Source organism: Varanus komodoensis, unplaced genomic scaffold, assembly GCF_004798865.1.
Source record: "Varanus komodoensis strain SLA01 unplaced genomic scaffold, ASM479886v1 scaffold1, whole genome shotgun sequence".
NCBI lineage: Eukaryota > Metazoa > Chordata > Lepidosauria > Squamata > Varanidae > Varanus > Varanus komodoensis.
Window position 1 is genome coordinate 27,580,881 of NW_025335268.1, and position 71,581 is coordinate 27,652,461.

The 71,581-nt window shown below is 43.3% G+C and overlaps 3 protein-coding genes across 5 annotated transcripts in view; 1 reads left to right on the top strand and 2 right to left on the bottom strand.

Annotated features, from left to right (window-relative positions):
* Nucleotides 1-17,453: 17,453 nt before the first annotated feature.
* On the top strand, nt 17,454-36,607 carry RAB4A (RAB4A, member RAS oncogene family). 3 transcript variants are annotated; one of them, XM_044420536.1, is made up of 8 exons: nt 17,454-17,669; nt 23,915-23,995; nt 25,009-25,123; nt 25,879-25,941; nt 26,869-27,023; nt 28,223-28,318; nt 29,154-29,309; nt 36,380-36,607. In XM_044420536.1, exons 1-7 carry the CDS (start codon nt 17,639-17,641, stop codon nt 29,267-29,269), a joined length of 657 nt encoding a protein of 218 aa, XP_044276471.1. In that variant the 5' UTR covers nt 17,454-17,638; the 3' UTR covers nt 29,270-29,309; nt 36,380-36,607. The 3 variants fall into 3 exon arrangements, with proteins under 3 accessions (XP_044276471.1, XP_044276453.1, XP_044276462.1); XM_044420518.1 differs by lacking the exon at nt 36,380-36,607 and adding an exon at nt 31,506-32,342; XM_044420527.1 differs by lacking the exon at nt 36,380-36,607 and adding an exon at nt 31,623-32,342.
* Nucleotides 36,608-38,001: 1,394 nt separating this feature from the next.
* On the bottom strand, nt 38,002-52,580 carry LOC123034291 (centriole, cilia and spindle associated protein). The gene is made up of 3 exons (XM_044451540.1): nt 52,166-52,580; nt 46,636-46,922; nt 38,002-42,362 (listed from the first exon to the last, which is right to left on the bottom strand). The coding sequence occupies exons 1-3, from the start codon at nt 52,578-52,580 to the stop codon at nt 42,189-42,191; spliced, it is 876 nt and encodes a 291-aa protein (XP_044307475.1). The 3' UTR covers nt 38,002-42,188.
* A 17,410-nt stretch (nt 52,581-69,990) lies between these two features.
* Nucleotides 69,991-71,581, bottom strand: part of ACTA1 (actin alpha 1, skeletal muscle) — a 6,339-nt gene continuing 4,748 nt past the window's right edge. The window contains exons 5-7 of the mRNA XM_044420548.1: nt 71,486-71,581; nt 71,178-71,359; nt 69,991-70,426 (exon numbers count right to left, since the gene is read on the bottom strand). The exon at nt 71,486-71,581 is cut by the window's right edge and continues 96 nt beyond it. Coding sequence (XP_044276483.1) covers nt 70,283-70,426; nt 71,178-71,359; nt 71,486-71,581 — 422 coding nt within the window. The 3' untranslated portion in view covers nt 69,991-70,282. The remainder of the gene's footprint in view (nt 70,427-71,177; nt 71,360-71,485) is intronic.

The following is a 71,581-nucleotide window of genomic DNA, read 5'->3' on the forward strand; positions in this document are numbered from 1 at the left end:
AATTAAACATCTATAAAAACAATTAAAAAGGGCCACAGCATACAGGCTAAACGCTTAAAAAAATCCTAAAAAGATATGTCTTTGCCTGGCACTGAGAGGAAAATAAAGATGGCACCAGGCGAATTTCCCTAGGGAGGGAGTTCCAGAGATGGGGAGCAGCGGCAGCAAAGGCCCTTCGCCTAGTTGCTCCCCCTCTCATGTCCCTAGGGGTGGTTCTCGTAGAAGAGCCTCCTGAGCTGATCTGAGGGGGCAGGTAGGAATATAAGGTGCAGACGGCCCATTAGACAGCTGGGCCCCAAGCCGGGGCCTAATTGCATCTTTTCCAGCTCAGTTTGCTGAATGAGTACATCATATCTTGGTTGTAATTCTACTGCATAGGTGCGCATCCTATTGCACATGGGCCACATTATGACTGCTGAGATCTACAAAACCTGCCCCCCTTTCCCCACCAACCAGCTGGGCAGTGGAGAAACCATGCTGTTCCGGCCTTGCCACGCTGTGATCTGACACAGCGGGGGGTTGTGAGTTGGCCGGGCCGATTGCAGACTTTTTCTGCATGTAACCGGTGCTCCCCTGCAAGTGCCAATTGTGTAAAATAGAACCAAACTCTTGGTCCCATCCTCATGTTTATCATTGCTCACTGCCATATTTGATTCCCCAGTGGAGAATGGCATGTGGCTTCCATATGGCTCCAGCTTCACTGTAATGAATAATTTCACTGTATTCTGTGGCACTTTCTCCCCTAGTTAGGACTGCTGGTACCCTCATATCTAATTCAAATCCCATTGATTTCAGTTATACAGAGCTAGAGCTGACTTTTGCTGAATTGTGTCCATTGTTTTCGATACCATTTGCACACCTATCCAACCATTCAACAGATTTCGTTCTAGTCATTCTTTCAGTTTTGCAGAATTGCCTGGCAGAAATGTAAGAGTGTTCGTTAAATCCTAGAATGTTTGCATAAGAGACAGCAACAATTTAAAACTGCAGATAAATCAGAGAATGAAAGTGCGAGGGATAAAGAAGTGACATGACTTTGGAATTCAAAGTTCTTCTGATAATCACCATCAAAAATGACTAGAATAGTCTCTCTGCAAGGGATTTCTTCACTGCACACTTTACCATGCCTTGTGTCATGGCTCAAATAAGCCTCTCCTTATCATCCCTTCCTCCATTCATTCTAAACAGACCAGTTCCCTTTCAAAGTACCTGGAAAGTTGAAAGCCAGTTCCTATAAAGAGGTCTGGCTGGTTAGCAATCCATCCAGGCAGTTAAGAATTATGTGCTTGACTTAACATGCCTTTACTTGAAGAAGGGTACTTACAAAACAGCTTTTGGAAACCTTTGCACTGTATCTCTCAAGTCCCAGAAGTTTTGCCTCCCTCTCCCTCTCCCCTTTAGCATCAAGACATTTAAACCCCTGCCCTATACACACACTACTGATTTCTCAGATTAATTTCTGAAGCACTGATCTAATGAAAATGTGAAGAAATTTCATCCTCTGCATCACCACTGAAACAAATGCCACAATTGCGTTTTAGTTGTTCTTCAATATCCTTGCAAAAAAAGGATTCTGCACCAATAGCACTGTAATTTGTTTGCATGTTGTGGAGCATGGGTCCTCAGCTACGGCCTGCAGGCCACATCTGGCCCGCCATGCCCATTTATCCAGCCCGCCATAGAGGTTTTGGACTCGCCGTGCGCGCATGCGCATGGCAAGGCAGCAGTTTGCTCATGCGGAGATGGGTTTGGACCCACTTGGAGAAAGGATCTCCTTGTGAGCAAGCGTCCACCTCGCAGTGTGCGCGCCCAGCGGCAGCTTGCTCGCAAGGAGATTGTATTGGATTTGCTCAGAGAAAATTATCTCTGTGCACGTGCCCCTGCCTCGCCGCACACGTGTGCGCCCCCTGGCCCACCCTGGCCCACGCTCCCCGCCTGCACCACCTTGGTTGCCCGAGCGCATCACTGGCACCTTTCAACTGGCCCCCTGTTGAAAAAGTTTGAGGACCCCTGTTGTAGAGGTAGCAGAGAAACTGGTGCATTGTACCTTAACACTGCTATGCATTCCTCTCACTTGGACTCGCTCACTCACCTTGGTGTTGAGAATGTTCTAAAAAGCCTTTCATGTGCAAGTCCAGAGGCATAAGTAGTTGTGGTAGTTATTGTCACTGTTTCTAATGGTGCTTTTAATATGGAATTGAAGAGAAGCCATTAAGCCAGGAAATGCCAACTGGGGTTTATGCTTATATTAACAGCTATCCTGTTCTGTGACCAGAAGCCAAAAGTATGGCATTGTCATCAGAGACAAAGAAATCTGCAAAGTAGTCACTAGGATATTTGACTAATTCCTTGGTTACACATCCATACCAAATCATCTTATTCCATGCCTTATGTTCCTTTCTCTTCCAAAGAAAAAGAAGAGTGTAGAACTGAAACTAAAACACGTGGATTTTTTTTCAGACCACTCTTCATAATTTAGCTTCTGTGCACTAGAAATCTAAAGCCTTACTCAGTACTGGAATCTGTAACAAAAGTAAAAAGATGTCTCAGATCAAATAAGGACTCCCATTAATATTTGGAAGTTGCTTTCAGGACATGCATCTTAAATAAAATAAATGAGTTCCAAATTGGTTCTGGACCAACTCTGTCTAGCAACAGCCTCAGTAGGCAGACAAGCATTGTCAAAACACCTGTGGCATTCATTCAGCAAAGGAGGCTGAATAAGGCCATAACACCGAACATGTGTGCTTGCTGGAAAATCTACCATAAGAGATTCATAATAAAAGCACCAAAAGAATGCAATAGATACAGAAAAGGGAAGAAGAGAAGAGACTTAAGAATACAGCAAAGCAGATCAAATGTTTCCACATCATGTGAATTTGTTCTATTTTTTACTGCCATCTCGCACTGTGCTTCACACTGTTTGGTGCTGCTTGTTAGTGAAGGATAGTTTATCGTGCTTTATTTCAGCTCTATCCTTTATCTCCAAGAAGCTCAGGACAGCATAGATCCTCCCATTCTTCTTTTTATGCTCATAACAACCTTGTAGGGCTCGTCAGGCTAACAGATCATTTACCTCTCACATATAGTCAGGGCTGGCCCAAGACATGCTGCCCACAAGTGGAGGACAAGATGACGTCTGTCTCCACACTCCACCTGGAGAAGGCAGTAAGCCTGGCAATTGAATCTTCTGTCAACCTTTTCCAAGGGGTGGCACCTCCAGAGCAGCAGGGGACAGCAGCCTAACTTCACACATAATCCTGCCTTCCAGCAACTGTTCATTTCTCCTCTCAAATCAATGCTGCAACGCATCATGGGAGCATGCCTGGGTGATGCCTGCTGGAACTTGTGGCCCAGGCTCTGCCTGCTGGCTCAGGTTGGGATGCTTCCCATTGATGCTGTCTGTGGTACACTGAACGTGACAAGGTGTGAGATGATCAGCCAGCCTGGACCAGCAACATGCAAGCTCTCCTGCTGCTGGGATGCTGAATGAGGAGGCCGAGAACAGCCGGGAAAGGAAAATCAGGGGTCTGTAAGCCCCACAATGTCTGCCACTTATAATGCCTTATAATGTCCAGTGGAAGAAGCATAGAAGAGTACAACAGGAAGGGGCCAAGTAGGCCATTGGGTCTAGCCCCTGACTGTTGCAGGACACCAAGTTACACCATCCCACTCAGGTGACTGTCAACTTCTTTTTGACTGTCTCTAGTGTGGGAGAGCTAACAACTGGTTCCACTGTGAGGAAGCTTTTCCTGATATCTAGCCTGAACCTGGGTTGTTGCAACTTGACTTGATTATTCCATGTCCTGCACTCTGGTATCAGTGAGAAGAGATCTTGACCTTCTTTGTGACAGCCTTTAAGGTACTTATAGAGGGATACCATGTCCTCCCTCAGTCTTCTCTTCTCAAGGCTGAACATGCCCAGTTCTCTCAGTCGCTCCTCACAGGGCAGTGTTTCCAAACCATGGATCATTTTTGTTGCCCTCCTCTGGACCCTTTCTATTTCTCTAGTCAGAATGCAACCCCTTGTCTACTTAAACCCTTCCTACTGCCTAACATTCTTTACATTGGGTGCCAAGTCTCAGGCCACAGAACAAATCCAGCCTATCTGGTGACCCAGGTCAGTCCTCTGCAATCCCCAAATGAACCCTCCCCCTCATCAGTCATTTGGTGGTTAGCAAGCTTTTGTGCAGCCCCCCATCACATTTTAAAAGGTTGAAATGCCTCTCCTAATACTTTGACAGTAAGTTGCTTTAAACTAAGAGATGCTAGTATGTATGGCTCTGTTCCTCTTGCTCCCGACCATTACAATGCGGCCCAAGAACTCTGACATGGAATTTGGCTCTCAGCAGAAAGAAGTTCCACACCTCTGCCTTATCAGTGCAATAACTGTAGTACAGAAGAGAAAAGTAAAGAGAGCACCAAGCACTTTTGGACCAACTTAGATAAGCTGCTCAGGAACAGCTGAATTACAAGGCTTATTTTAACTGAGTCTCCTGGTGTTCATTTATCACCAAAAGTATCTGTCAACACATCATCCTGCCAGTTACCATAGAAAATGCCATCTCCCCACCCCTAATGCGAAGAAAGTGTAATCATTCCGTTTGCAGTTCTAGATAGCATTCTCAGAAGCTCCGGAGTACAAGCATAAAGCCCAGGGGTCTGTTCAAAATTGCATTTGATATCTCAAGGGGCACAATAATTATGAAGCTGAGTGGGAAGATCGAATCATGCAGACCAGTGCACTATTGAAAATCTACAAGCCATCTGTTCTGGCCACTGTGGGCCAAGACAAAATATTCCATGAAACTCACTAATTTGCAATTCTGCACACCTTCGATTTCACCAAACAGATGCACAGTAACAAAGTGATGGTAACAGCACAGCTGCGGCACGGTGCTAGAAAAGGCATGGGCACTTCCAGATGAGATCAAGACTTGGTGCTGACATTACTGTGCCCAGGGGAAGGCTCCCCTACTCCCCTCCCCCATGTGTCCTTTTAAAACATTAATTTCATTTGGGTCTCATTCCCAGAAGTGATCAGCCAGTTTCCTTTTTCAGTTTGTTCATCAGCCTATTGAAATGATACGACTTGCATTTGTCATCATTAATTTGTTTAGTCATCGTGGTTTGTCTCTCAATGCCAAACTAAACATGACACAAGAGATGTGCAAGACCTAAGAAGAAGAAAAGGCAGTGTTATGAACCAGTCTATTTACTCAACAAATTAAGTAATTACATTTAAATGGCATACATCTTACGAAATGTCAAAAAGATACCCTGTTCTTTAGGATAGATATCCTGTTCTCTATTGAAGGAGATATGCAAAAATTAACAATTTAACAAACAAGAGCCACTACAGGAACATCTTTGATATGTTTTTCATTCCATCATACAGTGACTCACCAACATTTAATTAATCTTGAAAATTTAAATTTGTTCCAATTGAAATTTAAATCCTTTCTGCCCTGTTTATGAAAATGTTTGCCCAGTTCTTATGAAAAATTGACATGAATGAAGTTCTCACCCATCACCAATGTGAGTTAAGCTGCATCTAAGCTGGTCATTGCAAGTTTATTCTGCCTCTCAAGAATGTGGAAGAAGCTTCTAAGTGTCTGCTTCATGAGAAGAGCCCTAGAGATCTTTCTGGTATTTTCCTTGTGACATATTACATTTGAAATAATTCTTCAAACCTGCTTATGAAAAAGAGGATACATGACCCTCCACTTATCTTCTTAACTGAAATTTAGGGAGGGAAAGCAACTAATTTGCAGTAAAATCTGCATAGCTCAGTTTTGTTAACATGACTGGCAGCAACTCTCTATGGTTTCCAGGAAGAATATGTATGGGAAAGAGAAAATAAGAGAAAATAGACCTTCCAACAGGGCAACCCCAAAACAACTATTAGTAGGAAAAAAATCTCCCTTCCTTCCCATAAAATAAAACAGCAGTTGACATTTATGGTGCTGAAAGCAGCTTGCTTTTTATCAAGGTGGGAATTTAGCCAACAACTTCCACTCTGTTTCCCTGATGTGAATAAATAAGCCGATGGTGGCATAAAGGTCAATGCAATATTTTCCCTATCCCTGTGTTACACCATATCGTGTCATGGTGCAGACATTACTTCATAATAACCATCTCCATTAGGGTGTCATGAGTTCTCCTTACAGCCAACAGTCCTTTATTTAAAAGGCTGTCAGAGAAGAGTCCTCTATTTGAAGGCATCCTCTAAAACGGGTTGCCCAGTCCAGATAACGCCTAGCACTACTAATCAAAAGGTGTTATTGTTTTTCCCCCTTTAAAGCAACTTCTTCTTGTAGGGAAAAAAGATGGAAGAAGTGATGTGGAAAAACAGCAGGTATACAAGTGGCAGATGACAACACCTGCATTTCCGGTCAAATTCCATGACTGAGGGACGGCAGTTGCACACAAATGTCCTTTCTGGAAGACCCAAGTCTGGTTTAAGATTAAGAACCATAAGAAAGGAGAGCAGGGCTCTGAGTCACCCATCAAGAGTTAGCAGGAGACTGGAGAGCAGACCAAGCAGCACCCAGGTCCCCTTCCCTACTCAGATGAGCTCTATTGTATTTTATTTAAATTATAGCCACTATTTCCAAATTCGCATCACTCTCATTCACAAACATATAAATAAGTTATGTGCAAATCTGTATCCTCTTTTGTACTCTTTTTTTTTGGAGGGGGGGGCGGGAGGGTTGTAATGCAGTTCCTCCTTTTTGCTGATGTGCAATTGGGCCATCTTACTTACAGTTTTGTGTTGGGGAAGTGCAGTCCTATCTGCATAATTATTTGCTTTATAAAAGGACAAAGGACATGTTAGTCAGCTTCACGGGGGGAAAGTTTCCATAAATATTCCACGTAGACCATGGCTGGCAGCCAAAAGCATGTCAGACATTAGGTCTAACATGCTGGGTATCTGCATGACTAGGTGAAAATAATGTCAAAAAATGACAAGTGTGTACTATAAAATTGGATAGTTTCACTTTGCAAGGGGGCTCTTTTGGGGGGGGGGAGACAGAAATACAAGCTGAAATAACTATATCTCTGACAAAGATTAATTCTGCATTTATTCTGAGTGTTTGCTTAACAACATTTGAATGTTCCACTCCTTGAAGCACAGTACAGTATTCTCAGCAGAAGTGCTGAAAATCCAGTTTGCAAGATTTCACTGCCATATGTGAGGCTTTTGGGAAAAGACTTTGCAGGCTTCTAACACAGTTTATGGTAGAGCCCCTGCTTTATGTACAGATTCTGGCCCTGGTGTCTCCAGATAGAAAGTTCATACTGGAGAACACCTAAGACCCTGAAGAAAGTCACTGCCTTGTTGGAAAGATACACATGCAAACTATTTTGAGATTCTAGTTCCTTCTAGGTCAGGGTGGTCCAAATCTTCAAACCAAAAAGGCTGCATGAGGACTCTGACATGGAACCCAGGGGTCACACAATGAATTATAATATAATTAATTAATTTAATATATATAATAAATATGGGGTGCAGGTGGCGCAGTGGTTTAAACTGCTGTGCTGGTTGATCAAAAGGTCGCTGGTTCGAATCTGCACAATGGGGTGAGTTCCCATTGCTCTGTAATAATAAATGCATTTAATTAACCATTAATCAGGGAGACATAATTTTAAGATAATTTTAGGACTAATTGAATGAAAAAGAATGCTTTGTGAACCTGTGCCCAAGCACAATGACCACTCCACTGGGGTGGCCCCTTCCCTTTCTTCCTTGCTTCTCCTGCCCAGAAACCCTCCCATGTGACCCCCCCCCCCATTCATTCATTCCTTCTTGGAATTGGCACACTGAGCCTCTTGTGCCTGAGCCAATGCACTTTCCCCAGCATGCTCCACTCACTCTTGCATGGGGCATGCTGGGACAAGTGCACAGGGCATGCTGGGACGAGCTCTCACATGGAAAACAGCCTGATCTGCTTTCTTCCTGAGCTTCAGGAAGGGAACAGGATGGGATGGTGGCCTCAGGAAAGCATGTGGCAATCACGTCTGTGCTGTCAGTGGGATCCAGAAGGAGAAGACAGGGGGGATCTGAATGACAAGGGAGCACAGAACAAGGCCTCGGGGGCTGCATTCAGCCTGTGGGCTGTGCGCTGGACCACATTGCTCTAGGTTAAACCGTAGGGGTGAGCAGGGATCCTGAAATCATCTAAAATGGCTCTAGAAGGCCAGTGCAGACAGTGTAATTATTCAGGATATTTTAGCTCTGCTTGGCCCAATACTGTAATGCGTATAGCATTATCTTTATCCTTTAGAACTAACCATAACTTTAGAACTAACCATAACTACAGGCTACATGTTAAGGATAAGTGTTGCTAAAATGATCAGTCATCTTGAAATTAGTTCCAAGTGTCATGACCAATGGAAAGATAAAAACTGTAGATTAATGCTTAACATTCATATAGAGTATTGAATGCTCCAGATACACTATCTAAAGGTGCGATCCTATGGTCTCCTGTCATAGTTACGGGGCCGATAGGATTACATGCAGTTCAGCCCTGACCCCCCTACCACTGTACCTTTGTAGCTGGCATGGGAGGAATTGCAGCAGCTGGCTCTTCAAGGTCGGAAATCAGTCCTAGAGAGGAGGAAAAAGGGGGTGCAGGGGGTGGGGGAGGAAGCTGGGGCTGGGGCCTATGCTATATCCCGATGGCACACCAGGGTCCTAATGTCCCCCTCTGCAGATGGCCATTGTCAGCCAATGAGATGAAATTATTATTATTATTATTATTATTATTATTATTATTATTAGAACATTTCTATGCCGCCCCTTGCCAAAGCCTCGGGGCGGCTTACAACACAATAAAATACAATACAATACAGAAATAACAATATAAAATTAAAATTAATAATATAAAATAAATAAACAATATAAACGATATAAAAGAAGTTAGAAAAGTTATAAAAGAAAAGAAAAGAAAAGGACAGAAAGCATGAAATACAGGACAGAAGGCATGCTGGTGACAAACGCTGCTGCCATCACTTCTCACTCCATGCATTGGCTGCACATAAGATTGGACCCTAAATAACCTTTAAAACAACCCTGTGGGAAGCTTGGTTGTTTGCCCCAATTGCCGGGGAATGAGACTGAGACAGTAGCAGTCCCAAACCACCCACGAAATGCACAGTTGAAGTCCGATTTGAATCAGGTATTTCCCAGCTCAATCTCTTACCTGTTATTGCTGAAACACGCATGTCCAGTGTCAAAACTTTGGTAAGGTGGTCTATGTGTATGATTAGGTGCTTTTTTGTTTGTTTGCTTTTAACAGAGATGTTTAACATCATGTGAGCCACTATCTGCAGTTCAAAACAATGCAGTCAAAAAACAGGTCTGTCATCTCATCAATTGTTTTGAGAACTTGGTCTGAATCTAATCATTTAGTTGTGTACTTAGAATACGGTAATCATCATAAACTTTACAAAGAATGAAATCTCAGGGCCAAACTAGATGCCATCTCTTAGCAGACGTGTCTTAGCCCCATATTTGCTGAGCTTGCTGAGCTTGCTGGGAAAGCACAGGCAGGGGTTCTTAGAGGGGAGGATTAGTGAACAGGGTGGAGCAAGCTCAGTTTCTCCTAAACCCACCATTGCCCCCTGCAAATGTCTCCTGTGAGGATATTTCCCCCAGCTTGGCTTACTTCTAGAAGCATTTTCAGGGAAAGATCAGCAGGTGGATCACCCCGTTTCCCAACCAACTTCTCCCCTGCAAATGAAGTCCCAGCTCCCATTAGCATGACATGGAAAAATGGGAATCCTCTATTTCTCTTATAATTTCTAGTTTAGTCTTAATTTACTTGAACGTTCCACCTGAATTCAATCAGAAAAGTGCCTTTTAGAAGCAGCCCTATGGTGCCACCCTCAGGATGGTCAGAGATATGGGAGTGTGCTTTCCGTTTGAATAGTTTTCTACTCCTGGGGAAGACTAGAAAATACTGAAAGTGCAGGAGACATGAAGACAAACAGAATTGTTGGCAAAGGCAGTAAAGTACATGCATTTTCCAGACACAACTATACCTAGTTAGCATTGTGGGTTGTAACCTCATGAGAATATGTGGATTTTGAGGGCAATCAAGAGCAGAAATTAAGTCTTAATGTGGAGCATTCGTTTGAAACTGTTTTGCATTTTGAGTGGCACAAACTCCAGGGCCTGCCTGACACTGCACAGGCATCATCATTATTAAATAAATTTAAATTAGGCAGTCATTGTTGGGATTGCCATAGAACATGCATGTTCAACTTCTAGCCAAAGGCCTACATTCTTTTGTAGAGCTTGCAAAAGCCACATTCCCATGGTGGGTGGGAGCAGCCAAAGGAGCTGGTGCCAAAACTACCGGCATATTTTAGTTTATAGCTCTTACTACCAATTTTTCAGAATTGGTGTGTGGAAAGAGGGAGCTGTACAAAAGCCAAGAAACCAGCAAATGATTGGTCGTTTAGGAAAAGAGGAAACCAGAGGGCTGGATTGAGACCCAGCAGACCAGATTTGGCCCAGAGACCTCTGGTTCTGAGCCCTGCCATAGAAGATGCCAGCTCAGCTGCTAAGAGTAGAAGGGGCAGAATTCCCTGCTGCTTTAAGGTATGTTATCATTAATTTTTGGTTCAAGTTGGTTTTTATGAATGATAGACAGGAGACTCATGTGGCACAGACTTGAACCTAGAAAGCCTCTCACCTCGGCCAGAATAACTAGACATGATTTTATGAAACCGACTAAATCACATGTTACCAACTTTTCCTGAAACCTACAGGGTGTCTGGCAGGAAAACTTTAGTCACATCTCTGCCCCTCCTCATCTTCTCAAGGTGACTCTGATGCCTGCTGCTGATGGCTTCTTTTCTTGGGCATTATGAGGTTGTCCAGCCATTGGTGGACAGCCTCTCATTTGTGACCCTCTTGACTCATGCAATATTTGCTCTTATGCTTTTGTCTCACTCTGACCATCTGAAGAGGCTCTACAGAATGCCAGCGTGACCCTGACTCTCTCAAGAGGGAGGAGGCAGCCATATAAACCCCTCTCCTTACAACACTCCCTCCTGACTTTCAGGCTGTGCACCGATGAGTAAGGGAAGATGTCATCGACGACATCTTCATATACACAGGCACATTAAAATTATAATGTATTACTGAACTTCTGTATTAGGGGAAATTAGGGCGGCTCATTTTATACTGCATTTTTGTATTTTTAATTTAATATTTATATTTTTGATTTCTATTATAATTATTTTAGCTTAGTGTTGTAAGCCGCCCCGAGGCTTCGGCGAATGGGGCGGCATAAAAATGTTTTAATAAATAAATAAATAAATAAAACAAAAGTCTATTTGCACCCATGAGAACTCCTTAGTTTGTATATCAAGGTTCAGGCGTGTTGGTTATTATGGCACTGAGAAAGATCTTTATTATAATACAGCTTTACTTGATCAGGCCAAAGGCCTTTCTGGTTCAGCATCCTGTTCCCCACAGTGGGCTACAGGAATTGCTTAAGTGGGAGATGTGGACAATAGTGCTTTCCAGCTTTTATTTCTCAGGAACAGCTAAGAATATAAGAAGAGCCATGCTGGATCAGACGAAGGGCGCATCTGCTTTAGCATTCTGTTCCTGCAATGACCAGCCAGCTGCTGCTGGAAACCCCACAAGCAGGACAGGAGTACAAGACAGGAGTACATCCTGCCCAGGTTCCCCAGCATACTGCTGCTGATGTAGGGGTGGTATCTAACTACTTGGGACCAGGATACCTGAAGGAATGTCTCCTTCCTTATATGCCCTCATGCCCTTTAAGATCTGCAAGAGAGGCCCTGCTCTGAGAACCCTCCATAAAGGAGGTAAAAAGGACATCTACTCAGAACAGGGCCTTCTCTGCGGTGGTGCCCAGGTTATGGAATTCACTCCCCAGGCTCAGTTCGCCTGGCACTGAGCCTATATTCTTTTCGGGGCCAGATTAAAACCTTTTTATTTAATCGTTATTTTAAACATTAGTATTTTATCATTCTACAATCACTTTTGTTTTGTTTTGATTGGATTTATTTGTATTGGCTTTGATAATTTAATTTTATTGTATTGTTTTACTGATTGTTCTTATGGTTTTTGTTTTTAATCTTGTACGCCGTCCTGAGACACAATAGTGAAGGACGGCATACACATGTTTTAAATAAATAAATAACTAGTCACTCTCAAGATTCTGTACCACTCTGTATTAGGGGAAGGACTGAAGCTCAGCCATAGAGCACATGTTTTTCATGTGCACTCAGGGAGCCTTATGAAAGGATAAAAATATAATAAATAAAGTTTTACATAGAAAACATCCCAGATTCAAGGCCCAGCAACTCAAGGTAGGGCAGGAAAAAAAAATTCCTGCCTGAAACTCTGGAGAGCCATGCCAGTTAGTAGCAAAAACAGTGGGCTAGGTGGACCAAGGGTCTGGGCTCAATGTAAGACAACTTCCCGTGTTCCCATGTAGTGAACTCCTTTTATTGCTGCTGCCCCACACCCCATTCCCAGTGTCCGTTGTCATGTGTCCATGAAGGTGCACTGAAATTAAGAGCAGCCCAGCAGTGTTGATGCAAGGCTGTGATAGCTCCAGCCACAGTGTTGGGGGCCATAATATTTATTTATTAGCAATACTGCTAATATTATACTGCTTCATATAATAAAATTGCTAAGCGTGCAATCCTATACATGTTTAGACAGCATAAGATCCTACAACTCCCATTATGCCCTAGCCAGGATTTATTATTTTATTATTTATTAAAACATTTTTATGCCGCCCCATTCGCCTAAGCCTCGGGGCAGCTTACAACAAAAAATTAAAATAACATTTTAAAATATATACAGTAAAATACAAATATATAATATAAAACATACAATATAAAACAAGCCACCCTGGCCAAATAAAATTCAATAATATTAACATTTAAAATACTGCTTAAATAAAAAGGTCTTCGTCTGGCGCCGAAAAACAAATAACGACGGCGCCAGGCGGACCTCTCTGGGGAGCGCATTTCATAACTTAGGCGCCACCGCTGAGAAAGCCCTCCTCCGAGTAACCACCCTCCTAACTTCTTCCACGGAGGGCTCCCGGAGAAGGGCTTCTCCCGCCGATCTCAGGGGGCGGCTGGGCATATAAGGATGTAAGCGCTCCTTCAGGTAACCAGGACCCAAGCCGTTTAGGGCTTTATAGGTCATTACCAACACCTTGAATTGGGCCCGGACTTCAATGGGAAGCCAGTGAAGCTGACGGAGAACTGGAGTCATGTGAACATAACGTCCAGTCCCCGTCAGCAGCCTGGCAGCTCTATTTTGGACCAATTGAAGTATCCGGACCGTCTTCAAGGGTAGCCCCACGTAGAGCGCGTTACAGAAGTCCAGACGGGAAGTCACCAACGCATGTGTCACTGTCGCAAGGCAGTCGTTCTCCAGATAGGGGCACAGCTGATGAATCAGCCGAAGCTGGAGGAAAGCGCTCCTCGCCACTGCTGTTACCTGAGCTTCCAGTGAAAGCTCCGGGTCGAGGAGCACTCCCAAGCTGCGGACCTTGTCCCTAAGAGGGAGTGCAACCCCGTTCAGGACAAGGTTCAATTCACCCTCTCCGAAGCCCGATCCGCCAACCAACAGGACCTCCATCTTGTCTGGATTGAGCTTCAGTTTATTGGCCCTCATCCAGCCCATTACCTCGGCCAGGCACCGGTTCAGCACAGCCACTGCCTCACCTGGATTGGTGGAAAACGAGAGGTAGAGCTGGGTATCATCAGCGTACTGATGGTTCCGCAGCCCACACCTCCTGATGACCTCTCCCAGCGGTTTCATGTATATGTTGAACAGCAAAGGGGACAAAATGGACCCCTGTGGTACTCCATGGCATAGCTGCCATGGCGCAGAGCCATAGTCCCCCAGCACCACCTTCTGGAACCAGCCATTGAGATAGGAGCGGAACCACTGCATAGCAGTGCCTCCGACCCCCAATCCCGCAAGCCTATCCAGAAGGATACCATGGTCGATGGTATCGAAAGCCGCTGAGAGGTCCAGAAGAACCAACAGGGACGCACTCCCCCTGTCCTTCTCCCTGCACAGGTCATTGTACAGGGCGACCAAGGCAGATTCAGTACCGTACCCGGGTCTGAAGCCGGACTGCAATGGGTCCAGATAATCAGTTTCATCCAAGAGTGCTTGGAGTTGTCCCGCCACCACTCGCTCTAACACCTTGCCCAGAAATGGGATGTTGGCCACTGGTCTATAATTAGTGGCCATCTCTGGATCCAGTGACGCCTTCTTCAGGACCGGTCGGACTACCACCTCCTTTAAAGGGGCAGGCACCCAACCCTCCCTCAGAGAAGCGTTAACCACTTCCAAGATCCAGGTTCCAATCCCGTGCTTGGAATCATTTATTAACTAAGACGGGCAAGGGTCCAAAAGGCAAGTGATTGGACGTACTCGCCCAAGCACCTTGTCCACGTCATCGGGCCGCAGTAACTGAAATTCATCCAATAAATCTGGACCAGACGGCAGCGTTGGTGTCTCCTTTGAAACCTCTGAATCAATAGTGGTGTCCAGCTCGTGATGAATCTGAGCGATTTTCTCCCTGAAATGCCTGGCAAAGTCGTCACAGCGGGCCTTTGAGGGTGGAATCAGGTCTTCCTTTGGACCTGGACGAACCAGGCCTTGCACCACTCGAAAGAGCTCCGCCGGACGGCATTGTGAGGAGGCAATGCAAACGGAAAAGAATCTCTTTTTTGCCGCCCTCACCGCCACAGCATAGGCCCGATAGTGGGCTCTTAAGTGTGTTCGGTCAGATTCATCTCGTGATTTCCTCCACCTACGCTCTAGTCGTCTCCCAACCTGCTTCATCGCCCTCAATTCAGGAGTATACCAAGGGAAAGAGCGGGCTCTGCCCGGTGGGAGAGGACGCTTACGAGCGATCAGGTCTACAGCCCTGGTCATCTCCCCATTCCACAGTTCAACCAGAGCCTCGACAGGAGCACCCGTCTTGTCAGCCGGAAACTCCCCCAGGGCCTTCAGGAATCCTTCTGGATCCATCCGGCTCTGGGGGCGGACCCACATAATCAGGTCCGCACCCTTACAGAGGGAGAAGTCGCTCTTGAGCACAAACCTCACCAGGAAGTGATCTCACCAGGAAGTGATTGAAATGTTGAGGCATGGTGGGAGTTGTAAGATGATGATGATGATGATGATTTCTAGGCATGTACAGAATTGCATTCTAAGCAGTTTACATACAAACATATTAAAAGTCATTGGTAAATATATACATCATAAGCCAGTGTAGCATAATGCTTAGAGCACTAGACTGGGACTCAGGAGATCTGGGATCTAGTCCCCCTGAAGCTCACTGGGGGACTTTGGGCCTATCATGGACTTTCAGTCTAACCAACCACAGAGATGGAGAGCAGGAAGATTTGTGCGAGCTGCCTTGCAGGAAGAAAGGTGGAATGTAAATGTAATAAGTTATAGTTAATACATAAATAAATTAAACTAATAAAAGGGGTAGTAAAATGGAACAATACACATCAAAACACAAAACAGTCTGTTGAATGGCTTGAAGGAGGTGCTCCAGAGGCAGACGCCACTACTGAGGAGGCCCACCTTTGAAAGGTTACGTGGCAACATTCTGCTGGTTGCAGAACCAGAATGTGGTCCTGAGGCAATGCCAAGAAACCGGGCATAGCAGTAGGAGGTAGGGATGGAGTGTGTGATTTGGAACTGGGCTTGCAGGCGAAGTCACACTTGTTTCTGCGCTGGACAGAGCTGGGTATTCCTTGTTTCCAGCAACTGGTATTCAGAAGCATGCTATCAGTGATTCTGGAGATAGTACATATTATCATAATTGCTAGCTACTGATAGCCCTTTTTTCCATAAATTCCTCTACTCCTTTTTAAAAGCACATCTCATAGCAGCAAATTCCATAGTGCAAGGTAGAATCCTATGAAAGTTTACACAGCACAAAAGGCCTGTCACTTGCAGCATGCCCTGGTCAGCTATTACTTTTGCTGATTTTTACTGTCTGGGTTGTATCCATTGATTAAATAAACAAATAAATCCATAAGAAATATAATCCAAGAGAGATCTGCAGATATAGAAAACAATTTATTGAATTAAATTTGCACACAACAGGGGAAGGTTTTCTTGAAAAGGATTTATTCTCAAGAATAACCAGCTACCAATGAATTGTTCAAGATGGCTCCCCTGAGCAGTCCTCAGCTGGCCCTTTTATACATAATTCTTTAAAGGCTTACACAGCACACAGTTAATACTTTCCAATAGCTTACAGAAGTAAAAAGTTGCAATGGAGTGATCTTTCCCACTTGTATACCAAAGATGCTCTGAAGGAGGTTCCCCAGAGAGGTTCCCCTGGTGCTGACATTATATGCTTTTCATCGCCAGGTCAAGACCTTTTTATTTATCCAATATTTTAATTTAATATTTTAATTATGTTTTTATCCTCAGTCATGTGTTATTATGATGTATTTATTAGGTTGTTTTATATTGTAAGCTGTCCAGAGATAAACTGTAATGGACAGGTTAGAAATACCCTAATAAATAAATAATAATAAAGGACGGGGGAAGATGGGTTGCTATTACATAGAAGAGGAGGAGGAGGAGGAGGTGGACTGGTGTGAACTGCCCTTTGTTTGAGCTACTGTTATCTGTCAAGTGCCAACTAGTTTTCTCTGGACTGGTGCCTGGTCAGTATCACCTTCCTTTCAAGGATGCACACATGCTGATTTCTGGAAAAGAGCATTGCTCTCAGGCCTGGTTATGTGTGGATGATTTAACCAATGAAGGTTTTACCTACTGATTTGTGCATTATTCTCCTGTTATGTATTTTGGGCATACACACACCTGAACAAGGACCTATTTTGATTAACAGCAGCAGTCCATCCAAGTAAAAAAAAGTAAAAAAAAAATCCTTAAAGTAAAATATCCTAAGAAGGGAACTCATAGTTCCCGCTGGTTTGCCCATCAGCGGTTGAGTTCTCTACAAAGAACTCAACAGGCATGAAGGTCATCTGATCAATCTGCAATGAGATATACTGTCTTTCAATGGATTATTTCTCAATGTGCACCTTTGGCGTAAAGTTACAGGTGCACGCCTTTTTGCGGTGAGGTGATCCCTCTTTTTAGGCAATGCGACCACCCGCATGCCCACAGCTGCGACCGACGCCTGCCACCCCACTTGGAAGCTCGGCCGCTGCTCCCGAGCCGGGCCGGCACCTACATTCAACGGTCACGTGCTGCCGAACCCCGCCGGCGCCGAGCTCCGCTTTCCTGGTCCCCGCGCACGTGCGCTTTGTTTTGGTGAGAGCCGTTGGCGCGGCAGCGCGCCTGCGCGCGCCGGCAGGCCTCTCCCGAAGGGCTGGGCAAGGAGGGCGGAGCTGCGTGCGCGCGCGAGTCGGCGAGCGACGCGCACTCGTGCCTCCGGTTCAGGCGCTCTCTTTCTCCCAACCACCTCTGTTTTCTTCTCGGCTGCTTGTGGAGCGGGAAGCCTCCGGAGCGTTTTCAGGTCTGCGGCCTGGCTGAGGCGCCGTCCGAGGCCCTGCTACTCCGAGCGGCGGCGGCGGCGGCCGGCACCAGAACGGCCGCCGTCGCGGCGCTCCCAAAATGTCGCAGACAGCCATGTCCGAAACCTACGGTAGGGGAGGGGCTCACCGGAGGTGGGACTCGGCTTGGACGATGAGGGGGGAATTGGGGCTGGGGTGGGCTTGCCTATTTATGTATTACATAAAAGGGATTAGTGGCCTAGAGGGGCAAGGAGCTCTTTCCCCCTTTTTCCCAGCCCTTGGCCGTGAGGGAAAATCCTTTCCCGTCATCGTTGGTGGACCTATGTTGCAGTAGAACAGCCTTCCCCCACCTGGTCCTCTCCCGAGCGGCTAGGGGGATAACTGGGAGTTGTAGTCCAACACATTAGGAAGGAACCAGGTTGGAGAAGGCTGTGGTGGATATACATCTCTGATTCGTGGCAGAGTAGATGGTGCATTTCCTCTCCATCCCTGTAATCATTTGTGCTCTCTAAATATGTGGGCCTCGCATGCCTCTTCATTTTCTCCCTATAACTTTCCTCTTTTCCTCCTGACACCCTTTGCCAATTTTTGAAGAAAGGCTGTTTTTGTGATGCATTATATCTTGTCAACAGTGAAATAACTAGACAGGAATGTTAACATATGGTTCTTTGGGTTTGTATGTATTCCCTGGCTTTTAAAGAAAAGAGTGTGGTGAGTGTGTACAAACTTGTTTTGACTTCAGGTGGTCATGATAGTTAATACTTTTTAAAGCCCTACACATATGTTATTTCAGAAACCCTTATGGTAACCCTGTGTGGTGGTGCAGTGTATAAAAATGTACATACAGCTCTAGTGGATCAGAGTAGGGCCCATCTTGTCCAGCATTCTGTCTCTCAGTGACCAAGCAGCTGTCCATGGGACATCCACAAGTAGGACCCGAATGTCATAGCACTTTCCCCACTTGTGTTCTCCCATGACTGCTGTAGTTAAGCAGTTGATAGTATATAGGTATCACTATTTTTATTGTAAAATCATCCTGAGACTACTTGGTAAGAGAACAGTATAAAAAAGTTTTGTATTAAACAAACAAACAAACAAACAAACAAACAAACTATAAATAGCATATAGCCATTATGACTAGTGACTTTTTACTACAACTCATACAGTTGCTCTCAAGCTAGCCTAGGCTGTGATCTACATTCAATCCAAGACATGAATTGTGGGGACCCCTTCCTAATTTCACACTATAGATTGATGTAGTGGGAGTGCTCCTATTATAACCTTCCTGGACTGTAAACTAGTAGTGGGTTCTGGCTTACCAATTTTACTGCAGCTGTAATATGCAGTTTTTGCTTTGGGGAAACAATGAATTTCTTTCTAGATGACAACTGCTTTGTAATTTGGGAAAGCTGGATACCTTGGGATTCATCAAAGTTATGCCAGATTAATAACATTTGGTTACCTCTTGATTTAGAAAGAGGAATCCTTGTTCCTATTCACAAATCTTGAGCCATGTGCTAAAATAACATCTCCTTTTATTATTGTTAGGATTTGTGACTTCTGAGAATGATCAGCATTTTGAGATAGTGCCTTGTCTTGCCTGTGGCTACTAGATTTTCACTTCTCAACCTTTCTTAGGGTGCAGGCCTATATAATGCCCATAACCTTCCAAACTTGGAGGATTACGGGCATCCTATGCACAGTGGGAGAAGTGTAGAGGTGCAGATTGCCTCTATGCTCCTCCTGATCTAAGGTTTGTAAACAAAGTCTTGTTATGTTCCTCTAAGTACAGCTCTTCAGAACTGGGGAAAGAAGGCTGAGATGCCACCATGATACATCATATCTTGGTGGCATCAGTTTCCTCTCTATCACTAAATGTCTTTTTCTGAGGCTATTCTTATAAACTTGGGGAAGCAGCCAGCTCATGCTCCCTGTGAGGTGGGTGGGATGACTGAGCATGAATCTTATAAAGTCAGAGTGATATTCTGACCTTGTAGTTGGGAATCTGAAAAATCCTGTGGCCATCTAGATGCTCTCTAGTAGCCATAGGATTATGCTTTTTGTGGCTAACATGATCACCTGGTGTGGCATGGTGATGACTTTCTATCTGTTATGCAGTATCCAAAAGAACTTTATGATAAATGTAAATTGACTTAACATAAGACTGAAAGAATGGAAAACCCCTAACTAGAGGAGCAAATAATTTCCATTTCTCATAAAACCCAGAGAGTGGATAAATAATGCTAATGTTGGGATTTAATGCCTTCAAGGAAAGAAACAATGCTATGTGTTATCAAGACCAAATGAAAATGAAGACTCAGCATGTAATATCATTGGAATTTATAAAAACACAAAGCCCAAATTTTTCTCAGTGAAAGCGCAGAATGATTCCACTTTTCCCTAATGAGCAGGCAAAAATGTAAGTCCTAGGTATCACCATCTCTCAATTCATTCAGCAGTAGATGTAGGTTGCTTGACATATGATCACAAACATGTTTTTATTAAGTCTGCTGCTGCAAAGCACTATGGTTAAAATTCCTTATTAATTACTTGGATTTTTTCATTAAGTGCCTCATTTTTTCCTTGAAGAGCCTTATTTTGCTTGCCTTAATATATTTGGATGAAAGCCACATTTTAAAAATAAATACTATAAGAAACCCTGTTTCTTGGAATTTCCCCATTATATATTGGTAGTTCCCCATAAACTTCATTATGTATTGAATGATGATTTGAAGATACAGGTGCTCTCATATTGTGTGAGAGAACTTCTGCTCAGGTAACAAGGGTTTCCTCCCTCCTACAGTTCCCTTCCAAATCTACTTTTGTGGGTCTCCCAATCCACTTAAGCAGTTTTTAAGTATGTTTTGTAGGTAAGAGTGAAGGATTAATTGGATTCCATCCTTAGTTTAAGGGAGGAAGGTTAGTATAGTATCACATAATACTCAGATCTTAGGACAGAAGATAGTTGAACACATATAATCCATTTCAGTCATTCATGGTTTGAAATGTATCAGCCATCTCTTGTTTTCTCTCCTCATATTTTTAGGTTTCATTATCTTCTGATCCACAGATTTTATCTTGCCTCTGCTGTCTTCAGGATTTTCATTTAGATCTTCTACCCATCCTTTTCTTTGTAATAACATTAAAATTATATCTTTCTTGCCTACTTCTTTTCTGGTGCTTATTCTGTTTTCCCCTTTCAAGCGTTTTTTGGAAAAATATGTCTGTAATTGCATGGGAATAAAAGTCGTCAATCTTTTAGGTTCGATTAAGAATTTATGTAGGGTACAGCAGGAGGTTAAGTAGTGCCTTTTCTTTTAAAATGCCATTCTTGCATTCTAATTCATGGTATGAGCATAGCTCAAAATGTGGTTTTAAAGTTTAAATTAATTGCCTAGTTTGATTATTACTTTGCTATGGCAGGAGTTAGATGACTTTCAGAGTGGTGTGGTGTGGTGTGGTGGTTTGGTTTGACATTAGTTAGGTAACTGTAAAATATCTAAGTTTCTCTATATTTCAAATGCAATGTGGAAAAGTAATTATTGTTTTTTAGCATTCCTCATTTCTTCAAAATAATAAAAAGCTACTTAGCAAATCAAGCAATTTAATTGCTACATTATTGTAGATATTGATGTTGTCTTGATAGTTGTGCATCTCACAACATTTCTGTCTGCCTTCAAAGGTTTTTGCCTTTAGACAAAGTCATTTACTGTTCACATCTATGAGTATTTAGATTGAAAAAAAGTCCTACAACTCTGCATCAGGTCAACCAGCCATGAAGGCTAGAGTATGCCTGAATTGTAGGACCTTTTTCTGTGTAAACATGTGTAGGATTGCACTGGTAGTTATGATAGTAAGTGTATGTGGGTTGTCTTTTCCTTTTTCTTCAGTCCTTCCTAGTAACAAAAAACTTCTCTAGACTGAGAGGCCAGACAGTGCAATAGAATCTTGGAGTGTATAACTTCTTTGTCAGTGGGGAAGAAAGGGCAAATAAGCCTTACAATGAAGTGCCTTTCAAACTCTGTTTTTGTTTTGTTTTTTCATCTCAGATGAAGAAGCTGAGAGCAAAGCTAAAGCATTTAAACAGTGAAAGAATTAACAAGCATATTAATTGGCTTTACTTCACTGTGCAAGTAGTAAAATATATAGTTTACTTTTCCCACAGAGATTTTGAACAAAAATAAAAAAGCTAGCTCTAGGCTAACAGAATTTATGTGAACTTATGCTTCATTATAAGACTGCAGTGTTTTTTCTTTAATTGTGTACAAAGAGCATTTTGTAAAGATTTAAAATTTGGAGGCAGATGAAGAAGTGTCTTGCTAACTGCAACAATGGAACTCAAAAGGGATATCTGCCAATAAGAAGCCACAACTTTTCTTTTAAAGCCTTTTGCTGTGTATTTTGGTTTTCCAGGGCAAACATGTACTTGTTACTTTGTTTTTATCCCTGACTCACAGATTGTGCTAAGAACTTTTAGGACTGCTGGAATGATGTCATTTGACATGTTTGCACACCACTACCTGATCAGTCAAGGAGTCAGTACCTGATTTTTATTTAATTTGTTTGGATAGTTATAAACTGTCCTGCATAAAAAAAAGATATCAGTGTGGTAAACAATAAATATAACAAAAAGATCATTGAACCACAAAATGAAGTAAAAGGCAATTAAAATGACAAGCTTAAAATGCCTCAGACAAACAACATTTTTGAATCAGTGCTGAAGTAATTGCCAGTTGCAGGTTTATATGAATTGCTTTGGGTGTTGAAAGTTGTTGATCTCACAAGTATTGGCAGCAAAAGGGAGGGTGCTTGATGCTAGTATCTCGCATAAATATGATTATAACTTCAGTTTGATATAATGACAAATAACCCAAAGTTAGCCCGACAGTTACCATGGCTTCTTGTTGGATTAATTTGGTCACTTACCCCAAAACAGAATTTCTGGATTCTCACATGATGAAACAATGTTAATTGAAAGTGGAGGTAACAGCCCCAGAAGCAGCAAACTCATCGCTTTGCTCATCTGCAGCAATTCCTGTGTTAAACAATCCAGTTGTTGAAGTGTGACATGTGAATCCCACCATATACCATAATATATTAAAAATTTTAATAAATTATTTTTTCCCAAATAACCAAGGGAATTAGATATACTTGAGAACTTTCAGCGGTTGTTGTAAGAAGAAAATATCACAGTTTAGGCTATTACATTATAATGGAGTAATAAATCTAAATTGTGTTTTGATGAAATTGGAGCGTATAGTAGTGCCTTTCAGAGGTAATGAAAGGTAAGGTAATGAAAGTCACTGTATTGAATTTAAGGCACTTCTTGAAGAACTGAACTTGCAAATATTCACAGTCTATTTTCTAGTTGCAATCATTGTGTCCATGTTGGTTTTGCAGCAGTAGGGATATGGAATCATAAACAGATGGATCTAACTCTTGTATGCCTAGTTCTTGTAGACAAAAGGATAAGTATTATTGGAGAATAAAGGTAGATTACTATGTTGTGTTACAATATGAGAATAAGTTAAGCCTAAGAAAAGCAATGCAACCTCAGCCATGGCAAACTTTTAAGTACAACCCAAGGAGAATTAGATATTGGTATTAACTTTTCAATGTCATGCAAACTTCCTGTTTTGTATCCAAAAATTGTTCATGAAGAGATAGGTGTTATAAAGGTTGCAGTCTGCTTTACTCAGACTGTTGTATGTTTGGACAGTACATGGATATTACTGGAGACTTTAAGAATACACATATCTCCCAGTGAAATCAATAGGTCCTAAAAGTATTTGGGCCTATTGTAATAAGTGTTCCTTTTCCTGCTCCCTCCCTTTTTTATATTGTCCTGACAAATTTGAAGTGAATATTTTTTCTTCAGAAGCAGAAATTTGGGGATGCAACCAAATGTTACTATAATTCCTATTAATACTACTTTTTCTGTACTGGCATGCTGAGGTATCAACCTGGTTATTCAGTTATGAAACCCTATTTCAGTCTGTTTTCTTTTATAGTTTGCTTCATGGAGAACCTGTCCTGTTCAAACATGAATGATTTCATTAAAATGGTTTGAATTAACTAAAATACTATTATAATGTGAGTAGTTAGATTAATATCTGTCTTATACCAGAGATTGCACCAAAAGTACTGGGAGAAAAATATAAAAATCAAGTTCTTCAATATATTTTATTTTGTGTGATCACTTGTGTGTAATATGAATAACCATACCCACTACTTTTCCCCATAGTGTTTTCTTCATGAGTGAGCCACTGAAAGATAACTAGTCAATTCTGGGTCCTTCTGATCTGACAATTGAAAATACAAATTAAAACACATTTCTATATTTGAAGTTGCTTATTTGAGTGTTCTTAACTTTCAGATTTTCTGTTTAAATTTTTGGTCATTGGAAACGCTGGGACTGGCAAATCTTGTTTGCTTCATCAATTTATTGAAAAGAAATGTAAGTCCAACCCAAGAAGGGCTATTTTTTTAATTCAGCAAATGTTCTGGTCTGCATTCATTTTTTTTTACCAGAAATTATGGGGGGGCGGTTTAAAATTTAAATAATGTGAGGTTACTCAAAGGTAGTACAACTAAATGTGGTTATGTTCAGTAAAATCCTTTCTGAATTTATGACCAGGTAAGTATGATCCCCCCAAAGCACTTTTTGTGTAGGCATGGGAGGTCATCTGAGATTAATTAATTTCAATTCTTATTAATTAATGTATTGGGTTTTTTAATTCAAATGCTTAAAATAATATCTACCATCTTTTCATTCTGAGTATGGCTGAAATTCATTATCACAGTGTCAGATGAATAGACAGATCAATCAGAATGGCTGTTTATAAGGGTTAAACAGGTCAGGTCACTCGCACCATTTCTAGGTGATTGTGGTAGCAAATTTTGACCCTACTTACAAAGAAAACATGGTAGCCATGCATTTAAGTATGCATGTTGATGGCATGGTCTCAGACCTTTCAGATTACAAACCTTAGTGTCAGATAAGGGTATGAAGTTATATTGTGGTCACAGGGAACTTTGAATAAGGGAATCACCAAGGCCAAATCTGCTAGTAAATTTTGGGAATTGCATTATTAGTGTGTATTAGTAGTTTTGTATATAAGCCATAGTGCAAAAATAGTTACGTAGGGTAATATATCAGCATAATATATCAATATTGACCTACTAGATAATGCATTTCATTTTGATGAATCAAGAAAGTATTCATAGAACGATCATCTTTTTACCCTGGAAAAAGGTGATTCATACAGAATTTTTTGCTGCTTTATGGAAAATACAATCTGTAAACTTACTGCCTTATTTGCTCATTTAATTGAGATAAAACTGTTAACACCTACACTATAATGAGGTTTGGATAACTATTGAAAATGTTAGTATTATTAATAATATAATAAAATATCCTTGAGTACATTAATCATGCTGGAATACTAATTATAGCTTTCTCTATTCTAGTCAAAGATGACTCAAATCATACTATAGGAGTGGAGTTTGGTTCAAAGATAATAAATGTAGGAGGCAAATATGTTAAACTACAGATATGGGATACAGCAGGACAAGAACGATTCAGGTATATCTTTGTGTAAATTAGTATAGAAGTTTGATCGAATGTTGAGGTCAGGAGTTGGCTGAAGCATCATTTAAAGCTGGAGTTAATCAGGGCCTCACTCTTACAGGCCCAAAGGAAATGAGCCAAAGAAACAGGGATCAGGTCTTGCAGGATTTGCAGCTAGATGGTCTCAAGGCACATTCAACAGGAGGAACACCCTTTATAGCTGGATATAGTGACTCAGCTTGCATGTTAACAACCAGCTGTGGGTTGATTAATTAATTGCTTGCTCCTTCTGTCTTACACACTGCTTCCACTTTGCATCTGATTGAGAAAACAGTTCAGGAACATCCCATTCCTGAATTGTTCATCCTGGCAGGTTAAAACTCGGGATTGAGTTCCCCTTCAGCAAACCAGATCCACATTTTGCACTGATGTAAAGAAGAAGTAGCTAGCAGGAAGCAGCACATTTGGTCATTTACAGCCTGGGCAACCCATTTGATGTTATCTGTGATCTGGATCAGTTCGTGCCCCACCCTAATAAGCCAGATGGAAATGATCTGGACAAACAGGAAGCAAGTCTTAAGTTTTACAGCTAGATGTTGAATGTTAAAGAGCAACAATATTTGGAGGGCCACACTTTCCCTGACCCTGCAACACATGCCATGCAGTGATGTTAAGAAAGCATAATACCTGCTCTGTTGTACAATTTTGGCCCTGTGTAAAACATAACTTACTGCCATCTTGCAATACTATGTCTTTTTCCCCCTTTGCAGGTCTGTAACACGAAGCTACTACAGAGGTGCTGCAGGTGCCTTACTTGTTTATGACATCACAAGGTAAAGGGGAAATTGCCATTGTACTCTTAAACAGATAATTCTATTTTGCTCCTCCAGAAGTTATCTTTAGGTGGATATCTACTCTTTTCACAGTTTTTAGGGGACAGATTCATCCTTAGTTGCCTCCACACAGTTCATTAAAGTGTGCTTTGAACCTCATTGCTCTAGAGAGCTAGAACTATCAGGTCCTAGCCTAGGGTTTCTAAGCTTAAGGAATTAACTACTCTTAACACACTGCTAATGATTTGGAATATATGTACCTAAGTTTAGCTATCATTTTCTGAACAAGTGGATATCATGCCACAGAATCTGATTTCCCCTTGTTGAGGGGGTAGCCTCTTTGCTAGTCCATGATCTATCCCACAATATTTACAAGCCATATTTCCTTTCACACATTTATATTCTGTGGTACCAGAAGTAGATTGCTATACATAACACACAGTTGTTTATGATCCTGAACTTGGACTCTTTTACATTATTTGAGGATTCTTGATGCATCAAAGATCTTGAGAGACCAAGACCCAAGTCCATCTCAGGAAAAAAATATTTTAATGGACCATGTTTCCTTTACACCTGAGAATTTTTTCTTGCCATCCTCCTTGAATACCAATGAATTCTGTGCAGAAATTTCATTTTATCAGATCACACTTTCAGTATACACTTCAGTTCCCACAATGCACTAGACAAGGTCCAGAGGTAGGATTAACATGCTCATGTTGCTTGCCTGCTATCTGCTGAGCTCTGCAGACTACCTCCTGCAAAGACTGTAGGTAGTTCACAGCTATGCCCTTCGCTGCTGTGCAAAATTGCAGGCTTCAACACAGACAAGAGAAAGTTCTATAGACCTAGGATACTTTAAAGTATTGTTGCAGGACAGAGGGTGAGGATGTGGTTAATTAATAACTAATATTTTATCCTTTGATTCAGTCGAGAAACCTACAATGCACTTACTAACTGGCTGACAGACGCAAGAATGCTAGCAAGTCAGAACATTGTAATAATACTATGTGGAAACAAAAAGGATCTTGATGGAGATCGAGAAGTCACTTTCTTAGAAGCATCTAGGTTTGCCCAAGAAAATGGTAAACATTTTTTCATGGCTTCTAATGTTTGCATTTGCAATGTATGACTGTGAAAGCTGGACCATAAGGAAGGCTGAGCGCCAAAGGATTGAGGCCTTTGAATTGTGGTGCTGGAGAAGACTCTTGCGAGCCCCTTGGACCGCAAGGTGATCAAACCGGTCAGTCCTAGAGGAGATCTACCCTGACTGCTCTTTAGTAGGCCAGATGCTGAAGATGAAACTCAAATACTTTGGCCACCTAATGAGAAGGAAGGAGTCCCTGGAGAAGAGTCTAATGCTGGGAACAATAGATGGCAAAAGAAGAAGGGGACAGTAGAGGATGAGGTGGCTAGATGGAGTCACTGAGGCAGTTGGTGTGAGCTTAGGTGGACTCCGGGGGATGGTGGAGGACAGGAAGGCCTGGAGGAATGTTGTCCATGGGGTCGCGATGGGTCGGACATAACTTTGTGACTAACAACAACAACGTTTGTATTCGCTAATAGTCAATGTTGAAGACTTTCTCAAGCACTCCTCTCTATTTCTTCTTCCTAACTTTACATATGGACAACAGGAGCTGTAGAGAAATGTAGGAAGTAGTACTACTTGAGCCAGGAAGAAGTCTGTCTGAACTAGATGCCAAGTGTTGGCTATGTTCATAAAATCATAGAAGAGTAGAGTTAGAAGGCCAAAAAGGCCATTTACACCATCCCACCAAGACGTATCTGTTCTGGATTGTGCTTATGAAACATTCCTTTTTCAAAATTCCTTTTAAATCAAAGAGTGGACTGAATTTTCAATCACAGATTTTCAAGGTAAAAATGAGATCTTTGGAAATGGAGCTTTGTGAACCTTGTCCTACCCAATATATCCTTACATTATATTATCTATTCTCAGGTGCTGTTCTGTACAATCTCATGCTCCAGCACCATGTTTTTTAAAATGGTCTTTTTTCTGAGCATTCACATAGGCAGCATGATGTCGTCATATGGTTCCTTATCTTCTGAATGGGTGAAAGGGTAGAGTTCTCAGTGGGCACCATGAAAGGTCTTCAGGAGTGCTATGGTCCTTGTCACCCTATTCCTCTCCATGGTAAATATTGCTGTTAGAGCTCTAACGTGTAGTTGTTAGGTGGTCTCGCATTACAAACAGATCTGGCCAAACTTGACAGGCTGTCAGTCTGAACAGTGATGAAATGTAGTTTATTTTTTCTCTCTGTTGCAGAGTTGATGTTCTTGGAAACAAGTGCACTGACAGGGGAGAATGTTGAAGAAGCCTTTGTCCAGTGTGCAAGAAAAATACTTAATAAAATTGAGTCAGGTAATCAAATATAAGCTTTAAAGACTTAAGCTACCTTCAGCTGTATAGTAGTAGACACTGGAGAGTTTCTGAAATGGTACAGTACTCTCAGGATAGATGCGTTCTTTCATTGTCATGAACTTCTGTTCCAATATTGTCAAATATGTTAATGAAAAAATTATTCAAGTATAAATGAGTCAATTAAGACACTTAAATGGCAAATGTAATAAGCTGTTCTTGTCATGCTGTTGTCTCTGTTGTACTTATTTTTCATTGCAGAAGAGACATGGAACCTCTGCACAAAAAAAGATTCTGTTGTCAGAGAAAATGAATCCTTGAATATAATTCTAGGGAATAATGTAAAAATATTTTGGCAGATTGCAAGAACTTGTCATCTTTCTACATGTGCTATTAGTACTGATCTGCCTAATAACTGAGATAATCTATAGTACTGTAACTCTGAACTGGTTTCTTGAAATTTGTCTGATCTGTAGGTGAACCAGCTTCCCTCAGCCTGTAGCTTCTGACTTCTGCCATCCCTGTGCTCCTGCCTCCTGTGCATCTTTCAGTTAGAGGGAAGAGAGATCACACCACTATGTTAGATTGGGTCATTGAAGATTGCTTAACAGTGTTTAGCAAAAATAAACCCCAAACCCCACAATATTAGAGTTGGAAAGAAAATTATTGTTTCATTAAAAGTAATTATAGTACACCTTTGTGCATTAATTTTTGTAATGTTCAGTAATCTGTAAAAGTTTGACTATAGTGGATATTATGAAAGAATTAGAACATCCTTGAAATATAGGGAAGACATGTGCAATTAATGATTTATGCAAGAATATTTTTGTTTTATCAGGTGAACTGGATCCAGAAAGGATGGGCTCAGGAATTCAATATGGAGATGCTGCATTGAGACAGCTGAGGTCTCCACGAAGAGCACAAGCTCAAAGTGTTCAAGAATGTGGCTGTTAGACACAACGAAGAAACAAAACACTCACTGTAGGAAGAAAGGGTGAGTCTTAGCAGTTTGGAATTGGTAAAGACCAGGTTACATGAAGAAATGATTTAGAAATTATTTTAAGTGAATGTATTTATTTATTACATTTATATCCCTCTTTTTCCCCCTTGCAAATGATTTCAGCACTGCAATATGCATTGGAAAGAAATATACATCAGTATATGAGCCTCAGGAGAGACTTAAAGATCAATCCTATCATTGAACCTTGGGAAGAAACAGACAATTGACTGTTTTGAAAGCCCTGTCAGGCCTTGCTCCCTTTTCAGATGCTTTTCTGTTGCTTCCATTGCCCTGGAACTGACTTAGATATGCTGACAGTTTGAGGGCATGTTTAGTCCTCTGACATAGTCAAGGAACCTTTGCAAGTATTAGAGTTCCAAAGGGAAGACCATGAAGTTTTGGAGGTCTGGTCTCATATACCAAACCTGGATCCCATTCCTTCTCTCTCTCCCTTTCTCTCTCTCTCTCCTTAGAAAAAGGAGGTCTGAATCAAGGATCGCGGTCTTAATTTTTATTGCATGTATATGCTGCCTTTCATCAAGCATGTGCCCAAGGTAGCTAACAATAAAATATTTTAAAACTAAAGATATTGTAATATAAAACCACAGATAAATACTAGTCAATAAGACTGGCTAAGTAAAACCAACACACAAAAGACACACACTTGAACATGAGTGCAGTGTGATCACAATACTCATTCTTTTCCATAAAGCAGTGCAAATGCTTCACCTCCACCACTGCAACCTTTTTATCCTCCACCACTTGGGAGTTAGGTGGGTTAGACTGAGAGATGATGAGTAGCCTGAGGTCATTCACCTTTTGAACTTCATGGCTGAGTAGACTTGAACCCAAGTTGGATCTTGCATTTTTATCTCCTCTTAATACAAGTTGTTTTTCTACTGACTGATTCTACTAGACAATCGTTATAATTCTTGGCTATTCTTTTGATTACCAGGTGAGTTGTTAATGTCAAGGCTGCCTTATCTGGAACTAGTAGCTTGAATTAGATCATTTAATGCACAGCTTTAAAATCACTGAGTCTGTTACAAAATATTTAATGTGTTTCCAAACAACAGAGCATCCATATTTCTTGTACTGCATTATGCCAACAAAATCTAGTCAAATTGTGGAAAAGTTGCTTCTGTGGCAAGAATCTGTTAGCTTTGTCAGATCTACGAGATTAACTTGGAATGCTTTAGAGGAACAATCAATGGCACCTGTGGAGGGGTCGCCCTGCTGGGACCCCAAAACATGAAAAATTATTCCATTTTAGATTTACATACATTGATTTGTATGAAATTTATCCAACTTTCTAGAGGTTATAAATAGCCTTCAACAAATAAATACCCATGTGAAGTTGCCATCAGTTCATGTATTAAAAGTGTTGTAACCTGCCTAGAGAGCTTCAGCTGTTGAGCAGAACAGAAGTTAAATAGATAAAGTATGCATATAAAAAGGGCAAGGCTAGCAATTGTGCTCAAGTTTATATATGCATTCACAAGTACATGTTTGATTTAAAGGTTTGATTAGAGCTGCTGGAATAGTATAAGGCACATGGGCTTGGTTTGCACATACCACTGGTTTCAGACTTGTGTTAATTTAAAATGGAAAAAAAATTCCAACATGTTTCCTTTGGTGTTAGTGGAACAAAGGACAAATGGGAAAAAATGGCATGTATATGATCTTGTGAACATTTGCAAACCATTTTTCCCTGCATCTTGGAAGATTAACTTAATCCTGTGTTTTTACTAAGATATACCGTATTTTTCTATGTATAAGACACCCCCATGTATAGGATGCCCCCCACTTTTCTCCAAGTGAGCAAGCTGCTGCCACGCGCACGCACCCGCGCCAGTCTCTCCCCTGCAAGTGCACCCGCCCTGCCCCTGCCTGCCGCTCCCCGAGCATGCCCTTGATTGCACCAGTCTCCTCCCCCAGCACTCCTGCACCCGCCTCCCTCGCAGCGCACCCCTGATCGTGCCCGTCCCCCCCCCCCCCCCGGCCTGCCTGTAGTCCTCCTCTTGGCCCCCCGTGTATAAGACATCCCTCCATTTTTAGGTAAATATTTTTAAGAAAAAGTATCATCTTATGCAAATATGGTAAGTATGACTGTGTTTAGTGGGACATACACAATAAGAGTGCAGAGTTTTGCAGCCAAAATTTCTCAACATCAAATGCTGTGTTTTTCAGCTGTCCTTACAAATGATGTTAAATGAATCAACTGCCATAGCTTCAAGACTCTGCATCTGTAGAACTCCTTTTTGATTGAACAAAGCAGACCATATTGGTTTTTTCTTTTTTTTAAAGTACTGTTGAGTGGCTTCCAGAAGTGTGCATTTCACACTGCAAGACTGCAAAAAGAAAATCTGGTAATTCGGTGGACATTACTAAGACTAAAATACCTGTATGTAAATGTTTTCAGTTGAGTATTCTTGTTCATTACCTCCAGTTTCAACATTACTGTATCATGTGTACATAAAATATCACCATTAAATCTCCAAAGCATGATATACTGATACAATATTGCACTAACAGCTGTTTGTTTTTTAAATGACTAAAATTTTAAGGGCAATAGGCTTTATCATGTTTTGGGTTTGTTTTTTGTACAATAGCTTCTATTTATGAGTTGACATTGAATGCTACTGGCATTGACTGTCAGTGATTTATTTGCCACATTCTACAAGGTGCTTACACAATTTATTTTTTGGAAAACAGGTCATAAGTTTAATCTGCCATGTTGAAAAAAATATTTTTTTTTACTGAAGCATAGCTGTCCTGATTCTTGACAGTTGTTAAATGTATTTCAGTCACTTTGTTAAACATGGGCTAAAAATGCAGGTATAAACTCTGAGAGCTTACTGCTGTCTAATCTTGCCTTGAGGAAGTCCTATTTTCTACATCCTAGATTGTAACCAAGATTGTATGTTTTGGGTAAAAATAATGCCTACTTGTTTGCCATTCTAGAGCAGTGTTTGAAGTGATCCACAATTATCTGATTTTTTTAATTAAAGTAATTTCTATATGTAAGACTCTGTTCAGGTTATGCTCCTCTATAAAGAAGCACTCTGTTCTAAAAAGAATTGAAACTAGAAGAAAACTGCCTCAAAATCTACAATATTTACACAGTGCAGTCAGCTTCAATAACTCTGTAATCTAGAAATGCAACACAGTAAATGGCAGCAATTAGTCAAACTTTAAAATGTTATATATGGACTTGGTAAAACTGTACAAAGATCCATTTTCATACAGATCTTCCCACATTACTAAAACAGAAACTCTTCTGTTTTCATAGTATCTTTTTAAGATATTGAGAACTACATAGGGTCACTGAAAATACAAAACTTCATCTTTGCTGGAATAGTTGTATTTATAGAATGACCTTGGCTTTTTACAAACTTTCCTGATACCTTAAAGAAATTTAGGGAGTATTATGGCTCTGAATGAACAGTTCTGGAACATGGAAACACAAAGGATGCATATAGGATTTCTTAGTGAACTGAGATGTCAGCATGGCTGTTTGAGCGAGGAAAAGGTCCTTGTATTTTATTCTATTTTATTGCTAAAGATAATCATCACTGAATGTATTTGGTTGGATCCAAACAAAAGGATTGTTTTATGATCCAATATGAATTCCATTGGCTTAAGGCCAAAGTAGAAAACATTGACCGCTTACTTGCTTGAAATGCAACTGCAGTAAGCCTATGAATTTGATTAGAGCTGTAAACAATATTTCCAATTAAAATGCTGCTGCATCCCAAGCCGGGGTGGTTTCACACCCTTGAAGGAGAATAATGTAATTAGAGGGCAGGCAGGATGGCCTGAAAGGAAACAGTTAATTACCTTTTATTTAACACAGCTGCCCTGAATTACAGGTATTAAATAAATGTATGCTGCTTTTCTGCAGCATACAGTGATCATGCAGTCCCTAAGAGCTATAGAATATGGCAGATCTTGCCGTTCTGAGCTCAAAGACAATGCTATGCTATTGGCAGAGAAATCTCAGATCAAACTGTTTCCACCACCCTCTTGCAGTCACTGTGGAAAATGAGAGAGTTGTCTCATTAAAACTGTAACGAGGAACAGGAGGTGTTTTCAACTCTCTCCTCCTCTGGCCTTGCTTGGGTCTTGCTGGTAAGCACAGCATAGACGGGGTGCTCTGACTGAGGAGCTCTTTGTCGGTTAAACAGTCAGTTTCTCAGGATTACACTCGGACAGTTTTAGATAATATAAGAGCATTTAGGGCACAATCCTCTCATTTCCACCCTTGATATATGTAAGCTTTCAGACACAGAGGCTTATGTGCATCCTGTGCTTGAATGAGATTCAATGACAGTGGCAATGCCTGCTACGCCTATCTAGACAAAGTGCCACCAAGGGAATGAGACTGGGATGCTGTCAGGAATTGGCATAAATCCTTCCCTTCCCCTGGAACATCCCCTTTTCTCCCCTCCAACATGTAACCACAAGGAGGTAACCACAAGGAGGTAGCTGTCTGGCATGTTGCTTTTCATGCTGGCAGTGAGGGGGTGGGCCAGGGGCTGAGCCTTTGGACCTGAACTCTGCAAAATCCTATGACCTCCCACACAATGTTGAGAAGCCATAGGATTACATTTTTCATAAGCCATTAAAACAATATCAAGCCCTTGAACAGCAGACTCACATAATAAAGTCCATTATGTTGCATTTAAAACATTTTAGATTCTGCAAAATCACACTGATTTTAAAATCAACTAGCACAACTAAATTAAACTGAATGCCAAACTGACTTTGCCTGGCACCTGCAAGAAAATAATGGATGCACCAGACAGGTCTCTCTTGGGAAGGTGTTCAAAGTCAAGGTGCAACCACAGATAAGGCCCTCTGGTACCAAGCTGCCCAACTTCCATTGGCAGGGGAATCCAGAGGAGGGGCTTAATTGCTGGACAGTTTCATACAGGAGCGAGCAGTCCTTCAAATTTACAGCCTCTCTGGTTGCTTTTCAGGAAATACCTCATGATTTTTTGGAGAGTTAGTGAATTTGGATCCTTCATAGTATTCAATCTTTAATCTTGACATTTTTGTAGGTTTTGCCATCTTTTTATCTTGTCAGGGTGAGTAAATTATGGAGGTTGCAGACAAGTTACTCATTAGAGCACAAAATAAATACTGGAGTACATTTGTGGTAAAAACCTTCACTTGAAGGGGATGATTCATTTGAAAGTCAATATCCAGTAATAAAGTAATACTGACACAATACAGTTAGCTGTACTTGGAAAAAAGTACATTTTCTGATAGACATCAGTCTAAAGTATAGCAATGAAAAGTGTCTGGCATGCAGTGTCTGTGTTGTATATTTGGTTTATAGCATGGATATACAAGGTACTCCGCATGGATGTCTTATGGTTCAGAAGTGCTTTCAATAAGGAATATTCTTGTGTGTGTGGTGTTTTCTTATTGTGTACTTTCTAATGCTACTAATGTCATAAAAAATTCCAAAGAAGTTTGGTAGGTAAGTATCCACCTAGAGACTGACTTCAAGCTAGTTTACTACATATCACTTGAAACTCTTTCCCTCCCTCTACAGCTTCACAATTATTGTATTGCCATATTTTCTTCAAAAAAGTGAAGGGAATAATGGAAAAAGGAGGTGTTAGTAATAAAAATAGGAACTTACTCTGTAGTCTTCCTACACTCTGCTGGGGCAATTGGTTTTGTTTTGAAATACCCATTCCTTTTCATCATCTATACATGGGATGGACAATTTGTGATCCATTGGATTTTAGGATCTGCAGCTGCCATCATTCCTTGCCATTGGCTGTGCTGTTTAGGGCTGATGGGAGTGCCACAAGTTGTATGTCCCGTGCAAAGTTGTTAAACACCATAGAGCTCTCAGTCTTAAACGGTGTGTTCATTAGGAAATGGAACTGCCATACAGTTCTGATAAATGCGAGAGGCTTAGTTAAAACAGGACTGATACAGTACTGCACAGAAACTGGTGGTCTTCCCTGTTGCTAGCACTCTTCCACAGGGTTGGGAGTTAGGGCATCTTGCCTTATGGCTTGTACAGGTGTGTTTTCATTGTGCACATGTTCTTTTTGAGGAAGTCCTCCTTCCTTTAGCTCACCCATTTTTTTCCAATTTGTCAAAATAAACAAGGCACAAGAACTTGTCTTACTACTTGTTTTCCCCAAATTAATGCACAAAATGTTTTTTCACAAACTCTACACCTTTGACATGGGGGGGGGGGAGGACCTAAGCAGGATGTTACATTTCTCTCCATCTGCTAGTACACTAATCATTTGATGGGTTTGCACAATCATTTGCAGCCATGCTGACTTAAATAAGTCACTGAGATTTTTGGGCACCTATTCTGTGACCTATCCCCAGTTTATAACCTGCCATGTTGTCTGAGTTTCTGGAGAGAGTGTTGATGAAATTATGAATCAACCACCCAGATCCCAAGGACTGTTTTAGGTTTCTGGGTGGTCTGTTAACCATGCCAATAAGCCTTACCATGTTCAAACCACATAAAGGAGGGTTGTGTTATGGAATGGGCACTTGGCACGTCCCACAAGCCACAGTGGCTGAAAACAGTTGTGCAAATTGCATCATTTCCTCTATGTCAATGTGTGAAAAAGCAGGCAGATCTGTTCATTTTTATATGCAGGCAATACTTGTCCATTAATCACCTTAAGTGCAGGGGTGGGGGTCATCTCCATGGAAAGACTGGGTATGAGTGTTATCTCTTCTCATGCCCTTTGATTTCCCCTACTGCTCCCTCTCACTTTTCCCCATAACTGGACTTCTCTGAAGCTTGGTTCAGCTCCAGGTGGGGATCACAGAAAGGAGAAAATTAACTGGGGAAAGAATTTCTTCTGCATATGCATTCCTCCCCTGCATTAGTGTTTGAAGAAAACACAGGGTTAGGAACCCTATGTTTCCCATGCAGTATATTGTTCTCCCATCAGAGCTCTAAAAATTGCAGCTGCAGTCCAGTACAGCATTGTTACATGCACTGGAGTACTGTAATTTTTAGTATGATTCAAGTATGTGAGATTGCTGTCTATATTGGCTTGGTTCCACAGGAACTCCAGGAGCTTAAGGAGCATTATTCCAGATGAGACTCAAGACAGTATGTACTTGCTCTTGGCATTTAACTGTTCTAAAAATAAAAGTGCATTTACATAGTATTAGTATACATTAACAAACTTAAAAGTGCATGATTTCTATATTGTAAAGATTCTACTATGCTGCTTAATGTCATCAGAGAAATGTTACTCAAAGAACTGAAATAAAAGGTTTATTTAAATGTATTAAATGCAGGTTTCTTAAAAACCACTCAGCAAGCTTGGGAAAGGTGTGGGTGAAGGGGATAAGGAGTTAACACTCTCTGGCAGAGCAGCCTTTTCACACAGCTACTCTAAGTTAGCACATCCAATGTGCAACATTAAACTGTAGCTTTACCAAACCACAATTCTTAATTTAATGACATGCGCTGAACAGCCATATAGAGGAAGTATGCACACACATTCATGGTTTGATAGCCCAAAGTAGCATGGCAAAACTTGAGTGTCTTCAAGACACGCACATGAAATCTTTATGTGTGTATAATTGGATTTAGTTTTTGAGGGACTTTAAGTGAATTTGTTATGGCAAATGTCTGTTTTATAAATGCTTTGGTTCTACCCAAGTTATTTCTAGATGGTAATAATTGGATTTCTTTCTCACACTGAATAATCTGGAGTCCAGCTGTACAATATTTAGAAAGCATGTCCTCTTAATGGGGTGAGGAAGACGACCCAGCTATAAGCTATAGGGAACTGGAGAAGTATATCTGTTCTCCAGGGAAATGCAAGCAAAAGTTACCATAAAGTGTCCATTGGCATGGTAGCATGTGCTTGCAAACAACAGTGACAAACACTTATTTGCCTGGGCTGCTGCCAGTGACCGTTGCCCAGTGATATCCAAGTAACACAGCAAAGTGGTCATTACTGGCTTGATGACGGAGCCTTTTTACGCTCACTGTGACATTTCCACCTTTTTTCCTCCGCAAGATTGCTCTTAGCAATTTCCAAGTGACAAGCCCTCCAAACTGTCCAAGCAGCACATTTGAGAGTCGTTACCTGGCCCTTCCTTCTGGACATGTGTGCAATCCAAATACACACAAACATTTTTTTGCTGATCAGATTTGCAGACAATACTAAAATGGGGGCAGTGGCCACAACTGAGGAGCAGGTACTCCAGATCCAAAAGGATCTGGGTACACTATGGAAGTGAGTGGGGGACAACAGGATGGCGTTCAATGTGGACAAGTGCAAGGTCTTGCACTTGGTGTCATAAGTACAGGTTAGGTGACAATTGGCTGGAGAGCAGCACTTGTGAAAGGGACGTCGGGGTGCTGGTTGACTGCAGGCTAAACATGAGTCAGCAATGTGACGCGGTGGTCAAGAGGGCAAATGCCACCCTTGGTTGCATAGTCAGAAGCATGGCTTCTAGATCGAGAGAGGTATTACTGCCACTCTATACCACTCTGGTGTGCCTGCAACCCATGAAACTTATTTCAAGAGAACTTCAGTTAAATATATTATTATTATTATTATTATTATTATTATTATTATTATTATTATTATTATAGCATTTCTATGCCGCCCCTTGCCGAAACCTCGGGGCCATATATCCATCACGGCCGATCAAGAAATTGTCAAGCTGTTTTTTTAATCAGTTTTATTCACATATACAAATTGAGGGCAAGTACAATTAAATAGAAATAACACAAAAAATAGAAAAAACAAATACTAGTCAAAAAACATTCTAAGTCACATATTGCTTCAAGCTTAATTTTGTCCAAGCTTTGCTCTAAAGTGATTTCAGTGCTCAGCTGCTGAGTGAGGCAGCTTCCCTGTTCCTCTGATTTCAACCCCTTTTCCTTACAGGGCAATATGTTGGTGCAGAGATTGACCAAGTTCATGGCTTTGCTGGCAGTTGTCTCTTGGTCACAAGTACCTAGGCCTAAACAGCCCGGTTCAAAGAAGTCAGTCTAGCTTGGTACAGTCACTACCCTATTACAAATATATATTTCAAGGTAGCACACCAACATCTTGGTTCAGCTAACCCCAACTCTTAACCTAGCATGTAGGGAGGAATGTAAACATGTGTCCTACTAACACAAGCTAGTAGATATTTGTATGCTCTGCCTTAACCATGGTGTAACCCGCATAGTACTTTGTGTGTACAGATGGAAGCACCTGGAAGCCATCTTATAGTGCCAGTTTGGTATGGATATAATTCTCAGTAGATTAAAGTGAATTGTATCTATTGCTTAAAATTAGTGGTTCTTAACAAGTGGGGCAAATACCCCAACAAGTGCATGGCAGCTGATGGGAAAAGAGGGAGCATGCAGGTTGGAAAATCCTGCAGCAGTTTGAACCACAGCCATTATTCCACAAAGGAGCAGAGGTTCAGCAGAACAAGCACCAGGACTGCTGTACCTGCCACAAAGGTGCAGAGGACAGGGACCAGGAGAGAACACCTGGTCACATTATCTCTTCTTCATAATTGCCCATTTCAGAGCAGAGCTAAGTTACTTGAGTTTGATCCCCTCAGTGCCTGTGTTGGAGTAGTGCCCTGGGCCATACATCCTTACCTATATATCAGCAAGGTGTTGACTGGCAATAGGTAAGGGGGCTCAAACAGTTTTAAAAGCTTCCCCTCCCCAACCAAGGGGTTTCAAGAAAAATGGGGGGGGGGTGACAGATCCCAATATAACAATCAGCCAGGGAAATTAAGAAATCAGTGCCTTCACTACTAACAGTTGCTACTAAAGTTACTTGATTGTGGCATGAGGAACACATGTCAAGCACACCTACAAAAGCATAGTTCTGTATTGCACAATGTTGCCCTACAATGCTTGAACATCAGTACATGAATTTGATAAACTATATGCCAAATTTGAATCGCAGGATACATTCTTTGACTACTGGAACTGTCATTTGCATTTCAGTGTTTCATGCATTGTACACTAAGCTATTTGTCAGATTTAGCAAAGAGAGAGGAATGACAAATGTATAATACAACTCTCCTGAAGTGTAGACAAGGAGAGAGAGACCATTAAAAAGTATTGTTATTCATGACAGTATCCTTATTTTAAGTTTGATTTAAACAAAAATATTCCCATAATTGGAAAGTTGAAACAATTCAAAATGTAAGATTTTTGCTACTCTTTTAGCAACCACCTCTCTAGATGGGGCAAACACCCATCTAGAGATGGCTGTTAGGATGGTTCTTCCCATTGCCTGCTAATTTTGTCATTAATTAGGATGCTCCATCTCCAATACCACACTGCCCAACTGGGGTGGGACTGATGAGGGGAGAAAAGTATCAGTGAAAGTTAGATATGCTTTCTTTAAGAACCTCTTTGCCCATTCAAACACATAAGCAAGTGTTTCATATGCAAAGGGAGAAAAAATACTTACGTGCTCCTATGCATGTTAGCAGAAATATAGATCACTTTTTTAAAATCTTACCTGTTACTCCTCTCCAAACATATGAAAGAATTTGCTGAAGACAACAGATGTAGAATTTGGATCCTCCAATACTACAGTCAATACAAAAGGATCCTCCAATACAGCAGTCAGGAAACTTCCATGGAGCTGAGGTGGGCAGGACATACAACAGCAATGTCTCTAGATTTAATTTGGATAGCACACACATCCTCCATCCAGTAAGCAATCCTAAACAATAATTTAGCTAAGACTTGTAACTGCTGCATTCTGAGAAGTTAATCCATTCTTTCCCTGCCCAGTCACCATTACATGACTACTGAAGAGTTTTCACTGAGTTTTGACTTCAGAGAATATTGCAAATCACCCATGCATTAGGAGATTATGCAGTTTTGGTTACATAGATGGTTGCACTTCTTTGTAAATACCAAAAATAAAAGGAATTATCCATCCTCTAAGTAGAAATGAGCCACAGCTCCCATCAGCCCTAGCTGACATAAACAAGGATAAGGGACAATGGGAGCTGTAAGCCAAAATGCCTGGCCACAAGTTGCTCTCCCCTGAGTTAAAGCCATGTACGATTAACGTTCCTTAATGCTGTAAACTTAGAGCAAGGAACATGAAAAGCTAAGGAAACAAGGGACTAGAACGCCAGCAAAAAGCACAAGTAAAAAGCATTTATAGTTAGTAGGAAAAACTGAAAGCTGAAATCAATGCAGGGCTAAAAACCACTTACCACAAGGCTAAAAGACACAAGCTGACACTGGTTAACTGCAGTTTGATAGTATCTGGTATGCCCTTCAGAAGGAAAGGCTACATTCCATCTTGTAACTGTTTCGCAAGAGTTACTGAAAATTTAATGATGGAGATGAATGCAGCTGCACAGAGGTTACTCACAAGCATGTCATTACTGAAACCAACACCAAGGAGGCAATTAATGTAGCCAAAAAGTTGTTTAGGCACCCTGATAACCACCAGTTCAAAGCTTGACATTAAAAGGGGCAGCAGTCTCACAATATGTGATACAAATTCTTTAACTGTAACCAGCTTGTTTAGTTCTGATTGCCAATGGCTTCTTCCACTGAATTACACAAACTCACTTGGGTGGAGGGCGAGATGGGCATGGACATCTTACACACTCAAGAAATATAGCAACATTTGCCCTATCGACCTGAGTCCTGAACATACTTTATGGAATGTACACTAGCTTGATCAAACTTGTAGAAGACTGAAAGGATTCAGTGTACAAACATTCGTAAAATTTCACTATGCAGAAGTTTATCTAACAAAGCTGTTTACAAAACTTATTTTGGTTTACCCAGATGAAACATGGAAAGAAAATTCCATTCCCAGTTCAGCTGCATCAAGTCCATATTACTTACTGCAAAGTACAAAGCAAAACTCCACTAGTTAATGATTGTCTATATCCATTATTTGGTATGAGTTCATAAGAGCAAATTAACAGTGTTTAAAAATACAATTGAAACACATTACTAATCTATTGCACCAAAATCTTCCATTCCAGATGGCCAGAAAATCCACAACTGGAATGCAATCTGGAACAAGTCACTATAAAAATTTACCAAAAGTTGGGGAGAATTTTTAGAGTTCTAAAATTGCCCCTAAAGATTCCAGCTACATCTTCCTTTACAGATAGATGTGCAAATGCCTCTGTATTTAGGCACACCGGACCTGCACAGCTACTGACCTGCAATGCCAAGCAGGTGGCAACCCACTGGTTTTGCAATCACAGGAAGAAAAAAAGGCAGGTGGTTTATTTAACCCACAGTGAGCCTCCATAAAGGTTTGGTAAGGGGCATTTGGCTTGATAGATCACAAGTTGTGCAGACCCGATGCAAGATAAAATCAGAATGGCACCTACATCCTTCCGTAAAGGATTTTTACAGCAACCCGATTTGTAAGGTTTCATGGACCTCAATATAGAAAAGTTTAGACTAGATTTAACTAACTCTCAATCCATCTTAAGGGCAACCAATGCCCTGCTGGTCACATCAAATTTAGTTATCAAGGAGGGACTAAATTTCTGCCAAGAAACCTTTGGGGGTTTTTAGAGAAAAGGCTCCTTCTGTACAACCTTCTAACAGCTTTTCAGCTGAAAAGCTCTTAGCTTTTCAACAGAAATCTCTCAACATGGCTATTCCTAAAGAAGGTGTACAGAAACTATACAGGCAAATCTAGTTCCCAACAGCATGACCCCAATTGTTCCCTCGGCTGCGGCAATAAGTAGCCAAAATAGAAATAAGTGTAATAAATAGCTGGAAAAATCCTTTTGTAAAAATTTTGCATAAGTAATTTGAAGTTTCACTCCAATGTCCCAGTTGTTTTCCAACATCATTTCTGAATTTAAAAAAGGCAAGTCCAATCAAGTTTTGAATCACCGAGCTCGTGCTGAATAACACCTCATATATTCAGTCATCCAGGGGTTGTCTGGACCAGAAGGCTTTGCTTTCCAGCTTCTCTCTACTTCTGCTGTGTGAATCCGTCTCTGTGCCAGCTTCCTTTTTTCCATTTGCCTCCTGTTCTTTGCTCTTATTGCAGACTCATGAATCTGATGGAGATAGTTAAGTGTCAGTTGATTTTATAGAACAGATAGCTCCCTAGTTATGAATGAATAGCCCAGGTCAAGATTTTGTATTAGTACAGTCTTTTCACTGGTAAGATCTAGCTACAATTTCCATCCCTCTACCCAGCCAGTCATTGTTGTGTTGGTTGGGGGGGACTGTTTAAAGATTTAAAACCAGATCACTTCTACAGCATTCTGCAGTTGCTCCCCAAGAAGGGCCATAGGTCAGTGTTAGCACCAGCTCTGCATACCAGATGTCCTACTTTCAATCCCCAGCATTACACATAGGACCAAAAGAACCCCAGACTGAAACCCTGGAGAACTGCTGCTAATCAGTGCAAGCAATCCTGGGCTTTGATGCAGTGTAAGGTGGCTTCCTATATTCCTGTTACTGAGATATGGGCAAAATATGTGGCACAGCAATATCCTGGTTTTGTTACTTTGTGCTTAATTTACCTGTGAACTTATCCACAGCTATGGCTATACCAGGCTAATATTTATTGGCATTGCCAGATTGCCCCACCTCATCTGCTTGCAGTGTAAGATAGTCAAAAGCACTTGTGATAGAAACCCTCTCAACTTCTGACATGATCATTTTAGCTAAACAATGTATAGCTCCAACCATGTCTTCTACAAAGGAATGACCCCAGCTGGATTAATATCAGTGGAGATTGATTAATTTTATACACACTGAGAGACACACAATATAATTTCATAGGACAGGAAATGGTTTTGGAAAGATTATGTACTAATTCTTAAATTTTAAAATGTACTTCTAGAAAGGGAGGAGTATTAGAACAGCCTACTCTTTTTGTATTTTACACATTACATGTCAGCAATGGTGCTAGTGTTTTAAAAACGTGCATGCTTCTTTATTCTCCCACAAAGTGGGGGAAATTAAGAAATCCAACAAGAAAGAAGCAGACTTCCCTGAGAAGCATAAGCATTTTTCTATGTCTGGACCAGCTTCCTACACACTCGACTACTGGACAAGAAAATGACATGTTTCCTTTGCCAAGCAGTGCAATCGTGCTGTCCTTCTAAAGCAAATCATCATTGCCATGAGCCTCTTGTTAAAAAATACCATCCTTGTAAGAGAAAAGATACCCTTCGGCAACACCAGTCCTGTAGTTGAGAGTGTAACTCCATTCTAGAAAAATCTAGCCATAAGTACCCAAAGCTTGAGCCAGTTACTCTGTGCAGGCCTCAGTTCTTTGGTTCAGGTAAAATGGGGCCTGTTCTAGGCAGCAATGGACGAATGCAGTTGCTTGCCTCTCAAGGGAGTTGTGCTGACAGCCAATCCAAACAGGCCAGTTATTTTCTCCATTGCTAGCAACTGCTCTCATCCCATACATTTAAGCCTAATCTCAGTCATGGTTTCAGGTGAACATGTTCTTAACTGGAAAGGGCTAGCTAGTTTTGTCCCTGTATTACAAGCAAGAAGTGCAATGTTTGCATTAAATGGCTATTTTCACATGGCCAGAAATGGCTCTTAAATATACACACAGTCATTCCTATTTAGAAGAGGGATGGGCTACCTCAGGCCTTGGCCTAACCCAAGTTCCACAGATCCCCACACATCCTTTCCTTGGCCCCACCTCCTCCCTCAACTGTCAATTATTTTGAGGGTTCCAGCTTTTGTGTAGCCTTTCCCACAGCCCAGTACTAAAAGGCAGAAATGCCTCTTCTAAGGATTACTTACTTGCAGTGAGAACTTTGAGCTCAAATATGCTAGGATTTATGGCTCCACCTCTTTGCCTTTGGTCCTGCCCCCTTTGCCTTCAGACCCACTGAGAGGGGTTGAGAGCTTCTCTAGCGTGATATTCAGACCTTCACTATAGGTACTTCTACTTCCATTCTTGAAGTAAGTAGGGGTTTTAGAAAGGTAAATTCTATAATGTTTGGGTTATACTATCTTAATATGCCAAGGCATTAGTCTTGTTTATGCACACTGTGCCTTTATGCAAGCTGGCAAGCAAGCCAAGTAAGTTATCAAAACCAGATAAACAACAGCTTGAGAATATCAGGGTATCAAACTCACTTCAAACAGTGGTTCAATAAACCAGTTTGTTCCAAACTCATTAACCATCATTTCCTGTTATCTGAAATAGAAAACAGTAACGGGGTTTCTTGGTTTGTCCACCGGCTCATGTAAAGGGAGGAACAAAGGGTCTCTGTGCTCTGAGCTACTGGAGTGTTCATATTTCAGTTTATTAAGCCAAGATATGGTCACCTGTCAGAAACCATTGTTCAGTTATTCATGTGCATGTACAAAAACATCCATGAAGGTGAGGCATAGATACCATTTCTTTGACTTGCTCCTATTCATTCATAAAGACATTAGGAAATTCACTCCAACTTAATGCCAATGAAAATGACCGCAGTTTTCCTGATTTCAATAGATTAAGCCAGCATGAATCCAGGCATGGAGATTTAACTAGTATATGACATGACTTTTTGTTTCTATGATCCTTTCAGCCGTATTTTGAGAAGGCTGTCAAAAGTACAGAAACCAACTTTTAAAGGTTGAATCTAACAGTTTGTAGGTCAGCAGAACCGTAACTTACACGTTCTCCGTGTCACTCAAGCTCCAGAAGCCTACCATGATGTAGTCACCAGTACTTCAACCTTTTGTGTCATTCCTAAAAATTTAGCTCACTCTGTCTTGGGACCTTTGATGCTAACTGCCTGTTTTATACAGCTTACTCTCTCTGATAGGATTCCTAGCACCGAGACTTCCTTCCACAGCAGCACTGAAATGGCAGCCAGAAAAAAAAAGTTGCATTAAATCAGAGTTAGCAATCCTGTTTGAAGCAACTAGTAAAAGCAAGGCTGGCAAACATTCTCTTCGGGACTACACTGCAGCATCTCGGTGCCAGCATCACAGTTTGTTATGATTGGCACAGATACATACTTTGTTCTAAACCGCCCAGATAGAAAGGAAATTAATAATACTTACCAAAAGATTGACTACTATCCATTGTAAACATACACAGAGATAAACTACAAACGCCATCCTAACAAGAGTACCCACAACTAGTGTCCCATTCATTTTATACTTGCACACTAGAGAACAGGCCTGGCCCAGGAAAATTTGCATGCCCCACCCAAAGCAGCTGCCTTATGGCAAGGCCAGTCCTGCATGGAGCTCAGCCCACTACCTTGGACACTGGCCAAGGACACAAGGACCTTAATCCTAGCAGCAGACACAACAATAGAAGAGCAACTGTGCAGGATCAGGCCAAGGGTCCATCTAATCGAGCCTTCTAGAAACCACCAGCTGCTGATGGGAAATCCACAAGCAGGACATGAGTGCAACTGCACCCTCCCATCCATGTCCCCCAGCAACTGGTGGACAGAGGCAAGCTGGTTCTGATATCGTAGGAAGCTTAGAGCCCTTAGGACTAACAGCCATTGATCACTTTCTTCTCCATGAATTTGCTCAGTCCTTTTTAAAAGTCAGCCAAGCAAAGCCGTCCTTCACTACATCTTGTGAAAGCCAATTCCATCATTTAACTATGGGCTGTGTAAAGAGGTGCTTCCTTTTGCCTGTCCTGACTCTCCCACCAACCAGCTTTAGGGGGTTACCCTAGGTTATGAGTGAGGGGGGAAATGCCTCCCTGCCTGTCCACTTTCTCACAAAAGGTGGTGATTACCTAAAAAACACAGCAGCAGAATGAAGAGCAGCAACAGATTGGGGACAGTGGGTGTAAGAGGGCCAGATAAGGATGCTCTCTGATTCTCTGCTCTCAGGCAAGGGCACAGCAGCTAAGCAAGCTCAGTGCACAGCTCAAACAAGGCAGCCCAACTACAGAGGCAAATGAGGCATTATAAATGCCTGCCTGCCTGCCTGCCTTAGTGGGGGGGAGGGGGGGTTGCCTGCGCTTCTGGAGGACTTGCACAGAGGCAGCTGACAGCTGACTGGTTCCCTTGCATTATGGGAGAGACTATCAGAAACTTTCTGGTCCGTCTGGCTGCCCAGAGAGCAGACAGTTCTAAAAGACAGGAAGCAGGAGATGCTTCGTGGAAGGCAGTGGAAATAGCTCATTTAATTCGTGATCATTGTCATGTCCTATGGTTTTCTTGCCCAGTATATGATGACACAACAGCAGGGGGCCTTGGCCAGCAAACATACTTGGACTGGTCTTGGAAGAAGAGGGGGGTGATTATAGGGGAGCTCAAAAGAGGCTTCACCAGAGATATCTTGAGGGCAACCATTTAGACAGCAACTCGGATGCAAAGATTTAAGCAGGCTTACTTCATTCACTGAGGCAGATGCACAGACATTATGTGTTTTCTGGCTGCCTGTATCAGTCTGTTTTTCTCCCCAGCCATACAGGGCAAATGGGTGTTTCAACCCCTTTGACAGGTCTGTCCTTTGAGGACTCTTCGCTCGTCTCCTTTCACCTTGGGTGCCCGAGGCAGTGCGATTCAAAGGCGGCTCTCGCTGATGACCGACCGCATTGCTGGTTCCTTTCTCTGCAGACTTTGTTTCATCTCTCTCTACTTTACCCTTCTTGTCCGTTTTTTCGTGGTCTTCTTCCTCTAGGAGAAAATGAAATGTGAATTCAGGTTATGCTGCTTCCCTCAAAACTAGGCACAAGGAATGCAGCCTGGTACTCCAAATGTAATGATAAAGATAAAGAGAATCGGCCATCAGAAGGGCGATCACTTCTTGGAAGTAGCATTCAGGGAAGACAGTATGTAGAGACATGATACAGTGTTTCAGAGAATTAAGTTGGATTCACCTCTCCGTATGGCAGGGGAGTCCCAGCACATGCTTGCCCCTTAAAATGCTTTAGGAAAATTCTTGAGGAATATTAGGACAGTCTGCTCTTTCGCCCCTTCCAGCCTGTAGCCCTGCTTTCTCTGCCACCCCACGCTCACCAGTTGAGTCCACTTTGGACCAGGCAGGTCCGCACAGCAGCCATTACGCGATCAGACATGTGCGCAGCAGGAGCCATTTTCTGAGGATGCCCACAGCCATTTTTTGAATGCCCAAATGCGCTCAAAGGTCAAACATTTGGGATCCCTGCCTCCTGGAATGTAACGCAATCAAAGCTAGAGGGGTAAATTGGGACCAAGCTCATACTTCTCTGGAATGGAACCCTAGTAAAGGCAAGCACCCTTTCCCAAGCTAGCACCCCACAAGCACATAGAACTGCAATTCCCATCATCCCCAGCCACCATGGGCACTGCATGATACAAGGCATGGGGAAGACAAATTTACACTGCAGCTGGAATCAGGGATGGGCCAAGATAATGTGCTGCCTGAAGCAAAAAATCCAAGATGATGTTACCCCACTACCCCCACACACACACACAGTCTGTTCCACCAGCCAGGCGATGTTTGAGTGTCACTTCAATATGGCCAGAGGATGGACTCCCTGCTGCACCTGAGGGCCACATGCTAGCATAGAAGGCACAGGACAGGTAGTTAAAGTCCCCACCTTCAACACAGGGCCACCTCCTCTCATCACCCTACCATCTGCAGGCCGAGGTGGCTGTCTCTGCCTAACGGGAGGGCTGGCTCCAGCTAATACCAGCTCCTACTTGGTACAACCCCACATACTGCAGACTATCACAGTCTGCACTAGGGCATCTGGTTCCATGTCCCCTAGTGTCACAGCCTAGGAAAAGCAGCACATTCTGTCACAGGAAAAATAGCATTCCTGTAAAAAGGCTTCAAAGGAGACCCTGAAGTGAAGCATGGATACAGCAGCAAAGGAGCAGAGTTGTACCATGTTCCAGCAAGGTGTAATGCTTTCCCTCAGCAAGACAAGCGCAGCTACAGAATATGTCACATGAAAGAGCAGAATTCCCATCACCCACCAGTTTGGCTGGCACAGTGATACCATCTGGGGCTACAGTATTATTTCTGCAGCTGGCATGAAATCTTTTGCTACCATCATGGCTGTATTTTTGCTGGAGAATAAAAGCTTATGCAATTTTTAAGATGCATGATACCATAGCAACAGCTTACATAAGCATCTACAGATCTGTGCAAAACCCAACAAAATTAGAGCTCTCTCTGCACATGCTGATGGCACCAAAGACGCACACAGTGTCACTGCTCACCTCATTCGTGTAAAGGCTGTGGATCACAGCAGCAGTGTGTTTTTGCCAGTAAAAGAGAAGCAGCAGAGGAAAAAGATCACTCTGAGATGTCCAAGGATCATCTAAGCAAGTCTTCCTCAACCTGGAGTCCTTCAAGTGTGTCAGACTACAACTTTCATCATCCCCAGCTAGCATGTTGGAGATTGCATGAGTTGTAGTCAGCACATCTCTGGTGCCAAGTTGGAGAAGGTTGATCTACATAGCCAGTTATACATAAAAATCATACAATCAACCTGATGCTCTCATTCTTGTGAGAACATTTTAAAGTGACACCGTAACGCTTAATTATTTTAGCAAAGATGAACTGCACTGCAAATTTGTTTTCTGACACTTATATCAAGTCAGCCTATCAGCCATCATAGGTTGACAGTATGTTCCACGTATTAGGTGTGCAGTTTTTTTTCTTTTTTTTTCTTTAGCTAACTGTAGGTTACAAAACCCTGTGTGAAATGGGCCACATGCTGTAAGCATTTCAACATCCATTTTTAAAAGTAGAATCCATGATTCACAGAAGCCAGGTAACAGCCCCAGACTCATAGGTCATTTATATTGTGGGGTTCCTTACTCATCTGTTCAGTGTACATTTGAAAACATAACGTGTGAACATGACAACATAAGAACAGCCATGCTGCATCAGACCAAAGTTCATCAAGTCCAGCATTCCTGTTGCATAGTGGACAACCAACTGCGCCCGGGAAACCCACAAGCAGAACATGAGAGCAATAGGTCCCTGGACACTGGAGGTAGCCTTTAGCCATCAGGACTAGTAGCCATTGACCGCATTCTCCTCCAGGAAGTTGCCCAACCCCTTTTAACAGCCCTCCAAATTGGTGGCCATGACTACATCTTGTGGAAGTGTAACTTCAGTTTAACTGTGTGCTGGATGAAGAGGTGCTTCCTTATACCTTTCGTGAATCTTCCATTGATCAATTTTATGGGATGACCCCATGTTCTAGTATTATTAGGGAGGAAGCTTCCCGTTGGTGAATAAACCTAACTTGTTTGACAATACCTAAATCATGCAGGTATACAACAGGGCACATAGGACTGGCCACTCCTCCCTGTTGGGTGTACACTGAGTAGCTAGCCAAGGTTTACTGTGACTGCTGAAAAAACTGGCTGGGCTTAAGCTGAGATTTTGGGCACAGAGTTTGCATTCCCATGTGGGACACAGCCCATAGAAAAGAACATTAACTGCCTTGAAGTTCTGCATCCCTGTGCATAAACCCAGCAAAGACACACTTTGCTGAAGAATTTCAAAGGTTTTTTTAAAATACATCCCCACATTCTTCTTTTTAAAAGGGCTACTCATCCTTTCTTTTCAGCATACCATTTATTTTAAATTATCTTTAGATCACTTTAGAGAGTAGAACCATCTCAGGGTGCCACATTATTCATTTTATCTAAAATTATTTTTATTGAACAGGCTTTGAAGACATCTCTGCTGTGAGCAGCCTTTTGATTATCTCACAGTGGGCTTATCGTCTTCTGGACAGCTCTTGTGCAGGCTCAACTACTACAGAGTTTGAAGTTCGTAAGCAGTATTACTGAAATTGAGATCGTATTATTCCTGAGTCTCTATGGAGAACTTTGTCCTGAAAGATAGCCCAAGCACTTTTAAAAGGCACCTCCATATGAGTATGGATGTTTCTGCTTGACACACTTCAAAGATCTTGAAAGACAAAGTCAGTGGAAACAAATGTCTACCTCTTAAACACTCTAAAGCTTTGGAAGATAAGGATCAGGTATTCTGGCTGTGATGAAAACTGCATTCTCTAGAGATGATTCCATCAATGCTATCAGGTATATTCAAAAGCAAAGCGAGGAGGAGGTGGGGTGGGGTCATCTGGAAGAAGTGAGCCAGGACTGTGGCGCCTGTCCTCATCCAATTAAGACCATGATGGTCTATCTTCCTTGAAGGCCTTGGTTGGCACAATTTTATGAAAAGTTGAGCACACAGAATCCAAACAACTTCAATTTCTTAATCACATCAGGAAAAAAGGAGAGGAACATTATGTAAGCTGCCATGGGTCCTTGCGGGAAAAAAGGCAAGATAGAAACATAACAAATATTAATATAGCCATTTGATGGCTTGGGAGACAAAATTCTTAAGCAGGGCTAGCCATTTCAATGAGAGCTCACTTTATAAAGCATGTAAAGAGGCATTGGCACCATATTTTAGCCACTAAGCTAAAAGGACCACCATTAATTGGAGGGTAGCCATGTGTCCTAATTTAGATGACAGTCCTCTTTTTGAAGGGATTTCTAGTCCAAGAACCATCCAGAGAGAGAGCGCTGAGGCACCTGGAACTGCACCTGAACAACAGATTAGTGGGGAAGACAGTGATGAACTCTGCTTAAAGTGAGATGTGCGGTTCTTCTATTTCAATTAGTATAGTAATTGTTTCCAAATTTCACATAACTCCCCCTCGCCCATTCAGAGGTTACTGAAACACACAGGGACAAATATCAACTGAAACCAATGCATCTGGGCTATTTTCCTGCTAGCTCTGCTGTAGAGGAGCTTTTTTATGTTGACAATACCAAGAGAAGGCTTCCAGCACTCTTGCATCAGGCTAGAAGGCAAGAGGAAGAGAGTTTAAGCTAATCAACAAGCTAATTCATCCATGTGGGATGGGGATGAGGCCTCTTGAGCAGCTGGTTGCTCCCTAAGGTTGAGGTCACTGTACAGCTGCAGCTCTCCTCTCCTGCTTTTAGTGCCACACACACACAATCGCACAAGGAAGGGCCGCTTTTCTCTGAGCTCCCCCACTCCAGATCGAAAAACCAGCAGAAATCAAGCCCTAGCTATGCCTTAACAAATTAAGGGCAGAACCACCTTCGCACGTTCCCTGACAGATGGCTTCGGAGAGACAGATGCCCGAAGCGTTCAGAAGAAACGGCTGCAGGGTCCTGGCACCCTCCATTTTCCTGTGGGCATCGCCAAATACACAAAGCCTCAAACCCAGTCAGAATCCTGTTCTGCATCGCCTCTTGGTGGGAAGAGAAAGCGGTGGGTGGCAGTTACATTTCTAGCTGTGCAAAAAAAGGGAACCGAGAGCCTGGATCACTGCTGCCTGGAGCACCATGCTGAGAACTCCATCGCCTATGCCTGGGCTGGGATGCAGCTATTAGTGCTGCCTGCAGCTGCAACCATCTTGCTCGTGCTGTTATGATGAAGGGCACAAAAACCAATAGCGGGTTCTGGGTGGTTGCTGCTGCGGTTGTTTCTTCATTAGATTTAATGGAACGCACCTTCGTGAGATTCTGAAAGCAAGGAGGTGGGCACAAGGCAACTATGCCAGTATTGATGATGCCCCCTGCACGTGTGAGGCCGGCAGCAATCTCCCCACTGGGCCTCCCCTTAAAAAGGCTCTGTCTACGCCAGTTGCTGGGCTTATTCAAAAGCCTAGGAAGACACCTCCCCCGCTCCACAGATTAAGATCCACCAGCAGCTCCTTTATTGCAGAGCGGGGACGATCCCCAAGCTCCCCTCCGTCCCACAGCAGCAGCTCCTCCTGGCAGCAGCCCCCCCCCCCTCGCCCCCCGTACAACCCCATCTCCTCTACCAGCCTTCGCGGAGGCAGCAAGAGCAAGCGAGGCATCCGCTCAAGGTCATCCGAAGAGACCCCCGCCGCGCGTTTCCCCTCCCCAGGTGCGAGAGAACCAACCGGAGCCATGCAGCTGTTCCGCCGAGCTGCGTGCTGCAGCCTCCCTCGAGACGTCTCCGGTCCTGCCGAGAGCAGGCTCGCTAGCTGCTTCCGCTCCCGCCGCTTCTTCCTCGCGCTGCTGGGCCGTCGAGGGGATCAAAGTGCCCGGTGGTGAGGGGGAGCCGCGGCCGCCGCCGCCGCTGCTGCTGCCGCTGCCACTCAGGCTGCTGTCCTGCTCCCAGCCATCCCAAAACCAGGGCCGGTGCGCTTGTTCCAAGAGGCGACGGCTCAGGCGGTAGCGCAGCAGCTCCTGGTAGCAGGGGCCGCAAGCCTCCCACTTCGGCTCCTTGAAGCGCTTCATGTACTCGCTTTTCACGCCCCGCGACGGGACCGCGGCGGGCCCACGTCCGACCAATCCTGACCTGCTACCGGACATCGACGGCCTCTCCATAGAGCCCAGCTCCTCGCTCCACCCTCCCGCTGGAACGTTCAAACACAAACAGCGACGTCCTGTGTCCGCCCCCGCCCTCATTAGCCAATCGCCGTACGACCTGGAGATTCTGAAGTACGTCACACAGGCGAGCCTGGAGCTCTTTAAAAAGAGCTCAGGCGCTCCTTCGCTGTTCTACGGAGGTGTGGCCGAGAGAGATGAAGAGGAAGGACGGAGCCTGGGCCCTCTTGCGCCGCGCCGCGCCGCGTTTGACTGTGCGCGGCCGATTCTCATTTTTGCAGCGCTTTTCAATGTTCAGACTATAGTTCTCTACGAAGCGGCTGCTCCCGATGGGTGTCTCACGTGATCGCAGAGTTAACGAACCTGTGCTTATTTATTTGGCATCTGATGAAGTGGGCTACGTCCATGAAAGCTCATTGTAGGACGAACGCGTTAGACTTTAAAACGCCGCGCCACAAGACGTCGTTGGTTTTGTTTGGGGCTGCAGCGCCCATGAAATCAACTAGTTTTTTCGCCTATTTTAATGTGTTGGTTTTTATCATTAAACCTTTCAACGGCCTCGACTGTGCATAACATGGAGAGATCGTCTCTCTTGCATGTCACAAGCTCGTTCCTCCCTCGAAGAAACATGTTTAAGGAGATCGAATCAATGGGAAGAAGCAGAGAGAGACCTTTCCGTGACACCCCGAACTGCTCTGGAGTTCGCTTCCTGTGGAGGCGTGTTATCACAGTCCTGGAGATTAATAAAATCCTATGGCTAATAAACTACTCCTCCAAATTATTTCTCTTTATGTTTTTAATCCTGAAAGCATGAGCCAGCCAAAGTAAAGAGGATTTAAGCTCATTTTAAAGCGCGCGCGCGCGCACACACACACACACACACACAAGTGCATTATGCCCATGATACTCGTATTAGCATCAAGTGTGCCTTCAGAGGACCCGACTTCCGCCCTCACAAATGGTGCTATTCTTTCTTCACCAGCAGAGGGCCATCGTTAGAGCAGGTGCAGGGGAACCGTTCCAGCGGGTGGGGTGGGAGGGAAGGGGCGAAACAAACGTTTTCTGTTCCACAGAACTCCGGGCCAGAATTCTTCGTATAGTCGTAATGCCGATTCATTTACTGATGAATTCATTGCCAGTGCCTCTTCATTTCATTTCCAGATTGCAACACCACAAAATGTGAAAGGGTCGGAGGGGAATGAATATTTTTCCAAGGCACTGTAAAAATGTTATAAAGACCATGTTACTGCTCCTATACTGAGGATTCTTAAAATCAATGTCCAGTCATTCCACTTTTTCCTGCTTAACATACTTCTCTAGTAAGGAAAAAGAAGTCATGGAAGACGTAGGGTCCCAGCCAGACCAAATTAAATAGCTGAGGTCAGGATCATTTCCTGTTCTGCCCACTTGAGGGCCTCTTAAGACTTCAGTTTTATTTTCTTCCTCTAAGGGTCTCTTCACTAATAGCGTTGCTAGGTGCTCATCTGTGACAGTCATCAGTACTGCAGAGGCTAACATAAGCCAGAGGCATTTGATTATTTCCCTACCAAGTTTATGGCATGGCCCACGCTGCCAAAGTCAACAATTTATCATTTATTTACGGGTTAACAGTTCCAAAGCTTGCCTAGATACTTCTGAGTGAATAGGATAATAAAACAGAAGATCATAAAAATAATTCTAGTTAGCTGCAGCAGACATTTCAGTTGGCCGTTTATCAAGAGGGCAGAGTCCAGAAGCATGTTGCAACTATTCCATCTTCCCCTTCTTAATGGATTTTCTCTGGTAAGGAATGAAAGAATGAAGAAACAGGGAGGAAACACAGGAAAATTATAAATGGAAGATAACATGTTGCCTGCTCCCCATAATTTCTGTGAACTAGGCAGTACAGTTTTATTTCATTGTTATACCACCTAATAACCCGGGCTCTCTGGGCGGTTAACAAAAGTTAAAATTTAAAACCTATACACATACATGAGAAAGTAACTTGAAAACTACAATAGCAATTGCATTGAATCAGCACAGAAGTACAATATCAGTACAGAATAAAATGCAATATTAAAAATGAAGCTAAAAAGTTAAACTGCTGAAATGCTGGGAAAAATTAAAAGTCTTCACCTGGTGCTGGTAAAAATACGGAGTAGGCGTTCTGTCTGGGCCAGCATCAGAAAGGGATGGAGGGAGGGACTAGCAGAGGGAGAGAACTGCAGAACGGACATCTTGAAATAAGCTTCACTGAACACAAAGGACAGGGGATGCTGCAATCCAAAGAAAATTCAAACTGTTTAGGGTTTGGTCATTGTTCAGGTGCAAAGTCGTGCCCGACTCCTCACAACCCCATGGACAACATTCTTCCAGGTTCTCCTGTCCTCCACCATCTCCCAGAGTACACCCAAGCCCATACCTATCTTTCCAGTGACCCCATCCAGCCACCTCAACCTCTGCTGTCCCCTTCTCCTTTTGCCGTCAATTATTCCCAGCATCAGGGTCTTCTCCAGTGAGTCCTTCCTTCTCATTACATAGCCAAAGTATTTGAGCTTCAGCTTCAGTATCTAACCTTCTAAAGAGTAGTCAGGGTTTACAAGACCTGTATTCAGGACCTTGCTATCTAAGAGGCACGCCGAGGGATGCCTGCACAGGAACCAAGTCACCATGGTGTATTGTTGAGTGGGTTGTGAGAATGCTCCCACTGATTTCCATGGATCTACTCCATGTGTGAGTCTGAGCCCGACCCATCTGTGTGCAAAATTAGATCAGTTTAACCCAACTCCTTGTCTGGCAGTTCCGCATCACAAGTTTATTATACAGGTAAATAAACCTGCCATTTCAGCTCTTAGCAGGCAGATGAGGAGGGGGAAGCACCACGCCAACAGTCCCATGCACTGGGGTGAGGGTGCCACTTTGCCTCATCAGACTCCACCAGAACTGAAACAAGCATCATGTTTAGCAAACAAAGGAAAGCTTCTAACATTCTTGCCTTTCCTTTTCAGCAACACCTGCAAAAAAATAGGCATGTGTGTGGGAAGGTGGTTGGTTGCATAAGATATGAACTCCATGACCTGATTCTACACAGGTATAACTCTGGATCTATGCTTCAGATTTTGTGGTGTAACCGAGAACACAGCTTGGCTCATGAGCAGGAGACAGGAATGTGCCATGGCTAATCTCATTCTAAGGTATTCTAAGAACGGCCGATTTGTCGATTATTGCTCCCTGCACAACCCTGCTTTCTTCTGGGATCATTTGCAGGTGGACAAATATTTTTAAATAAGTTTTATTATTATTATAATTTTCTACAAGCTAAAAAAAAACCCTAAAAACATCAATCATCAAAGACATCAGACCTACTGGGTCAGCCCCCCCCCTTTTTTTATAGCAATCCACAGATGTATTCAAGTCTACACATAGTCCCGTTTCTCTAACCAATAATAAAGAGTTCCAAGTTGGATGGAAGTCTGTATCCTCTTTCTCCTCCTGAGACAAAGTCAGCCTGTCCATTTCAGCGCAGTCCAGGATCTTTTTTAAAATCAGTTCATCAGTAGATGGTTCTTCACTCCTCCAGTGTTGGGCAAATACAATCCATGCCACAGTAATTACATGTAGAATCATATACATTGCTTGTTTGTCAACATCATCAGACACAATGCCTAATAAAAGACTTCAGGTTTAAATATTAAAGATTTTTCTAACATTTCCTCAAGTCATTTATGTATTATAGCCCAATATTTTTTTGCCTTATCACAAGTCCAGCAGGTGGACAAATATTAAGGTCTGAAATTATGTTCAACCTCTTAAGAAAACATGACCATGATAATGAAAGAAACAGCTCTGGGGTGCCTTTATTTTGGTTGCTTCTCTCAGGCAAAGGAGAGACCTCCTTCTCTCCCTCCCCGTCTTTCCTTTGCCTGGTATTTCTTTGATCCCTCCCCACCTGTTAGATCAAATATATGCAAGGTCCTCATGTGAGGCTATACATAAAGATATCCATGCATGTGACATGCTCACACAAGCAGAAAACTGGGGTCTATAGTAGACACCACTGAAGCATTATCAGGACAAATCTTCCACTGTCACTCTCTGCTATTCCCATTTGTATTTTTATTGTTGCCATTCCCAACCTAGTAACCTCTAGATCTGCTGGAATACAGGTTCCATCATCCCCAGCCAGTTGGAGTGAAGGGAGTTTTAGTCCAACTGTCTGGAATGTATCAGGGCAGGGAGGGCTGCTCAACTGACTCTGATGGGCCCCTTTGGGTTGTTGTAAACCACTCAGAGAGCTTCAGCTCTAGGGTGGTGTAGAAATGAAATTATAATAAATAATAATAGCCCATTCACTCTGAATGCAGCACAGGACAGAATTCCTCCCTGTTGCTGCTTCATCGTGCTGCCCTTTCGTTAGCATCAAGTGCAGCCCATGCACTAAGTTCTAATGTGAAGAAAAGGCAATGAAAACATCGTGTGGCTTCTAAGTATAGCAGCCATATGAGCATGTGTATCCTTCACTTCTAAGGAAGAGCATGCTCTTATTTCATCTTTCCAGGTCAGTTCCTCGAATGGATTAATAAAAATACATGGAATAGCTTCACGTCACAATAGCATGCAGCATGCCAGAGATTTTCCCTGCCTCTGGTGGAGATCTACACTGGCAGATGCCTTTGAAATACCAGACGTAAACATTTCACTCTCCTCCTCAGGCAACATTTCAATTACTGAAGCAGACCTCTGCCTAGTTTCCAAAGGCTACACTCTTCATTAGTAGACCAAGGCATAAATGGGGGTAATATTTCTTTACATACTAGCTCTTACTCATCCTTGCCAGTATTCCTGGGTCATGATGCAACTTTGCAAGCAAAGTAGACATCCAGATCCCCCCTGCCCTGCCCCGCCACCTGAATGCTCTGTGGTTTCAGTGACCTTCCGCTTTCCCAGAAAATCCAGGGTGGCTGGACGATGCCAGTGTCCCAGGAGGAAACTTGCTGTTTGCCCAGAAAAGTCACAGAAGATGCTGGGATATAGCTTTTCAATTGCATAGTGCACTTATTTGGTGGATCAAAAGAGGCCTTAGGCTGGCCTTGTATGCACAGGCTCAGCACAATCCCACCTGCTCACTCCTAGCCCAGCCCACTTCTATTCCTGCGTCCCAATAGCCTTTCCCTATTCCTCTCTGGTGGCACCATGATTCCAACTGAACAGAGTCGTCATTTACCAGTACTTGTTCTCTTCCCAGTCCTAGCATATTTGGAACACAAAGAGCTATTTTAAAAGCTAGGTATTTAAAATTAATTTACTACATTTATATCCCATTTGTCTTCCAAAGAAAACAATGTAGAGTATGTGGTCCTTCCCTGTTCCTGCCACAATTTTATCTTTACAACAATGACTTTGTGAGGAAGATTAGGCTGAGTAAGGATGACTGGTTCAGGATTGCCCAGTGATATTCATGGCTTGCGGGGGGAATTGGACCTGGTGTCCCCAGTCCAAGGTCAGCAATCTAGCCCAGGAGTAGACCTCAGAATATCTTTACCTTTCACAGATTCTGGACTATAATGCCCATGCACTCTGACCATTGGCCATGTTGGCTAGAGATTATGGGAGCGGCAATCTAAAGCCAGAAGGTGCCACATCTCTCTACTCAAACCACCACACCATGCTGGATCTCCGAATCTGCAGCAAGCAGATTGCTCCTGTTCTGACATGGTTGGGTCTCTTTCCCATAACATCCCCCACCAACCAGGACTGCAGACCCCCCCAGAAAGCCCGTACTCCACACGAAGACCCAGGAGCGCGTGCGCCCACACACACACACACAGAGCAACAGCTGCAAGAAGCACTTCCCAAGCTTCTGAAGACACCATCCCCAGCCATTCATCACAGAGGAACAGGAATGTGAATCGTTGGTTCCTTCTGGTTTTCTGGCCTCAGTGTTCTGCAATGACAAGTCATCGCCCCCTCCCCGCCCCCCATGATTCTGGTCAGCAGTTGCACAAGGGACACCCAGGCTAAGCTTCTTCTCTGCCCTAGAAATGGAAAGGTAGCTCATAGTAAGAACAGCTTCCCAAGAAATGCTCCTGCCGTATTCCCTCGTCTAACAGCCAGCCCCTTTCCAGCAGAGCTCCCTTCTGACTGCGGCCACCAACCACAACAAGTCGCCTCAGAGGCGGGGCTTGAGCAGGAGAACCGCTGCTGCTTTTGCTGCAGGGGGAGTGGCCAAAACATTGCTTTGCTGGTGAGAGGCTGCACATTCTTCATCCTCTCGGATCATGCAGGCAGATGGATGCTGATGTAACTGTCCACCAGTGCCGGCAAGGAGGATGGAAAGATTCTTGCATGTTCCCATGCTTTAAAATTATCATGCAAAAAAGACACACGTGCAGGCATGTAGACTGCTGGAAGATTTCTGGCTCCCAGCAGCAGCAGCAGCAGCAGCTAAAAAGCTTTTCTCTTCGCCCCTCGAAACGTCTTAAACAAGTTGCCCAAAGATGAACAAGTTAAAGAAACTATAATAACATGGGCACAAAACTTTGGATATAATATTGAGTTACAGAAATGGCAAAAGCTGTGGGAAAGAAATATTAAGATAACCTTAGCATCTTCATATAAAGAAAACCTTTATAAAATGTTTTACAGATGGTATCTATCGCCAAGTAGATTAGCAAAAATGTTTCCAAATATGTCAATAGATGTTGGAAATGTAAACACAAACCTGGTACTTTTTGTCATTTGTGGTGGACCTATGTTAAAATATTGGGTTAAAATACACAAATGGCTTGAGGAAATGCTGCATAAACCATTAACATTTAAACCTGAAGTCTTTTTATTAGGTATTGTTCCTGATAATTTCAATAAACAAGCTATATATTTGACTTTACATATAACTACTGCGGCGAGGATTGCATTTGCCCAACATTGGAGAAGCGAAGAGACACCTACTGAAAAGCTGATTTTAAAAAAGTTTTTGGATTGCACGGAGATGGACAGATAGTCTTTGAAGCAGGAGGAAGATACATACTTCTATCAAACTTGGAATATTTTCTATCATTGGTTAGAGAAACAGGACTATGCATAGAATTGAATATGGTTGTTGAATTAAAAAAAAAAAAAGTGCGATGTTGACCCAGTATGTCCGATGTCCTGAATAATTGTTGTGTTTAGTTTTGGACTTACAGAGAAAATCATAAAACTTGTTTAAAAAAAACAAGTTGCCCAAAAAGAAAGCTTGGGAGAGAACTAGAATGGATTTTTGTGTGAAAGGACTTGTAAGGGTGCTGTACTACAGACTACAAGTTCTTTGGCTGAGTATGTGCTAGGAGGCAGCCTGTTCCTTAATTCTTAGAATATTTGTGTACCTGGCTCCCTTTTGTGCATCTCATGTTTCTAGTAAAAAGCAAACAAAATTGCCACACACATGCAAAGCTGATCACACAAGCCTGAGCTGCGAGCACCCCTCTTTCTTTTCAGTTGAAAAAGTGGAGAAGCTCTACCCTCCCATCATGCATGATATCATACTTCTGGCTCTCCCAAGCAAAGCAGAGAACGGGATGAGTCACTCCAACCCTCCCAGTGCTAGATAGAGAGATATTTTTGTCCCGAGTTGGCCTGACTAGAAGGGTGATCTAGTACAGAGGGCAGCCACTTGAAAAGGTGGGAAACCTCTGGAACCATTAGTGAATATACTGGTAAGCATTCTGAAATAAACATGAGTTGAGACCATTTCATCCTGACCCTGTAACTAATATAGCCTTACAACAATCCAGTATGAGCTGATACCCCTGGAGACACTTAAATAATAATCCTTTAATAATCCTTAAACATGTGTCCATTTAAAGAGACTGAGTCAAGCCAGAACGGCTTTGTCAATGCTCAGTGTCCCATCAACAGAGGAAGCTCCATATAGCCTCAGGGAAAAACATTTGCATGGCTTTCCCTTGGGCAAAGAATACTTAAGACTTTCCAGAGGTTGAGTATAAAATCCAGTATTTTACAGCAGCTGGTGTGAAACCTTTTTCAGCCTGATAGCCTAATGCAATTTGAAGATTTTGCATTTCGGGGTAGAAGGGGTGGCATCCTCAGAGCAACACAGTTTAGCTTGTGTTGCTCTGTGGCCAGTAACTAAATTCTTGTGGCCAGTAACTAAGGCATTGGAGAGGCATTTCAACATGTTAGAATGAATGGGGGAATATATGTAAACTAGGAAATCAAGATTGGACTTAGGGGAAGGGCAAAGGAGACGGAGGCATGGGACAAGGCCGTCTGGATAAGTGGGATCCAAGGCAGGCTGGATTTGGGTCATGAGGTGCAACACTTCTGGCTAAGAACTTTCAGATGTGGCAAGTCCCTCTTTATTCAAGCTAAAGTTTGAGGTTTCATTCTAGGACCTTTTGGTTTCCAAAGAGAGATTTCCCTAATGGGAAAACTGAGCCTGGGCAAGCTTTGTTTTTAAATGTGTCATGCATTTGGTAACTGGAGCCCCACTGCCAGTCTGGGTCTAAGCAGTGAGCACTTTTGAGCCAGAGCCAATGAAATCCCAAACCTTCCACATGCAGCACATGAAGGAGCATGAGAAGATTCTTGCTGGGTCAAACCAGGGGTCCATCCAGCCAAGGATTCTATTCAAAAAATGGGCAACCAGCTGCCCACAGGGACCCACAAGTAGGACCTGAGTGCAAGAGCATCCTCCCACAGGGATGGCAACGTAACCCGAATGTTCTTCCTTAACAATAAAAATGAGTCGCAGGTATTTCCCACGTCCTTTAGAATTGCATGTGCTCCTAGTCCAAATCATTCCAGCAGTGCTATGGCAATAGGATATCAGCGTCCCGCTGACACATGGAAAGCTTATTTAACCAGTCAGATATAACATAAAAAAGAGAAGCCTGGTTTGCAGGCCATGAAAGGTGACTCACACGCCTGGGAGTAACTTTTTCAGACACTGGGCTTTCTCCGCCTCTACAATTATTATTGGTGGTAGTCATTGTTGTACAATTATCCTCTTCCTCAGCTGTATATTTATGCCAGTTCTCAGAAAGTTATGACAAAGCTCACATGAATTAAAGAGAGAGAGGCAGGCCCTGTTGTCAGATTTACAAACTCAGAAGATGCACAAGGGAGGGGGAGCAGAAGAAAAAGACAAAGGAGGAATTGGTTCTTCAAGGCCCACAACGAAATGCTGGGCTGTAAGTGTGCATTTTTTTATCCCATTCAGGCTGGACTGGCCAACTCTTGTAGTGGAAAGCGACTGATGGTGTTTATTCCTTTGGGCAGTGAATGCGGCCTGGCTGTTCTTTCTCCCTGCTTCTGCAGTCCTGGGGTGACCAGCCACTGCTGAATGTTCTTTTGGGGAGGAAGAAGTGAGAGAAACCCACAGCAGCTATTCTTCCTCTGGCTGGCGGATGGCGCCAGAGTTGCCACCTACACATCACCTAAGAAGAGGGAAAGCACGGCCAAAGAAACAGGACACAGATTCGCATAAAATGTGCATGGGTTAATTTATGTACATTGATACGCATTTAGGATTAATTGCTATAATCTAATTAGAAATATGGTATGGCCAGGTTTGCACATCGTGACAAACAGCATTGTGCTATTTACATGGCACATGGCTTTTTGCCAGATCTTAACAATTAAAGGATTGTGTAGTTTCCCAGGCAATACCGTTTCTGCGCTCCCTGCTCCATCCACTTGTTCTCACATGCATCCCAGCAGCCCTGCGAGAGGGATCTCCTCCCTTACTCCTTTGCTCCCAATGGACCTCAGCAGCCTTGGCATGATTGATCCACTGAGGTTTAGAACCAGGTTCTCCCTCTTCTCCCTCCCAAGTATACTTGCATCTCTGCAACATTTCCTGGCCGCTCCAGGCCCTGAAGGAGTGTTCATTAAATTATAATAAACACTTTTGCCATGATTCCTCCTTCTCCCTCATGCACTGATCTGCTTTCTTCCTGAGAGTAAATGGGGAGATGAGAACATTTCTTGGGCCAATAAAAATAAAGCAAGTGATGATGGGTTACCCTGCTATGGGCTGAGGGTAGTAGAGAAAGAATAGCTGAGTGGTCACTTTTTCCATGGACTTCTATGTTGTTTCCATAGCAATAATGGTAAAATGGAGACCCTTGGTCCAGATGACTGGAGAAGCCGCAGGGAAGCATGGAAACCATCAAACAGATTGGCTGGGTGCACATGTCACAAGAAACAACCCTGTATGATTACCACAGTTTGCTTTTTTTTCCGCCCCTTCAACCTGCTGGTCTCCCTCCCACCATCTCCTTCCCTCTCAGTGCTCCAGGCAGACTCTCAGCAGGCACCCCAAGGAGGAGGGAGGAGCCTCTCCTTGCCAGCTGCAATTGTGAGGAAAAGGTCTCTGCTCTGCTGCACAAATGGGGATCGTGCCTGGAAGCGGAGCAGAGAGGATGAGGGAGCTGGATGGGCACCTTTCCCTCCCGCCCCAGAAGGTGCCTGATCTGTGCTCAGTGAAACGGGGGGAGAATCAGCTGAGCAGCAGTGCTCCTTGCTGCAGTGCTGCTCAGCTGATTCCCTCTCTGCTCCCCCCGCCCCCCTGCGCCTGGGAGAAGCCCCCTCAAGCACCCAAGGGCTGGCTCGGGGGTGCCTCTCTGGCAAGCAGGAGTGAGAAAGGGGGTTGGATGGGAGCATCAGCTGAGTATTGATCCCCGCTGCTCCCACTTGTGTTCATGAGATGTTCCTCTCTGGCACGTGTGCAGGGGACGGGAAGTGGAGGAATCAGCTGAGTGCCACCTGGCTGATTGGCCACTCCTGCCTCAGAGGAGATCTTTGGAGCAGGAGGCAGGCAGAGTGAGAACACCTCTGACAGATGCACAACATTACAGCTCTCTGGCTAGCTGCTTGGCTAGAGCGGCAATGGCTGCTCTTGCCAGACAGCTCTCTGGCTCTGGCCTTCATGCCATGATGGGTTGTGTTTTCTGGGTTTGGGCAACCCCATCAGCCATTGTGGGATGAAAAAGAGACTGCCGTTCTGTTTGGGCTCTCTAGAGACCAGACCTACCACAATGACATACCACTATGGACATCACTGCAGGCCAGTAATGGTAAAAAATGTTGTGTCATGTGAACCTGGCCAGGAGCCTCTCCTTTGTTTCAGGAAACCAAAAGTATCATGCAGAAATGCCATGACTGGGTCTGGGCATCATGACAGGCCAACAACTGTGAGCCCAGAGTGTGTCCTGCTGGGCTTCAGAGAATGCATGGGCTGAAGGCCTTCCATAGATGCCCCTTCTATCAGGTATGCCCTCCAGAAAGGATGCTAAGAATAGCAGTCAGATTATGCAGTTCTTCGCTCCACCAGTAAACTCTGTCTGACTTTCAGAAAGCCTGGAGAGACACAAAGGGCACACCTAACCCAAGGGAAAATGGTGTCATTCTGAAGAAGTTTGTTTGTTTGTTTAAAACTTTTGTATCCTGTCCTATACACGTCTGGCAATGTTCTAAGTTGTTCTAAGTAAATCATCATCGTCATCATCAAAAGCAAAGCAAAGCAAAGGGTAACATATGTGCTAATCGCAGAGAATTATCTTTTTCAAAAAGGTGGCAAGTTTATCATTATTATAGTATTGGTATTGGCATTATTTTATATTGGTGTAATCCAGGGGTTCTCAAACTTTTTTGATAGGGGCCAGTTGAAAGGTGGCGGCTACACGCGTGGGCCGATGAGGTGGGGGTGCCTGGGGGCGCGGGCCATTGAGGTGCCGTTGGGCGCGTGAGAGGGCATCGGGCACGCGCGGCAGCGGATTGCTCGCTCGGAGACCATCTCCAAGCGAGCGAGCCACCCCCTTCCCCCCCCTGCACTGCGAGGCAGCAGCGAGCGCGTGCGTATGGGAGGCAGGCGGCGGCGGCCTGCTCATTCGGAGACCTTCTCTGAGCGAGCAAGCCTCCACCTCCCCGCCCACGCAGCGAGCACGCGCGCAGGCGGCAAATGGCAGCCAGGCCGGATGGGTGGCCGTGGCGGGCCGGATCCGTCCCGCGGGCCGTAGTTTGAGGACCCATGGTGTAAACTATGAGTTTTGTTTTTGTTAAAATCAAAAAGGAAAAAAAGATGGCAAGTGACACCATTCAGCAGACGTGATTATCTTCATAATTTTCCACCAGCACAGCAAAGCCAGTGCTGGCTGGGAAACACAAGGGTTGCAGTCCGATGCATCTAGAGGGCAGCAAGTTAGAGAACATGGAAATCAGGACAGGACGTGGGGAGAGAGGTCCTCATGAACATCACCATCTGCTGCAATGTGAGAAGCCCCTTGCTTTGTGCTGAACATGATGGGTTCCTCATCACATTCTGGTAGATGCAAATAGCGAGATAAAATGCATAGCTCCCCAGAAGAAGGAAGAATTTTGCAACTTGGCTTGAGAAATGAACTGACAGTTTTAGCATATCATGCAACCCAAACTACTTTCTGAACTTGCAGGTTATCATTGAATGAAGGGCTTTTGCTCAGTCGTGGGTTTCTTTACATGTGAACCTTGCACTATGGTTTAACTCTGAGCTGGTTCATGTGATGTGCCATGACTCATGGTGGCTTCTGGTACTGGTTTGCATACGCAATCCCCAGCTAGGGTTGGCCTGTCATTTGAATCCTGCCACTGGGGTCAGCATGATGTAGGGTTATGTGCGGGTTGTTTAATCCTGTCATAAACTATAATGTCTGTGTTCAGATGACACAATCCTCCCCCCACCCTTGGGGGGGTGTTGAATATTTAAAATGGTGGCTAGCAAGCATCATGGCTCTTTAAGGCTTACTTAAGCCATGATGGGCGATCATGTGATACAAACCAAGCTTATGACTTATTAACCACAAGCAACCAAGAAAGAGAACCCATGGTTTGTTGTAAATTCTGGCTTGTTAATGGTTAAAAATGCATATATAGTTCATGGGTCACATTACCTAACATGTATGAAAGGTTTGGAGCCATATGCTTACCTAGCCCAACCTGGTATCCTCCAGATGTGTTGGACTCAAACTCCCAGCATCTACAGAATAATGGATGTTGTAATCCAACATATCTGAAAGGCACTGCTTGGGGAATCTAGGCCAATAGAGTGTAGTAGAGGAGAGTGCCAGACTAGGGCTAGAGAAATGCAGATTAAAATATCTTAGTGGCCATAACACTTTCTAGGTCAGGGTGAGACAAAGGTAGATTTCTAGATGTTTCTGGTGTCAACTCTCCAAGGCACTTGCCAGCAAGTCCAATGGCAAGAATGTGAAGGGCTGCCCGTACCTTCTGGACATCTACTTTCTGCCTGCCCTGATCAGACCTTGGGTCTGTCATTCTTTCTCTCCACTTAGCCTACCTCACTCGTTTGTTGTGAGGATATGGATGGAGTGGGGTGGGGAAGAAGAGGCCTCAGTACATTTCTCAGATGTACTGGAGGATGTACCCTGGAGGATAAAAATGCCATGAAGTGATAAAATGCAGCTGGTTGCTTACCTAAAGATGTTGCTGTTGTTCTAGCATCCCTTTTTATGATGTCCCAGTCTGGCTTGCCTTGTTATGTGATAAGCCGACGTGTTGTTAAGAGAGAATGGCAGATTGACCAAATGAGAAAACATAGGCGGGTGACTGTTAATCATTCAGAAAGCTGCAAGTCCTGTCATGTAGCTAATGCTGTGAGCCAACCGTATGATACAAGAGAATGGAACTCATTCAGACTGGTCAAGGATGATGTTATAAGTATTGTTATAATAACAACTGTGTGACATTGTAAAGTGCAACTGGAGCACTTCACTTGCATGAACTAGTTCCAACCCTAACAAACACTGTGCAAGGTAATTTAGTACTATTTCCCTCCATTTCACAGATTGGAAGGCTAAGGCTGGGAGAGTGAGAGGAGCGTCTCTTGATTTGCAGCTCAGTCTTTAGGGCAAAATCCAGTGCCCTCCAAGTCAGGTGCACATAAGCCTCTGAACATGCATCTAGTGCAGCCGATACACGGAGTGAGATAGGACAGCAGCAATCCCTGCTGTGCCTCATGCCAGGTGTTTTCTTTGTACGGCAGCTTTCATCTGTCCCGATTCAGTGTAGAAATCAGGAGGGGAGGAGGCTGGGGCACCCACAGGAATCATTGCAGCCATCGCCCCCCCCCCCCCCGCCACCTTCCCAATCCCCAGCACATCCCACTTGGTACTCTCTGAGGCTCAGGTGCAACCTCGGAGAAGCAGCTGGGTGGTTCTTTCTGTGCCATCTGCAATGGGGGCAGGATGGGTGCCTGGCCTCCAGAGTCACAGATTAATCCCACCCATTGGCAAGGCTGGCAAGCCATACACTTTGACCACAGTAATTAAGGTCTGGACAAGTGAAGAAAGTGTCAGAGACACAAAATCCAATATTCTCCCCCACCAGTTTTATTTAAGGGAGATTATATAAAGTCATTGTGTTTACTGAATGTATGCCTTTTTCTGCAAGCCATTTCTAGACGACTTGCAACGCAGGTGGAGGACCTCTTCTGCTTGAGGGCCAAATTCCATTTTGGAAAGGCTCTCAGGGGCCACATTCCGGTGGCCAGCAGAGCTGAGAGTAAAGGGGACATGGCTGAAGGGGTGGAGCCAGAGTATAAAACGAAGCCCTACATATTTTAGCTGCAAGGTCTTCCCACCAGTAACTAGGCTTAAAGAGAGACACTTCAATCTTGCAGAATGAGGGGAAAGCTGTACAAAAGCTGGGAAACTACTGAAGGGTAAGATCTGGCCCCAGGCCTCATGTTGCCCACTCCAGCTTAGAGGCATAGTAAAAAAAATGTAATGCAAACATCCCCGCATGACATGGTAATAAAGTTGAAGGGGAAACATAGGCTAACTTTGTCCCAGTGCCCTTTCGATCAGGGGAACATTTCCTGCTTTTGAACCACAGTGTTGTAAACACTACGTCCAAAGGGGCATTCCCCTGAGTGTCTTGTAATTTATTTTTTATAAATTTGTTTAAAGCTACCTGTTAGCAACCTGATGCTCTACAATCATCCCCCAAATAAGTTCAGAAGGTTCAGTAATATTGGTTCAGTAATGCACATCCTGCTAACATTATGAAGCAGAAACTCCTTCAATTCCATTCCTTTCTGAAGTCTGAAATGTCAGCTTGGCTGACATATGTGTGTTCCTAAATTAATTCAGTTAGGTTGCATCATGTGTTATAGGCATCAAGGGTTACAGTGTGTTGCATCTGTAGATTGCATAAAAAAGGAGTGCAGATCCTCTGGATCTGGCCTGCAGAGGTTCTGCATCCCTGTCATCTGTGAACGGGAAGAACAGCAGGGGTCCCCCAGCTAAGTAGGAAGAAGCACACCTGGAGTCATACAGCCCACAGACTGCTGTGTGAGTCGAGGCCACCTCCCCCTCCCCATGCCTTTGCACCTCTGCCATAAAGGAGGCAAGCCACTGGGCTCTTTTTTAACTCCCTTACAGCTTTGTGTGGCTTGACCTGGACAAGTCTCAGCTGGTTGAACCCAAAGTGGGTCAAGTCAATACTGCCCTCTTTAATTGCCCACCATGGCGCTGAAAAAAGTGTGGCAGATACTAAGCTCTATGAAAGTATCAACTTTGGACATCTGTTGTACGCAGCATTTCCAATAAGGCTTTCCAGAAAGCTGGTCTGATTCTTTACTAAGTAGAATGACCCGGGCTCGTTTGACCAAGTGCATCCTTGTGCTAGTCTCCTCTGGCACAGGGCCTGTGGCTGCACCTGCTCTTTGCTTTGGACACAGCTGGCTAAGCTCCCAAAATCCAAGCACCATGCAAGGACTGCCCACTTGCCCTGGATGGAGAGGAGAGCGAGCTTTCCTCTAGGACTCAGCTAGATGCAGGCTTCCCCCTGGCCTTGGTCCTTCTTTGGTCTTCCTTTTAAATTCCAAGGGAATGGGACCTGGCAAAGAAGCTGCCGAGCTGCATGGGGAACCCTGTGGTCCATATCTAGCCCACGGGCTCCCTGCATCTGCTCTTCAAGTCCCAAAGCCCCTGCTTTGCTTGCCTGGCAGATGCTAAACATATCTAAGCACACCAACCACCTTGGTGTGGCCAGAGTCAGCTTTCGAATTGGCTTGGGAGGTCGAGAGGATTGAATTAGACCACGTATTTCATGGTATGTGGAAAGTTAAGTAGGAGGTCAAGGTCCATCCTAGTTAGGGGAGGATAATGTCAAGAGCATGTGAGTGAAGGAGGATTGGCAAGGGCTTTATTCTCCATTGCTATACAGCAATGTACAGTACATTGAGGAGGAAAGGATTTGGGAAAGCTGAGTTGCAAGGTCAGAAAGCAGTTAGTACAGCCAAGAGTGTGAGTCCTCCAAATTCAGAATGGCCTTATTATGCAATTTTATAATCCACTCTAAGCTGTTAGGATATGACAGGTTTCTGGTCAAAGCAATTGGGACCGGATGACCTTCAGGCCCCTTCCAAACTGGAAGCAAGAATCCGATACAGCTCCTTCAGAGGGGATGGTAAAGAAAAAAAGCCTGGGGGTCTGAGTCCACTGAGCGCACTGTGCTAATCTAGTCTGACCTCTGGGGTATTTTAGGTCCTTGGCTGTGCTAGGTTTGACGCCCGGTAATTGAAGACGGGGCTGGAGCTGAGTGGCAGAGCACATGTTTTACAGAGACAACATCTCAGGTTCTGTTCCCAGAATCTCGAAATAAAGTATAGCGGGAAGTGGGCAGAGCTTTGGTTGTGTGCCTGCCAATCAGCTTAGTCAGGCAAGATGGATCATTGGTCTTAGTATGACACGGCTCTGGACAGCATGAAGCTTCCATCCAGCCTGAAGTGCCGGATTCTGCCTAATCTTGGAAGCTAAGCAGAGTTAGGCCTGGTTGGAATCTGGATGGGAGACATGAGTCCCTCATCGATCAGGCAGTTGGACCTGATACTTTGAATCCTGTGGATAAAAAGCTTTCCTCTCAGAAGGAAGCTGTTCCATGGAATGGAAGTTCTGGGTCTGAGTATCTTGGTAAAATTCAGTAATGAAAGAAACCCAGTTTCTGCCTTCAAAATGTAAAATCAAAAGTATAGACAGACAGATAAATACCATTGATAGTCTGTGTTGTTTAGGAAGACCTCATTTGGGAAACTGTCTTAAAGCTAGTGTGGTACAGTGTGAATTCAAATCCCTGCTCACTCACTGGGCAACCTGGGTCAAGCCACCTGGCCTTGCCTACCCATCTGGGTTGGTTGCCCATCAGCTGTGCATGTATCTTAAGCACATGTGACTACTAATGCATTTGCAGAAATGAGGTGTTGCAGGCTTCCCAGGAATCCAAGTCTGCACATGGTGTGCCACTGCTGTGATATGACCCAGTAGCTTATTTTAAGTTCCATCGCTCTGTGTTGCAACCATTGGGAGGGGGGGGGAGTATGAAGAAACAGGTTAAAAAAACACACAAAAGCCAGTTGTATTGGGGCATGACAGAATGACTGATGATTTAATGCTTCTTGAAGTTTTTGTTTGGTTTCCTTCCACAGGGCACGTTTTGAAAAATAACAAAATGAGGTAAAATAAATTAATTTTATGTACACTTTACATACACTGTGTGTCACATGGCGCTTGCAGCAACAGTAACCCAGACACTGTTACAAAATAGAACGTTACGTGGCTGTTGCAGGTGTTCAACATCCTGCAACTCACAATGTCGTCATCCTGAGAGTCGTTACCAAGTAATAATAATGATCCATTTTGTAAACATGTTTAGAAGCATTTACGGTGGACAATGGATGGGCCAGCTTCATCGTATTCTTGTTTTGTGATCCACATCTGTTGGAAGGTGGACAGAGAAGCCAGGATGGAGCCACCAATCCAGACGGAGTACTTACGCTCAGGTGGGGCAATGATCTGCAAGAATCAAAAGGAATGATTTAGTTGGAAAAGAAAAAAATAACATGGGTAGTTAAGTCAGGAGAGCACAATTCTACAACAGGGATTCTAAGCAGGGGCCAAAGCTGAAGTAGCACCACGTCCCGCCACTGGGACACTGATTACTCAACCAAGCGTAAGAGAAAAGAATCATTAATCCAACCTTCTGTAATGAGGCCCTAAACGGGACGCTCTCTATTGGCACTGTGCTACAGTTTGGATCATATTTGGAGCAGAGAGCAGGTACAAGCTACGTGAGGGTTGCCAGAGAGGAACAGAGGGCAATTACGCCCGTGCCATATGGCTCAGGCAAATTAGAAGCACTGGTTTATGATCTGAGCTGAATTCTGGAGGAATTCAACAACTGGAATTGGGGGGCGGGGAAGAGAAAAAAGGAGGCACACGATCCAGAAAGGGTTTTGGAAGATGAAATCCCACTGAAAGCTTTGGAATGGGACCTAGTTAAAGGCACCTTAAATCCCAATGCTTGTGATGAGGCTCTGTTGTAACCAACATTTGCTGGGTTGGGTCCAACATGTTGTATATATTATGCAGAAGCAGAACTCTTTAAAGCAAGGGAGCCTAAAGGGCCATGCTATCCTATATCCTGCACTGAGTTTCCTTGAAGCACTATATGACTGCATTAAGCATTACATCTTCCTCTACTGTATTCTACAGTAGAGCTAATGCATGCAAATTATGAGTCAAAAATTCATGGAGTGAAACCCACCTTGATCTTCATTGTGCTGGGAGCCAGAGCGGTGATCTCCTTCTGCATGCGGTCAGCAATACCGGGATACATGGTGGTACCACCAGACATGACATTGTTGGCATACAGGTCCTTCCTGATGTCAATATCGCACTTCATGATGCTGTTGTAGGTTGTCTCATGAATACCAGCAGATTCCATACCTGTGGACATTGGGAAGATAAAGGAATAGAAAGAGGGATGTAGTTACATGTAGCACACGAGCACAAATAACTCTTGACCGGAGAGAGATCGCTGGGTGGGGTGGGGCATTCTTGAGCAAGACATACCAATGAAAGATGGCTGGAAGAGGGTCTCTGGGCAACGGAAACGTTCATTGCCAATGGTGATGACCTGCCCATCAGGCAATTCATAGCTCTTTTCCA

What these genes read in the sequence shown, in the direction of transcription:
- RAB4A (XM_044420536.1), top strand. Translation starts at nt 17,639, where the DNA reads ATGTCGCAGACAGCCATGTCCGAAACCTACG. An exon ending in TAGGTTTGCCCAAGAAAATG is followed by an intron (nt 27,024 to 28,222) that starts GTAAACATTTTT and finishes TCTCTGTTGCAG; the next exon opens with AGTTGATGTTCTTGGAAACA. An exon ending in ACTTAATAAAATTGAGTCAG is followed by an intron (nt 28,319 to 29,153) that starts GTAATCAAATAT and finishes TTGTTTTATCAG; the next exon opens with GTGAACTGGATCCAGAAAGG.
- LOC123034291 (XM_044451540.1), bottom strand. Translation starts at nt 52,580, where the DNA reads ATGTCCGGTAGCAGGTCAGGATTGGTCGGACGTGGGCCCGCCGCGGTC. An exon ending in GGAACAGCTGCATGGCTCCG is followed by an intron (nt 46,923 to 52,165) that starts GTTGGTTCTCTC and finishes ATTTTCTCCTAG; the next exon opens with AGGAAGAAGACCACGAAAAA. An exon ending in CATCTGCCTCAGTGAATGAA is followed by an intron (nt 42,363 to 46,635) that starts GTAAGCCTGCTT and finishes TATCTCCATCAG; the next exon opens with ATTCATGAGTCTGCAATAAG.